Here is a 53,759-nt window from a genome sequence, read left to right as displayed (position 1 = left end):
AGCTTACAAGTTTACTGACTTAACACTTCTTAAGTCACTTCCTTTATTTTTTCCTCAGCGTAACCCAGTATTGGACACTATAGGACACAAGCAGTGACTGAAAATGACTTGCACATCCCATCTGGACTATTCTGAGTAAACAAATCACACATTTATTTGAGCATTATTCTTGTTTTTGTTTTTTGTTCTGCCCATGCTACCAGCCATTTGTTATTACTACTGGAATGAACAAATGGGGACATTAAAAGCAGGTTTTTAAATATGGTTGCAATTAAAAAAAAAAAAAAAAAAAGACCACTGGATGGTACAGTGATATAGTATATGAAAGATGATGCTATAATACCTGTATTCTCTGTTATTCAGGTTTTCTATAACTTTAAACAGTGAAATACAAACCAATCAATTGTGTAAGTAGCCCTTTGTAGGTTGGCGAAGTTAATTGTAACCATGCTGAATTTTCTAATGGCTTACAATTGTATTAGGAACAAGGTTATTATACAGACATGGAGACTTAAAAGTATTGTCATTCAGTGCAATGTACTGCACGTTGTGACTGTATCAGGTACAAATTTTAAAAGGGAATCACAAGCAATTAGCGGACATCTCTGAAATATAAAGTAGCAATGAATAGAGAAACTGAATGCTAGAGTACATGACGACTAGCAAAATAAACCTTTCAGCACTAGTAACTTAATAGAAAACCTACCCTAGGATAATTCATTAAATAGTTGCATTGTTGAATACTGAAAAATAAAAACATATTTATTAGAACGTTACTGCTTCTGCTGTTATGAGTGGAGGTGTATTTTTTTTTAATACCACAAGTATTGCTTTATCTAGCATGGGATACATTTTTTAATCCCATTTAGGAGGATGTCCTAACATAAACCATTCACCCCTGTCAGGGCTCATGATCTACTGAGACATCGCCCTGAGGAGAATAACAATTGTATACCATGAGCAATCATTCCACATCTTCTACCTATACTACCAGAGCGGACTGCAGTTTTGACTGGAGATGTAAAAAAAAAGTCCAGTCATTGTTTCATTGCCAAACTGTGCTGCTGCTTTTGAGCAAGTGACAAGAAAAAAAAGGGAATTTAAAGTAAAAGAACATTGGGGAGATATTTGATGTCAGTCGAAAAAAAGAAAGACCAGGCTCAAAAGCTTCTTTTCTTTCTCACTGTTTCTTATAAAGTTTTCCTCTACTGCAATAAATTGCATTGCAGTATGTAACCTATTCAAATATATAAAAAATAGTGTATAGCTAAAATATCATCTATAGTACATTATTATCTCTCACAGCAATGGCTATCAGCATGCACTTATAAAGGAATGTAACAGTCTTTTTAGTATCTAAAATCTATTTTAACAAGAATTTACAGCTTGTATAAAAAATACTACACATTTTCGCTTTGTGCAAAAAAAACCCCAAAAACCCCCAAAAAGCCCAGAATTGTGATTTTTTGTTTTCCAATTGAATCCAAAATATAAACATGTGACTCCAAAGCACAGCTTTCATTATTAGACATGAGGTTTCTTAAATGATTTACTCAGCATCTTCATCATGAGTACTTGGCTAGTAAACCTGTAACAATGGATAAGAAGATAAAAAAAAAACATTCCCCAAATCTGGAAAAATCATATTGTACGCAAACAGGAAATAGTTAATCCGTAAAGCATGTAACCAGCCTCTTAAAAATATTCTCAAAACTCAACAATATCTGCTTACATGAATTCAGTTTTGCAACAATATTTGAAGTAAAGTTAACATGAACACAACTTGCAAGTAAGATCAGTACATGTATGCACTGCTGAATCCTTAATAAAGTGATTTAATTGGTTCACAGGTTAAAGCAGAGCCTTGTTTATTTCTTTTAAATGATGACTCTTCACTTAATCTATCAAGGATACATTATAATATTCTTTTGGTAGACTTGACACACAAAAAAAGTGAATTTTCAAAGGTTGGATCATTCCTGGCTTCCCATTAGTCTGCATACGGTTGGGACCAACGCATATGGAGCTCATGAGTTAAGTCATGGTCATCAGCCTCTGCTGTCCTGGCTGACTTTGGAAAATTACCCCCCCCCCCCCCCCTCTTTATTTTAAAGCTCTGTCACCAGTTGTAAATAGTAGGTTTGTTCTCTATGCAAACAATAAAAATCATTGATCGGATGAACATTTAAAAAACACATTTTTTATCAATAATAGGAACATGTTAATGTTTCAAGATTAAGAACAGACAAACGAATCTCACTCTTGGGTCCTTAAATTAATCATCTGAGTTGTGTTTAAAAGATTATTGGTGCAAATTGCATTTTGCTTTAAATACCTTGATAAATTAGATTTTAATACCACAAGATGTTTAAACCCAGGGAACAATTTAAGACTCCCATTGAGGAGCTATTAAAGCTGTTTTTCCTGTGAGCCTTAATTGTACACAAAGTGTGGTTTGTCTAATTAAGCACACATGAAAAGCTGGAATTGTTCAGACTGCTCTGCAGTGGGTGCCTAAATTACACCCTGAAACCATAAGTTTGATCAACAATACCATATTGATCTTTGACCATAAATTGATTATAGCATGTAGAATTGTGTGTTATATATATATATATATATATATTTATAATATATATATATATATATATATATATATATATATATATATATTATATATATATGTATGAGTAATCTAAAGTTTCACCCATTTATTTTTTAATGGTCTTTGGTAGTAATTACTGTGGCTACCACTTGTGTGCTGTATATGTATTATTGCAAAAAATCAATATGATACACAATTGTGATTTAAAAAGGTTAAATTAAATATTCTGCAAAGACACATATATACTGTACCTAAACATATGTGAAATTACAATCCATTGTGTTGTGTTTAAAAAGAAATTTGTAACAACAACAACAGAATGTTATTTATATAATGCCTTTAGGACACATTTTCACAAAGCGCCCTATTATTTACATTTTGATGTTAGGCAGCTGCAGCAGACTTTCATCCCAAGAACTGGAACAGCAGTCGGGGACAATATGAGACAGAAATGAATACAGGTACATGGGGAAAGGGTTTTTAAAGCATTATCAAAAATTTAAAGTCTTGCTCTTAGCCAACAATTAGGCTAGAACAAGGATGATATGTTATGACCCTAACGTGATGAGTTCTAACCACATCCAGTTCTTTATGTTTATTTTATTAATATATGATGTCCCAAGTCATGATAATTGAATTTCCCATTACTTCTCCTATGGAAGATTGTACTACTTTCTCCTTTCATGGTACATTTGGTGGTACACATGAATGCTTTGCCAAATATCTAGAAGCCCAGCTTTAGTTTGGGGCTTCTAGATATTTGTAAAATGTGGTGAGTAAAATGTGAGTTTTCAAAGACTAGGCGTCCATGAAATAAAACTATTGTACTGTTCTCCCCTTCAATTTCCATTAAATTATTTCTCTAGTCCACTTGTTCCCAACTTCAATTTTTTTTTCATCTTCATACTGGCAAAAATAAGTACCAGGGCCTCATTTCCCTGGAGCGTTGTTATTTCCCCTGAGCAAGGCACTGCCAGACACCCAGGATGTGTGAATAGCAGTTTCCATGTCTGTTGAATGAGTGTGAAGCAATCTGTATGCTTTTAATGTTACCTGTCACATCTCAAGTCATTTAATTTAGATATGAGCACCACATGTAAACAGAAGGAGAAAACAAGCTGATGCTCAATATTGCTTTCGATCCCAGCTCAATGGTACAGTCATCATGTAGAGTTCAGTTTAATAGCCTTTCTATCAGTCTGGGAATTCTTTTTTATTCCTGTCACTGAAAGAAGGTACAGCTAAACGGTTGCTTTTCTTATATATTCTGTCACATAGAATTTCTATATGGATTGACAATTTAAGTAGGGTAGTCCAATAAAGCGCCTTATGTGGAAATTGGTTTCTGAAAACCGGTCAATAACCATTATACAGTAAAATACGATAGCATCTGTAAAATACCACTATACAGGAACCATACTGAACATACAAACTGTCTATTTAGACCTCATTTAGTGTTGGAACAACACACGATTGTGAAATTATTAACAATTAGTTTAGTCTTGATTATTTATTGTACTGAAAAATGCTTAATGGTAATCACACTATTGGCAATAATCATGTATCTTGGTAATCTAAAGCTAAAAAGGATCAATGGTACTGCTACTAAGAGATGTCTCATTCTTCTGTCTCCCTTAGACAAAAGTGTTACCCATAAAAAAGTGGTGGTTGAGAGAATAGAGGTATGACTTTATATAAAAAAGCCAATAAGCAAAATGTAGACAAACAGAACAAGTTGCAATTAATGGTAGCAATCATTTTTGAGCCAGTTAATGACAGTTGTCATTATTATCCAACCTTTACCACAGTTAAGGTCTCCACACTCCGGACGTGATGCGATTTGTCCTGCGACACTTACCTTTCACACTAGTGGCACTATGCACAATGCACAACGTAACTGTATCATCTGCTGGAAAAAAAATCACACGTATGATAGTCCTGTTATACAGCTAATAAAAATGTAGAAGACATAATAGCTTTTCAGAATACTTATTTCAGTAAAGGTATACAAATCATACACACCATTTGTATCCAGTTCCCTGGAAATGCACTGCCAGATGTTCTCCCTCATTGCCTCTTTATCATTTTTGTGTCCTTTATTGTACAGCTTCAGGTATTATGATATTGCAAGAATGATCTTTTCTTCTGCCATTGTTTACTGAAGGCACGCAAGGGAAACCGTTCCTCATTGGTCACGTGACAAAATTGCAAAAATAAACACCAATTCCATTTTCTTTTTTTTTTTGTGCCGATTCAGATTCCCCGGTCACATCGCAGGCAGTGTGAATGGCTCGTATAAAAAAAAAATACATGTTTTATTTGTTTTGTCGTGGTGCGGTGTGCCGTATGACACATTCGCTTGTCGTATCGTGTCTGGTGTGTAAAGGCCTTCACTCATTTTTTATTCCTTTGTTTGATACATATTTATTGAATTCCTTTGGAATCGCAAAACCGTTGCAAATCACAATGCAAACACCCAAAAAGTCAATTGCAGATTTCTTTCCACCGTGCTTGTGTCTCTTACTGAACAGGTTTTAGGGTCAAACACTGCGCATTTCCTTCCCTAGCTACCTACTTTGTTGTACGTACTCCTGCACTTTCTTTCTTGATTTGTTTTGCTATTTTTATTAACGTAACCCTGGTCGTAAGTCAGTTTTGAGTGGCTATTTTCGTGTTACATCGGTTATGCTTCAGGTCTTCCTGTCAAAATGTCTCCTGAATTCAAAACATCACCTGGCTGAATTAAACATGTTCAATCAGAAACATTTAATTGGTTTCCGATTGTACCAGCCCTCTCCGGCAAAGGTTCAAAAGGGCAGAAACAGATTTATGAATACATACAACAAAGTGGCAAGCTAGGGAAATAAATGTGTTTTGAACCCTACAGTCAGAAGTAACAGTTTAATAAGTGGGCCAATATATCACCCCTCGGGGGGGGGGGGGGGGGGGGTGAACACATCAGAGGAATTCATATAGTTAAATGGCAGACACATAACACTATGTAACACAATTTTTGTTCCTGGGTAGTAAGTGTTATTTCCTAATTGCTTATGCCTCAAAAGTATAGAAAATGGCTATTATTCCCCACAAACTTTGCTTTTGTGACCAGGACAGTGATATTTCAAAATATCACTATTTCCAATGGGAAAACGTTCACATAAAGTCAGAAAAAAACAACATATGAATCCAAATTAACATGTATTTATACTAAAGTAATACAAAAATGACTACAAAAGATTTAGAAGTGAGTAGTTTTTCGAGATTTACGATTATACTGTAAATACACTAATAAATCTTTTATAGTCATAAGCAATTAGGAAATAACACTTACTACCCAGGAACAAAAAAAAATAAATAAATTGTTACACAGTGTAATCCTTCGCTGTAGATTATTAAAATAATAACATGTTTGCATCAAGCTGCTGTCAACTTGATAGCACGTTAAGGAAATGTTTTCTACCCCCCTCGGTGTGATTGTCTGTTTCTGGTGTTCAGCACTTTTCAGAATAGTTTGTGATTAATTCCAATTTCATAAAGTTATGTTGGTTAAATCATCTACACTTGGTGTTTATTTTATATTTCTCAATCACTATTTTCATAAATGGACGTGCATAATACTAAATCATGTAAATATTTGTTAATCAATTCACATTGCAACTAGTGTTTGCTTGGTAAACACCTGCTGGTAGGTTGTATTACGTGACAGTAAAACATGCAGCAATATACTTATTTTATTAATAAACTCCAGTGATTGTTTTATTTCTCAGTATGCCGCTTCTAGGTACTGAAACAGAAATACAGAGGCTGGACATAGTATATAAACCTGTGCCATATATAGTATATACTTTTTGTATAAGTGGGCCTTTTCTCACCTGACTTGTTCATTTGCTATAAAAACTGAAACCTCTGACATTATGTAATTTCTCTAAAGCAGAATCGTTGTTTTGCAAGTTAGTTTCAGTCATGATGGGCAAGACTGCCTATAGCCTCATATCTCACACGCACACAACATGGGTAAGGTATGTCTTACCACACACTATCAGAAAATATCACTAGTATAGAATGTGGTAGTGCAGCATATGGGTTAGGTTTTCAGGTTGTCTGGAGACCAAATATTTGGCTTAACTGTGACATCCTGCAAGATCTTATGAATTTTTGTTTTTAAAGGAGATTGTGTGGCCCAGTGGTTAAAGAAATAGGCTTGTAACCACAGGGTCCCCAGTTCAAATCCCAGCTTGACTCATTGCATAACCCTGAGTAAGTCATTTAACCTCTTTGTGCTCTGTCTTTCAGGTGAGATGTTGTAAGTGACTCTGCAACTGATTCATGGTTAACATGAAAGGTGCTATATAAAGATTATTATTATCATCAGAACCTTTGTGGAAGCAAGCCCAAAAAGCAGCTTGTCTCCCTGCCTCAGTCTGACACTTTCAACAATGTGTGGAGTTCTGTAAGAACTATATTCATAAAAAAAGGTCCTGATAATTTAATGTAAAAAGCTGCCTTTTTAGTGTAGTCATAGTCTTTTATTTTGTCAAAAAAGGAGACTTTCTATAAGTTAAATGTATAAAATTGCAGTGCAAGCAAATATAAGAATATATAAAAATGTAATTATGTGACTTACTGCTACAGGCACACATTTGAGGTTTATCCCTATCTGTCTGCCAGTGATTCAGTTTTAACTCTTTTATTACATTACATGTTTGCCACTAAAAGCTTATAACAATTATCAAATGTTATTTATTTCTTTTTTGACTTTTTTGACTTTTTTTGGAAATGGGGATTTGAATTTCACTGGAGAGTTTATGGTAAACACTATTTAAAATGTATTTTTAAATGACTCTTTTGTTCAAGTATGCTTTCCAGCATGGTACATGATTTATCGTCACACACCATAGAGTACAAACAGTTGTGTAATAAAGCTCTGTATTGGTAAAACTGTTTTCCCCCAAAATATGCTAAAATAAACTTGGCCAGCAACAACAAAGAAAATGAATAATGTAACAAATTAATTTCAAGTCCAACACCTGAGTTTGGCGGCTAAATGTTTAGTTTATGTACATGGTGGTGTATCGGCCCTGTTTGCCTGTTTCACTGCTCTTTAGTCAGAAAGGCAAGTGCCTGAGCCAATGCAAGGACTTTTCTGTAGTTTAACCAATCAGTAATAGTGAGAAGAGGGCATGTGACAGACAGCAGAGGTATGTATTGAAATTAGCCTTCAAAACATGTCTTTGTAAAGTGCTGGAGCCAAGGAGGAACCTTTTTTAATTTTTTAAAAATATATATATTTTTTTTCATTGCGTTAAGTGATAGTAGAGCAAACTGTGCAACAAAAGATAACAGATTTGCTTGCCAACAGAGTAAGGTTACGCAATTAAAAGTGTCATATTTGTATGAATGACTAGAGAATATTTTTTCTGCTTCAACACCCCTGCTCTAGACCAGTGGTTTCCAACCCTGGGTCTGCTGATTTCCATCCAACTGAGCTCTCTATTACTTAACTAGACCCTTAATTGAACTGATAATTTGCTTAAATTAGACCTTTTAATTGTCAGCTCTTAAACAGTTGCAGAGTTCATGTTATTTATAAAGTGTAATAGCTAACTTGAAATCTGCAACTGTTTAAGACCTGAAAACTATGAAAAAGGTCTAATTAAGTAAATTATCAGTTCAATTCTGGTCTAGTTAAATAACTGAGAGCTCAGTTGGAATGAAAACCAGCAGACACGGGGTCCCCAGGACCAGGCTTGGGAACCACTGCCAAAGACAATAAATCATCCTTCGAAAGGAGGGGAGATCTGCTGGTTAGAAAGCACTCGGCTGTTTCATAAGAAAATATAGTGGAGATGGAGACTGTCGTACTTATGATTCTGCCGTATTATACATCGCTCCATCTTTATCACACTTACATTTGTGCATATATCTTGAGAACAGCTTACTCAATTGTCATGAATCTTGGTATTAACACTATTTAACATACAGTAATGAGAATATCAGATTCTGGAGATATAGGAGCTTGTCTGACTGCCCATCCATCTGTATGTCACACTACATTCTTGCATTAATCTTGAGGATTGCTTATCAAATTGTGATAAAACATTTAATTGCTAATTCATATTCTATACTATTCATTTTCATCATACTAATATTTGTAATTTTGAAAGAGGCTATGTATGTTGCTGACATACTTGTTTGTATCAACATAAATCATACTGAGATTTATTATGATTGGCACATTGGAAGACGCTGTATAAAATCATAGAAGCTCATCGCTGAAAGGGTTAATAGGACTGCTTCTCATTAACTTCACGGTCTACTGCTGACTTCCATTTGCCTAGGAACCACAGAACAGTTTAGAGGGCAATAGTACAAACTAAGTCACACAAAATCTATATTTATATAAATATAAGCCAAATCCTTGCGCTCAGACAAGGATATATAATTATTTGTTTTAAGGGGTTACATTACCATATGAATGAAAGAAGAAATTAAATAGTGCATGTCTTTATTTTCGACCGTACAATGATGCGGCCTGCATTCCTGCCAAACCTCAAACCTCTAACTGAACCCATACCGGACTGAATGGGCTATTATCTATTTTTATCTTGTAGGTGTGGGCCAGTAATTTTCTTCCCAATGAGCTAAGACTAGTGGACCACTGCCAGCGAGAATACTAGCGGGATAAAGGCGTGCCAATGCTGCTGGAGTATGCCAAGCAGGAGATCCAGAGAAAGGTACCTTTCTGAGGGCTACGGGTGGGAGGCTGTAAGGGGCAGTGGTGCTTGTTCATATGGCACCTGAACCAGGCTTGTAGAATACTGGAGCACTGATTAAGAGAATTTGACAGTACACACAAGCCACAGCTTAGAAATCTGTGATGGGCCGGCTTTACAGGACAACTACAAATAAACTCTGCTTCGCTTCGCTATTGGCTCCAATCCTGTCAAAATAATAAATCTTTGTTTGGCTACATCATAGCAAGCCAGCATCCTTTTAAAAAGTTGGAACATTTTTAAAACTGCAGAGAACGGAGGTAATTTCTGTTACCTTGTAAAACTGTATCAATTATGGTCCAGTTTCAGTAACAGGCAAATTGGATGTGGTCAGTTTTTTACTCTGGCAATGGAATGAGAGGGGGAAAGTAGTGTGGTAATGTGTGTGTGTGTGTGTGTGTGTGTGTGTGTGTGTGTGTGTGTGTGTGTGTGTGTGTGTGTGTGTGTTTGTCACGTGCACAGGGGAAGGCAGCAACAGGGCTGGCAGGTGACGTAATCACATACAAAGACATAAGCCCGATATATGCGCTTCTTGCAATGGCTCTTTTGTACTGCAGTATCGGCACTATGCTTTAGTGTGAGAGGTCCTGGGTTCGCACCCACCCTCTGCCTGTGTGTGGATTACCTTGCCCTGTGTGATGCACCTGCCTCTGTTAACCTAGATCGCTACTATATATATATATACACACCCATTTTGGTTTGCATTCACGGCACAAATGAGAATAACACATCGTTGTATAGCTCTACATTACGTATTTATCAGTAAAGCATTAAATACTTGAATTGGTGTAACTTTTAAATAATGATGTGTCAGTTCTTGCCTTTGTAAAGTGTTCTGTGTGTTGCCCAATTGCTTTGATTCAATTTTTCTTTCTATCACATGCCCTGCATCTTTAAGTTAATGTAAAGAAGTTCTTCCTTATTTCCATAAGTAGTACTGTAACTTTTTTTAAATTTATTTTAAGTGAAAGATTTAAAGTTGCCAGAGGTTGGTTCAGAGGAAGCTAAAAAAAGAAAATATTTACTAATCACAGGCAGACAAACAAAATATAACAATTGCAACAGTACAAGCAACAGTTTACACTTTGAAATGTATCGTTTCTCAATTGTTTTCTAACTCATGGCAGTGTGTGTGATTTACATAAGATCAGTTCAGGAAGGTAGCCTTTCAAATGTTTCAAAACAGGACCTCTGCACATCAGCAACAATGCATGTGCAAAGTGCATTTTACAATATGTGTGGAAAGGTGTTTAATGCAGGGGTCCAGCGACTCACGCTGTGTGCGTGATGATTGTTGAACTACTGCATCACAACACCACAATGAACACAAAACAATGTACTAGTGCAATGTCATTTTAAGTTACACAAAAGAGGAGTTCAAGAGTACAGTGCTATATACTGTCTGCAGATGATTAAAACGGGAGTTATCAGTAACCCTAGTTTCTGCTTTTACCCAGGTCATTACTCCTAGTTCACTTTCTCAATAAGAAAATACAATAATTAAACAACATTTTGAAATGCAATAGTAAAGACTAACTTGGCCTGGCATACGTTTCCATTGCATTTTGATCTGGTGTCCATGGTCTGGAAACAAGATGTGCAGTGTGATTAGATAGGTAACAGTGTGTCTGGCTGCATACTGTAGGTCTGTGGAGCCAGTACGGTCAATGCTCTTTTTAGATTGCACATTTGTAATACAAGGACTACAAGACTTGTTCAGATTGAGGGCCCACATCAATACTCTACTCCTTCATATTTAGAACATAAGAACTTTACAAGTGAGAGGAGGCCATTCGGCCCATCTTGCTTGTTTGGTTGTAAGTAGCTTATTGATCCCAGATGCTTATCAAGCAGCTTCTTGAAGGATCCCAGGGTGTCAGCTTCAATAACATTACTGGGTAGTTGGTTCTAGACTCCCAGAAATCTCTGTGTAAAAGTGCCTCCTATTTTCTGTTCTGAATGCCCCTTTATCTAATCTGCATTTGTGACCCCTGGTCCTTGTTTCTGGGTCGACATTGTGAATACCTTTTAGAATTTTGAATGCTTGAATTAGATCGCTGTGTAGTCTTCTTTGTTTAAGACTGAAAAGATTAAATGCTTTAAGCCTATCTGCATATTACATGCCTTTTAAATCCAGGGGATTTGTTTATTTTAAGAGCTCCTAGTCCCTTTAACACTTCTGCCTCTTATGCTAAAGTTATTTAAAACTGGATAGGAACAGGTCGACATGTGGGACATGTTGTCCGTATCCTCCTTTGTAAAAACTTGTGGAAAGTAATCTAGACTTCCTCAGGGTAAGAGAAGTTTATCATCCAGTAATTTGAAAATATAGTTAATGTGTATCAGTGGTTATCTTTCTAGCTGCAGTGCTACCTCAGAGGAAGGCTGCAATGGGTTGCGTTTGATTCATGTCTCTTTAACTCACAAACCCTTGAGGGCAGTGTTTTCATCCTGCCGCCCGTTAGTGGTAAATATTGATTTACATAGGTGCTGCAGTCAGAGCCTTCACTTGATAACGGCATCACTGACAGCCCTTTGGTTTTAGAGACGATTATCCCTTTTTGATCTCTCTGAATCCCAACGAGTAAAGTGTTGAGCTGCTGCTGGGAGAGAATGGGTCTGACTTGCTGCCAGTGTACTCTGGTGCCTTCTTCAGAGCTTTTTGTCTTGTAATAGAAATAATGATCCTCAGGAACAGAATTTTTCATTGGAACCTGAGCCTATGCTGATAATTATATATTTGTTTGGAAAGTGTATCTGATAAGAATGTAAGTTTTGTGTACTGTTTGTGTAAAGCACAAATTCCATATATGATGTCAAAATGTACACTATTGTACCATCTTTGTTCTTCCCAATATCTAACATGAGGAAATTGAAAAATACTTCCCATTGTTTTTTTTAGTTTCATTTTAGTACTACTATTTTCTCAGTATCTGATTGCATAACAGAGGCACAGGTAAAATCCTGATCACTTGCATATCCAGTTGAGGATCTTCATTTACTTTAAATAGCAATATTCTTATTTAATATATTTCAATCAAACTATTTGTTTTTTTTTTATTCGCAAACAAGTTATTGCAAATCAGTCTAAAAACGTTTTACCTGTCCAGAAGGCTGTACACTATCTTAACTGTTTTAAACCAGCTATACCCCAAGCTATGACTTACTGTGTACATTCAAATGTGGTTACATTTATGTTGTATGAAATAAAATCAAATTTTATTTAGAAAGCGCCATTCACACCAAAAGCATCTCAAGGTGCCGCACAGCAGCTCAAAGGAAGTAAGCCTGTAACCAATTCAAAGGAAGTAAGTACTATCTGGAGACAGTACCAATCACAAACCCTTACCACCTTGTACTTTTGATTAAAGTAGATTTGGTAAGTAGGAAGCAAGAAAAAGTGCTCATGCCTTAAGACTGAATTTCAGAAACCTGATATACAGGTAACCCAATGGCATGAGTACTCTGTGACGAGTGAACTACAGTACTACGGAGCTGAGTTCTGAATTATTTTAACCTGAAATCGATTGTCATCCGTATTAAGAAAATCCAAATGAATGAGAGTGCTGAAGTTGATCATCTTAAAAGGAAAGCTACTTGTACAGGGAGAATTTAAGCTTATCTGGTGTCACTGGAATTCAAACTGATTGCATTTACATCCAGAAGGTAAACACTTGAGTGCACATCGCTTTTATCCATGCAGCTAGTTCAAAGTAGGGACTACTTACTGTTCCAGCCAGTGAAAGACTATGCAAAAATCGAACAGGAGCTTGGCTCTAAATTGCATCATAGGAGTTTGGCTGTAAATTGTCTCTCTTCTGCAAACACTTCTAAGCTGATTGTGTTTTTGGCATCAACCTTATCAAAAGATCAAATTTTTGGTCGTTTAGCTTTAACTTAAAAAAAAAAAAAAAAAAAAAAAAAAGGAAGCAATTGCATTGGCACCTTTACATTAAAAGTCTAAAAATGTAATATAACTAATTACAAAAAAATATGAATTGATTAAAAAACAGTACACAATAACTAAGCTGCAATATAGAATAGCCAGAAAAAAAAGAAAAAAAAATGTAGAAGAAGAAATGTTTTGGAAACACAGCAGATGTAATACGGAATACCAAAATCCACAATCAGCAATAATTAAGAAGTACCACTGAAATGCTAGAAAGTCGATGTCTAATGAATATTATGGGTACAGCAGGTAGGAGAATAGTCCGAGCAGCTAAAGAAAATCCAAGATTAACAAATAGTGACTTAAGGAAAGATTTAGAAGTATCAGGTATACTAGTGCACAAAAAAACTGTACAAAGGCACCTGAACACAGAAGAGATGTATACAGGTAGACCTCTCTGCAAACTACTTTTAACCCCTTAATGTACCAAGAAAATGAGTGGTTGTTCAAACGGTTTCTTTTTAAAATACACTTGAGAGCAACTCAAGTATCACGACCAGATCCAGTCTGTCAATACATTTTACACCCTGTTTTGTGCACCTCATTGCAAAAATAAGAAAGCTAACTTAATTGTCTTTATGGGACATATACCACTCTTGTACCTTTAAATGGTTAAAGAAAATTCATAAAACAAACCATCTAAAATTTGCCAAGAAATATGAACAGGAATCTGAAGCATTCTAAATTCTCTGGTCCAATGAGACTAAAATATAACTTTCTTTCCCAAAAATTTACCATAGTTTGGATAAAAAAGGGAAAGCCTTCAATAAAGAAACCCTTATACCTACAGTTAATCATGGAGGTGATTTCGTCATGATATTGGGGTGTTTTAGACATTCATGTGATTGAAGATCGAATGAATGCAGCCATATATCAAAACATTCCACACAAAACATTCCATCTGCTTGTAGGCTGATAGACAATGACCAAAAGCATACAGCTAAGTCAACTCTGGAATTCTTGAAGAAAACAAAGATAAAAGTTTTGGTAAGGCCTATGCAATCACCAGATCGTAATCTAATAGAAATGCTTTTCACTGATCTGATAAAAAGCTGTGGCCAAGCAGTGTGTATCCAATCTATTTTACCTGAAATAAATATGCAAGGCAGAATGGGCCCACATTTAACCAAGCAGATGGAATATACTGGTTAATAATTATCATAAACTTGTGAAAACCATAATAAAAATAAATACTAGAAGCAGGGATGCCAATATTTTTGTCATGAACGAATACTTTCAATTAGTTGTATTGTTTTATAATAAAGATTATTTGCTAAAATTAGTAGAAATTGTTTATTTTGCTTTTTGTTTTATTAAAAAGTGGTAAAAGTTTATTAAATTCTTGTCTTAATCTGTTCCCCTGAATTATGGCATAATAAGCATAGGGTGCCAGTACTTTAGTCTGTGACTGTACCTGCTTTGATACCCTTTGTTCTTCTTTGCCCTTTGCTGTCATTCAGCATGCATTGAAAATCCATTAGACCACTTTAGGTAACACACAACACAAAAAATGTTTTTGCCATCTGAGATGACTTTCCCGGCATAAGTAATTAGATAGTTTAAAGAAAAAAATGACATACATATATAGCAGGCAATCTGTCATTGCTAAATAATGAGATTACCTTCCCATAATTCTGAAAACAAAACACTTTTTTATGTTTAACAGTAGCTCCTGGCATCAATATATGTGATTTATTTAAGGGATAACAGAATAAATTTGCTTATTTACTTTAGTTTATCTGAAATAATCTTTGTATTTCACTGAAGGGCTCCTGTGTCCATGTGAAGCATTTTTATCAGTAAGCAATGATTTTAGAGCAGACGCCATTAATTAGTGTTATCTCTCAGCCGTGATTTATTTGTCGTTTTGTTGTTGAGTAGTAACAGAACAGCTGATCTCCATAGAAAACTATGGGAGAGCAGAGTGTGGCTGTTGTATAATATAAGTGAATACGTTGTGTGTAGGGTGTCTCTTATTTTAACAGTTGGAGCAGACCGAACTGTTCAGATTTGCTTTGCAATTTCCTCCTCTGCTTGATAAAGTAATTTTGTATAGATTCTAGAAATTGTATTCACAATAAATGCTATAGTTGAACATCAATAAACACATATTAGGCAGAAAAAATAATATACAGTGCTTATATTTGGAGCAGGGTGAAAAGCATATGTTGATCGGTTACAGCAAACCAACCTATATTTTATTGTGGGAGTTTTTGCATGGTTAAGATGAGACTTTTTTTTTTTTTTTCCTATTGAAATTGAGCACATTGTTTTGAGAATTAACTTATGCAACCATACAATCCAAAGATGATATTAATGTTAATAAAAGCACACTGCATCTAATATGTTTGCAGGAGAAAAGCACACACCAATAGCAATCCATCAGTGTACTAACAAAATAGGTTGCAAATGTTTAGCGCAAATAAGCAAGTTGTCTCATTATCAGTGGCTTGCGTGCATGTTTCTCTGTTTTATTCAGTGGAACAATATAGTCACAACAGAATAATCTCTACTATGGGGTGAAAGACAAAAGTATGTGCTTTTTTAGAAGTTTACACCAAAGTGATACAAACACTTAACTTAGTAAAGTACAAGATAGAGAATACACAATGGTTCTGATGCAAAACAATTTAGTGAGTAAAGGAAGACTTAGCACTAAGAGAGGAAGTCCGGAGTTGTTTTTCGTCTTTAAGCACTAATTGCCATTGTTGTAAGGAGCTTGGCAAAGCTGTTCTTGTGATGCCACTGCTACAAGGTGGCAATTGAAATCTGATAGATGAGTACACCCACACATGGAGTATACATATTTTTTAATGACAATTCAGGTTTGCTAGATTGTGTGTTTCTTTCAAAACTACACATGTGAGCCCTATATACAGCAGCAAAAGTGCATGAAATTATTTTGCTTCCTATAACCCCTGTTTGAGTGGCTCCTTACTGATTGGTCCCTGGATGAAAAGTGTAGGTTAACATGCAGTCACACTACAGCCAATGCCCTGGACTGAAGTCCTTTGCAATCTACCTTCTCTTCTGTACACAGTTAGTCCTTGATAGGCTGTCCTTATTGAACTTAATGTTATATTTGTATTGTTGATGCAGAGCTCAATAGTCTGTCTGTGACACTGAACCTAAAAACAGTATCTCTTTTGCTTTATTTTTCTTCTTTTCTTAAAGAGTAAGTAGCGAGCAGGATTCCGAAAAATATAATGTCTATGTCTCAACAGGTTGCTACAATTGTTTAAATAATGTACCTGTAATTTTTCTTTTAATTGTTAACATCCTGACAACTTTTTACACTTGTAACTTTAAAGTCTGTTTCAAACCTCTTTTCAAAATGGCCGCTCTAGTGCCCTGGGGTTTAAGATCTGTCCTCTAAATTACTGCAGGAAAAGCAATAAAAAACAATAAAAAAATCATAACAAGTGCTTTAGCTTTTCTGTTCTGTACCACATCATGAATCGTTATTGTTGTGTTCCCTGTTTACAATGTGGGCAATAATCTTTATGCTATTAGCACACTAGAGTGGACACTTTGAAAAGAGCTTTGGAACAGACTTTAAAGTTATAAGTGTAAAAAGTTTTTTAAAAATAGAGGTACGTTATTTGCAACATGTGGGGACATGTAACGTTATATTTTTCGGAACCTGCTACTTGCACTTTAACTTAGCCCTGTATTTCTGCTTCATGACCTATTGTTCCTGCCTTATCATTACCTAACCTTTTTCATAGAGCCATTCATGCGAGCAAAACATTTAGCAGAAGAATGCACAGATTGCAGGCAGGAGTCTTAACTTTGGCTTCAAAGATTAACATCAGCATTATAACTGGTTAGCATGCAATTGTGATGTCTTTATTTAAGGGGTATGTTGATAGTAGGTTGTTAAAGACTGCCAAGCATAACACTGAGTTCTTGAGCTAAGTAAATATAATAATAAATAAAATCACATTTGAAGCCACCCTTTATACTCTCGGTTAAGGTGTTGTACTCTTTGCATATATATATGCAGGTAATGCCCCCCCCCCCCCCCCCCCCCCCCCACCACCATTAATGTAAAGGCTTGTTAGATTTCAAAGCTGGCGCCCTGTGTTGATCGGAAGCCCATGAACCCTCACATTCACACCTCATTGCATTCACTCTTTCTCAGTCTTACATGTGTGCTTACATTCAAACTCTATCTTAAATTTGACCTGTTATAAGCTATCCCTTTCTGGTACTGTGCAAGTATGAGGATGTTCTGGTTTCACATTTTAGCATCTTGGCCATAAAAATATTTTCTGAAATATTAAAAATTGAAGTGTTGCTTATTTCTAAAGAGGGGACTGTTATCTATTCAGGGATCCCAAGATATTTAGTAAATACGGGGAGTGCATGGCTATAATGGGCTGGTGTCTCAAGACTTTAGGCAGGGCAGTAAGTCATACTGTACTTAAAATACGTACAAGCATTGTGGTTCTACATTTTCTTCTACCCTTTTCTTGGTGTGTTTTTTATGCTGTCTCCCTTATTATGACACGTACATGCCTCTACCACCATGCTGCTGTTTGTTTATACTGCAGTTTACTGTGGAAAGTCTCACCTGGAACTGCTTTTCAATTGATGCCCTGTTCTTTCTCAGTGGTTTGGAACTGCCAAGATTATTTGCTGGTGGTGCCTGTTGAGTCTGACTGAATATATATATAGATGGACATAGGAGTTTTGACACTCTGACGTAAAATCTTTCAGGTAGTTCTTTAAGAGACTGTTCACGGTAGTTCAGCTCAAAGGGCAGAGGAGGTTGAAGGTTTTTCTTGAGTGAGCATTGCTGGAGGGACTTTGACAGTAAAACCTGTACTAAGTGGTCTCCTGCTTTTACCAGCCAGTAAGCTCCTAACCATTTATTTCAAATCAGATGGGGAGGGTGGCATCTTCTGTAAGCAGTGTTCAGTCTCTTTGGTGACAGGTACATTCAGGTTTAAGCAACAGCTTTAAAACATTCCATTTAGAAATACTTTAAAAATACAAAAAATATTTACATAACCTTAAGATCCTTACCATTACATTGCAGCGCATATGCACTCAATCCTTAACAGTAAAGGATGTAATATGAAGCCAGACCTCCCACCATGTTTAAGTGTCCAGATGCTTGTTTGTATTGGTATATAGTTGTGTATAAAGTGTTAGCGCCGGTAAAAAAAAAACATTTTAAAATGTTCAGGTTTTCTTTCTCAATTTTCCACAATCCTTGGATAATGTTATCATTATTGCCACTATCATTGGCAAACTCAGTTTGTTTGCATAGTACTTCCAGCTGCCAGAACTGCATCCTATTGTCAGTGAAAGGTAAGACGCACATTTTTCAGACAGTAACACGTGTCTCTGAAATGTTTGCATACACCTGAAGAGAGACTTTGAAAGTGGAAGTTAAAGAAACATATGTTATTTACAAATCAGAGGAGTCTACAAGCAGATAGAGTCTAAAGAAAAGGATTTCTCCTTCCTGCGCATACGCAAATCTCAGAACTTAAAAGGGAGAGTTCACGGCGCCAGTTGGCATTTTCTCTCTGTGAAATGTTAACGTTGACCACCCTGTATATCTATCTGTGGCTGATCGCAGTCTTTGTTTTAAACTTGTTACCATAAAATTGTAAATTATAGCAAACTGCTTTAAACTTAAACATTTTGTCAGAATCTTTATTAAAAGCTACATTTTACGTGTAAAAATTTTTTTGCTAATGTTGCCATAAATCACAGTTTTAATAATAACACTATTTAATATGACATACCATTAGCGTAATTAATATAATATACTGTGTTCTTTGTTATTATCTATTATCATTCAATCATAGTTTTTAACTTTACCTTACTACCCTGTTTACAAAGGGTGGTAGGTAAAGTTTAATTTCTAAACACTGGGAAATATAAATTATCATCTGCAGTGCTACCCTGCTGAATTGTTATTTACTGAACCCTAATCACAAATAGATAGTACAGCTCATATAAACCTTTACTATCGAAAAATGCATTGCAAACTTAATGATGCATTTTGAAGCAGTGAGGTCTGGTAGGAAAGTTATTTTTGAAGCAAAAAGTAATATAAAACTATAACTCAATTAAGTTTTTTTAAATTATATATATTTATTTATTTGCTAAAAACACATTTCATTAAATATTCAAATTGTGAATAAAAAAAAACAATCTGGTTATTTATTTTACAGTTGAGATGTTTGGTCAGAATAAAAGTACATTTTAAGATCGGCTAAAAGTATTATTTTTCTTTATTCTTGAAACCTGTGGATCTTGCCCCTGCTTCATTTAGCGTTCCTATGCAATATGTACAGTAATTTTATATGATATCACACTGTGGGTTTGTTCTAGGTTGGGGGGGGGGCTTGAGAACCATTGATTTAGACTATACGCCTTTCTCAGTATCTTCAAAAGACTTATGATCAACATCTGTCATTGAATTTACAAAGTTTCATTTTGTATTTCGTAATTCAATTTCCAGGATCCAGGATACTATGACTGGTGTTGTATAATAATAATAATAATAATAATAATAATAATAATAATAATAATAATAATAATAATAATAATAATAATAATAATAAAGCCAGAAACATGAATTTTAAAGACAACTTTGCCAATTGCAAACAACAAAAACACAAATCAGAAAATGCCAATATAAAAGTTTACTAAAGTACATTTGAACAATACATTTGCAATACCCCATGCTTTTCTATATCACACATTGTCTGTCCTTTACTATGGTTAACCAGATTTTTTTACAATGCTTTACTATATGCATATGTGAGGTACCATGCTTTTCAGGGCTTTGCCATTCTTTTGTTAAACTTTTAAAAGGCCTTAATGACTACAGTAATTATACATGAATAAATTCAGCACATTCACATTCTAGGACACATGAATAACACATGAAAACTAAATAATGGATAAACAACGATAAAAGACTCTGTAAAACTAATTCATTTGTTGATTATTTTCTTACCGATTCAATGTTTTCAGTTCTTTATACCATTTAAAAATTTCTTCCTAATTGATTGTTAATTTGGTAATGGAATGTGGTCTTTGCTTTTTTGTTCCTCTTAGTTCAAACAGTTAAAATATTTGTCTCTCATATTGTGGGAATTTTGCCATGAGTTCCTTGGAGTTTGAGTTTAAAATCAGACTTACACAGACAAAAGTTTATGATGTAAGTGAAGGTAGTAACGAAGGACTATGCTTTAGATTTAGAACACGAAAGTGGCTTTAGAAAACTAAAAATGCAAAAAGCAAAGGAATGTGAACCAGGAACAGATAGTAAAGTTTTTGATTGTTTTGTTGAACATAAAACAGATGAAGACCTAAATATCATCATCAGCAATCGTACTCAGGTAAAATGAAAGTGGGCTTTTAACTTGTTTTACATCTAACGTCTGTGTAATTGATGGAGATTGAAGTGACGATGAAATTGTTGTTGTTCCTGCACCTGTCCAGAAGATATGTGAAATGAAAATGTTTATGTGGAAGTGAAATGTGTGTTTCTGTAGAATTGTTCTTACTGTGGATTTGGTAATCAACAATATATCTGACCCACACTCCCATTCTCTTCAAAGCCACACAGCCACATTTAGTTAGAAGGTCTGGTAGCATTTTTACAAGTGTCTGTTTTAGTGGCTGACACGACTTAATCAGTTTTATTCCATTTTTTTTTTTATTGCCTCTCATACATCTAATTTGTAGCTTAGACTAGAAATGCCCTTAATACTTTATTGTTTGAAGGTTCGTTTTAATGTTGTATTAAGAACAGAACATCGGTTTCTTTGGTTTACATACCACCCCCATTGTTATGCATCTTCTGCTTAAAGTGGTTGTTTTCTTTCCAGTTGGTGATTGAAATGTATACATAAATCTAGGGAGTTTAAAGCAGGCTGATATTTGGTCAGATTGCCATGTTTGAAGAAACTAGTTCACTTGGAGGCCTTCCAGATGGTCAGATTGAGTTCATTTCATCAAAGAACGCAGACTAACTTAAATAATATGCTAATGCTTTTAATTGCATGTCATAACAGTTTTCAGATTTGTAATAAATAGTAGCTTGTACGGCTTGGCACTGCTCTTAGGTGAGAGCTAACACCCCCCACTCACACCAATACAGATTGCTCACAAGCGGTTTTGTCTAGTAGCAAGAAAGATTGATAGATGACATTCAAGGATCTTTCATTTTATTTATCTATTTATTTATTTAAATTAAACATTTCTAATGGTAAAATGTCAGGAAAAGCACTGACAGCAAATACTCATGATGATCGTTGTTGGTTGGTCATTTTTTTTTCTGAGCAGTTCCTTGAAATGATCATGCCATAAAAAAAAAAAGGGTGAGACGTTGCAGCGTACACACATCTCGTTTTCAAATTAGAAATCTTTTTTAAACCACTATCATTTTCACTTTTAGTGGTAGCAATAAATATGTTTTATTTGTCTTATTTATTTGTTTTATTTGTCTTGAATTTGGTTTCTTTAATTACTTGCCAATGGGGACAATAGAGACATTTATATGTACTGTATGTCACTGACATTTTTTCCATTTATAGAACTAGTTGTCCAATTGTAATGAGACATGCATTAGCATAAATTCTCATATCTATGACTTATGTCATTTTTAGCTGTATTTTCAGAACCACTTTCTTGAGATTTGCAAAATCTGTGACTTTCTTGTGATTTGTTACTATAATGAAAACGTACACAGTTTAGTTTTAGTTTTAGTTTTAGCTGCAGCCATACAAGCTTAAATTCCACACTGAAACCTGAAGTTGGTTTTGGGCAGTAAGTGGCGCCACCATGAGTGCATTACAGCTCAAAACCAACAATATTATTGTGTGATAAGAATGTATTCTGTCCCATATGTTATTTTATTTATTCCATGGCTTAGTTTACATGCAAAAATAAAAATAAGTCTCACCTTTTTGTCATGCTATTTTGTAGTGCCTTTCAGGGAAATTTAAGTTTGAGTGTAGTTTTCTTTTATGGAGAGAAATTTTCCTTCAAAATTAAAATGACCTAATTAATAATATTATATGGGAGGGTATATTTAAATGTTTCTGTTGGTGTTTCATGTTGCCTGGCGTGACGACTGGTACTGTTCAACTTTCTTAAACTGGGGTTACAAGAACTTTTCAGGTTGTGTTGAAGAACCGCAAGTGTACCCTGTCTCATTTGGCCACCAAAAAAAGAAAAGAAAAAAGCAAATTAAAAAAAATAAAAACTCAGACATTACACAGATACCAAAAAAACACTAATATTCCATAAGAGAATGCTTTCCTGCATTATTTGCAAATCATTTATATATATTATATATATATTATATATATATATATATATATATATATGCATATATAATATATATATATATATGTGTATGTATATGTCATATTATAATCTGTATAAAGTATAATCTATACAAGGTTGTCCTACAGACTAGAATACCATCAGATGTTGGTCTCGATTTTACAAAACAGAGCTAAAATGTTACTACATTCAGGTTAATGATTGTAAAAAATATCCAATCACAAAATGTTAGTAAAAAACATTTTTATCATGTAGTAAATATCCGATGGGATGAACACTTGTAATACCCAATTATTATTATTATTCTAATTATTAATAATAATAATAATAATAATAATAATAATAATAATAATAATTGGGACAGGGACAGTGCAAGGCTTTCGCCAGTAGAATGTTGTTACATTTCTTTGTTATTGGAAATCCAGTATGCCAATAGCCCATATAAGTTCAACAAATTCCTCTGTAGATGCTAATCCACCCATGCATTTTTGTAAAAAATAATTCTGTAAGTTTTGCAGCAAGCTAATATTGCGCCCCCTATTTGCCTTTTTGAACCCATTCGTGGAACCAACCTGAATTGCATTTTATCTTGTTGCTAAGATACCAAAAACTTTAAGCTTAAAGCAATCAAGGATAACACTTTGCTTATGAAACAGCTGAATTATAAAGTGCTATAATGTTATATGTCAGTAAGTTGAATAAATGGTTTCACAATAGTACACACACACACACACACACACACACACACACACACACACACACACACAAAAAAACATACTGAATGAAGTTTTTTTTCTATTTGGTCACAGAAGTTTTCCAGGGCTGCTTTCAGCAGATCTCAGTTGTTAATAAAGAATTGCATGGTACGGCCTTTATGTGTAATAGAAAATTGCACAAGGTTACATCAAAAACTGGATCTTCACTGTTGAAGTCTTATGAACATATGGTACACTTTTTAAAGTTGTTGCCATGCAAAAAAAAAAAAAAAAAAAAACATTCAATTTGAGTGACTTTTTGAGTGAAAAGGCGAATTATCCACCCTTTTTAGGCAGACCATGTTTTGGCTGCACACTTCCTATAGCGTGAGGAATGTGCATAACATGTGCGCACTAAGTCATATTTGGAGTTTCTAAACTGCCTGTAATGTTTATTAAAGCATATTAAAACAAACTGCTGCCATTTATCACTCTTGCTACAACAAGCACAGTCAACAGTCAAGAAATAAAACATTAAAAATAAATATATTATTCAAAAGTCTTCCCAATATTTCTGTTTTACTGACGAAATGAAATTCGAAAGGTGTTTGTACAAGTTATTTTCATGTACCTGGATGGCACAACAACTTTGATATACTGTATATTGTGGTCCCAAGTTGTTTTACAAGAGAGACTTGTATGTCTTGTATGACTTGTATGAGACTTTATTGTATGTGGCACAAATTACACTGACAGCCCTACTGTTTGCTCATATTTGTAATAACTTTGTTTATGTTCTTGGATGACAACTAACCCTCACTACAAATAATAACCCAATATTTTCTGTAGTTGGCAAGTATTCTCTGTGTATTTTTTTTTTTTTTTTTTTTTTTTTTTTTTTTTTACTTGTATATTTGATAGTGATTTTCTTGTAATCTCAGGAGCAAGTTGTGATTGAGAATGAAGACTGGCTGATAGTTGTTCCTTACTAGGCAACATGGCCTTTCCAAACACTGCTTTGCTCAGGAGGCATGTGCTGCATTTGAACGACCTCTCCAGCAAGAAGCGACAAAGTAAGAGAGTGTTAATTAAAAATCATTCCTTCAGGGTGGCTTTTCGACTCAGATAGCTTTGCCTGCTGTTTCTGGGGGTACTGCTGCATTGCCCTTTGTTTTCCATCTAATACCTATTCGTAAATTGTAGCTGCAGGGATTTGTTTCTCCTCCGTCTTGATGACCACTAAGCAGACATGAAATGTTAAGTGTTCGTGTTACTACTGAAGTTCATTCGGAAAGGCATTGACAAAGCTGGCTGATATTGTACAGAAAAAAAAACACTTAATAACCAGCAGTCTTGTAATGCTCACCTTGCCCAGGTCCCTGTTGTATTATTATTATGCACATAGAATTTGCTACAGGATTTTATTTATACCGAGCATCAAAAGAAACTTATCACTATTATAACACATTTATTTTGGGGAAAAAAAGGTATATAAATAATGGACATTGACAGAAGGTTTTTGGTTTCTTTTTAATCACTCGGTCATTCATCCTTGATCATAACAAACTTGAGTGACTATGACTGAAGCATATGCACTTAATCACCTAATTAGTGAGACAATTGATTGGACACTGGATATGGAGTGATTTCAGCTGTTGAACTGCAAGCATGAGTAAAAGCAATAAAAAAAAAATCACAGAAAAAAACAACACTATGCCACATCTTTCAAGAGAGCAGCGCCTTTGTGCAATTGACATGTTGGAGGCTGGACTATGGCAGCGTACTGCGGCTCACTGTCTTGGGTGCTCACAGCCAGCAATTTCAAACCTGGCGAGATGGTTTAACCAGACACCCTGTCAATGGCAGTCACAACACCTTCCCAAGATCGACAGATCATTTTGCAGCATCTTTGTGATGTCATTTGTTAGTCAGCATAATAAAAAGTCACTGCACCTGCTCTAAAACAGTTTGTCATTTTTCGATCACATCTAGTGAATTTTATCCAAATATAAGTGATAAGCTTCTTTTGATGCTCAGTATCTTTTCCTCTAAAACTCCCTTATCTTTTCTTTTCTTTTATAATTTACCCACATACCTATAGAAAATAGGGATGGTCATTTCCATATATTTTAATAAGCGAATACACTGCATTTACTGCATTTTTTTAAAAAAAGATTATTGGCTGCAATCTTATTCATGTTCCACTTCGTATCGGCTTGCTTATTCATATTAACCACAGCAGTTTAAGTATGAATAATTATAAAATTGTTTGCCAACAGTACTGCATTGTATGTTATGTCTTTTTTGTAAAATATCTATATTTTGTAGACTCTTGTATAAATTACATTGAATAATTCAACGTGGTTTAATATGTGCAGTGGTGCAGTCCAACCACCTCTGTTACCCATAGCTACAGTATCACAACTTTATGTCACAACTGTGTCCTTTACCAATAAAGAAATACCCTTTATAGCCCATAATGTAATTAACTATAATAAACACAATACTTCAATAAGAACTAGTGATTCTGGCATAAGTATCCATAGATTCATGATGAAAAGAAATTAACAATTAACATTATGTATGTTTAATTATTTCAAATCAATCATAAATGTGTATTTGTTATAAGACAAAAAGAAACCTAACAATCCAAATTATTATTACATGTGTTCATATTCAAAGGAAGAAGAATAAAGGTTAGGCTTCATAGTTAAAAAAGAAACATATGTATAAAGAATAAACAAAATAAAACATTGAAGGAAAAGATATGCATTGTTAAATGTTCATAATGAATCCTTGATGTGCTGTCTGGTCATAGAGTTCTGCATTGGTGAAGCAGTCTTAATAGTTCATCATGCACTGTTTGGTTGAGTCATGCATTACATATACATGCTCTAGCTTCCAGGTGGCTAAGTACGCATGTACAATGTTCAGCATCTAGTTGAATAAACGCACATTACGTACTGTGACGATATCAAGCATGGCTTTGGTTCAGTTATCTGTAAACGCACAATGTAAGTGTAATACTTCTTCTGTTGGTGTGATGTTTAAAACAAAGTCTTCTTAACACGGTCGTCCACTCTGTGGGAGTTAGTTTTGCAGCAGCGCAGAGCAGCACCTCCGTGAAGGTTGTAGGCAAAAGCTTTCATCATTCCGGAGGGAGCCCATCTTCTCTCAGACAGCTTTGAAGATTACATCATAGTGTCTTTGTTGATGAACTTTGGAGTTTGATGAGTTGAGAGCGATGAGATGTTTTGAGAAAAGAAAGAAATCAGAGAGAATCCAGAAAGAAAGAAAATCCTTGTTTTGTGTTTAAATAACACAATGTATAGCTGTTCCCTTGTACAATAAACAAGTCCTTGTCGGGCCTTCCATTGGTTCACAGTATCTGATAGACAGTTGCATGTCACACAAAAAGGATGTGTTAGAAATTGAATGTATTCACCTATTTCGTTATTAAAAGATTTTACATTTCTCATTTAAACCTCCTATTCACCTTAGTTACATTAAAGAAATTTCATTCTCTATACAAAATTACATTTACTAGCATATAAAACATCATAATACAATCAAAGGATAATATTTAAAAATAGTTATTAGTTTATAATTTAATTTAAAACACAATAAACTAAACAATTAAAAAACAATAAACTTAAAATAACTATTGAACTTGTGTCCACAAGTTATGCAATTGAAAATGATGCTTAAAGCATTTTATGCAACTTAACACAATAATGGTACAATAGCTTGCTTGGTAAGTTTTATGACACCTTAGGAGGCCAGACAATCAGATAACATTTTGGAAGGCAAGCTTCAAAGAGTTAACTCAGTTTGTGGCCTATGCCTTGGTCTAATCAAAACGCTTTGAAGTAGATCTGTTTAAGAATGTTCTGGAATCGGTGTTAAAAACCCAATCATCACTAAATTAAATTTCTCAATAATGTTTATATTAAAATGAATTTAACCATGAATTTCCTTGACACTCAATATATGGTGGAAGCATTTTTGCCAGCAATTACAGCCGCAAGTCTTTTTGGGTAAATCTCTACCAACTTTGCATACCGGCTTGGTGCAATTTGTGCCCATTCTTCTTGGCAGATTTGCTCAAGCTTTCTCAAGTTTTTTGGGGATCGCTTATGGACAGCAATTTTCAAGTTTTTTCACAGATTCACAATAGGATTCAAGTCAGGACTGGGCCACTCAAGGACAGTCACTCTCTTATTCTTAAGCCACTCCAGTGTAGCTTTGACTTGTGCTTTGGATCATTGTGCTGCTGAAAGGTAAATTTCCACCCCACTTTTAAGTCTTTAGCAGACTGAAACAGGTTTTCCTCTAGTATTTGCCTGTACTTTGCTCCATGCATTTTTTCCTTAAATTCTAACAAGCTTTCCAGTCCCTGCTGAGGAGAATCATCCCTATATCATGATGCTGCCATCACCATGCTTGACTATAGGGATGGTGTTGACTGGGAGATGGGACACTTGGCATTTAGACCAAAAAGTTCCAATGCCACATTTTTGCAGGATCACTCAGGTGCTTTGTTGCAAACTCCATGCAGGCTTTGAGATGGCTTATTTTTAGCAATGGCTTCCTTCTTGCCAGCCTGCCATACAGGCTACTTTTGTGAAGTATTCTGGATATTGTTGACTGATGCACATTTTCTCTCATCTCAGCCATTTAACTCTGTAGCTCTTTCAAAGTTGCCATTGGCCTCACAGTGGCATCCCTCACCAGTTTCCTCCTTGCCCGACTGCTCAGTTTGAAGGGACACCCTGATCTAGGCAGTGTCTGGGTGGTATAATGCACCTTCAATTTCTTTATGATTAAGTAGACTGTGCTCACAGGGATATTCCGAGACTTTGGTATTGTTTTGTACCCTTCTGATCTGTGCTTTTCAATACTTTATCCCTGACTTGCTTTGAAAGCTCCTTGGTCTTCATGTTTGAGTCTTTTCTTGAAATTCACTACCTGACCAAGGAACCTCACAGAGACAGGTATTTTTATTCTGAAATCATGAGAACCACTAATATTGTACAATGACAGAGGCAATTCAACTAATTGTAGAATTGTGTTGCTGCACACAATCTGAATTATACCACCGTGGCAATGTTGCCCACCCCTGTGTGTATTTCTGTGTTGTATGTTGCATGTAGTGTGTTAATGTTGGTGTATAGTCATTGGTACATGGGATGTAATATGGGGTATGCGCACAAGTGTTTAAAATGTATATTTGTATTTAGGAACGAGGATTTCACAGCACTTCACGTGCAGGTGAAACGTAATAATATGTGAGCACAGGGAATTAATTCACGTGCAGTTGTAGCAAGACTCCAGTTGAATGATTGATTAGCAATCGAGTCTCGGTACAGCTGCATAAAAGCAGCATGTTTTCACTCACTCGGGGTTGTGTGCTCGGTGAGTGGAGAATGGGATTGGAGACAGAGGTAATAAGAATAGTTAAAGTTAAAATATCAGCTCACTGTGTTTGTCTCTGTAGTCCATTTTGTTTGTCTCTTTATTTTGGCTGAAGTGCCGTGTCCTGTGTTTTATTTATCTTACAACCTTTTATTTTCTGTTTGTTCATTTATTAAATACTGAGTGCAAGCAAGTGCTCAGCTTCACCGAAAATCCATGTCTCTCTGTTTATTCTGTGTTAGGTTCTGTTCTGACGTGAACCACTACAGCCGTCTTTGTGACAACCACACATTAGCTACTTGTTTGTCTGGTTACCTTTCCATCACACACATGCAAACATAATTTCTACAAGTTTTACTGCTTAGAATTTATATTTGTGTGTGTGTGTGTGTGTGTGTGTGTGTGTGTGTGTGTGTGTGTGTGTGTGTGTGTGTGTGTGTGTGTGTGTGTGTGTGTGTTTGTGGAACATCAATAAGTTACATTTTATTAACACTAGAACCACCTTTTACAATACTTGTTTTTATTTTGAATATAACACACAGTATTCATTTATAAACTTCTTTTTAAACATCTCAAGGGCTTTTGCCCAAAAGTTCTCAAAAGTTATATATTTTTATTGTACTATATATTTTAGTGATATCAAATTTTATGCCAGGAAAACTTTTATATTTTGCAACTTTATATTGAATATACAAAGCTAAAAAACAGGATTCCTACTCTAGATGTCTCGTGAAATTATGCAACACTTTTATGATAAAGCCTGTATGTAGTCTGAAAGCCAGCAACATCTTTGGTCTACAGCTATCCTAATATATGTCTAGAATGCCTTTTATGTGTACTTATATTAATAGATTTAAGTAAATAGGGTGCCTGAAAAACATTTACTTTGGCTGTGATACGCGCTGCAAATGTTATTAAATCAGGTAAGTGTTTTGCTGTTACAGAAAAATACACTGTTATTGCAAAATAAATTGGTTTCTTTCCTATTTTGTTTCTTAGATTATATGGAAATTATATAGAGCTGCCAAAGTGGCTTGTGTTGGTAGTACAAACCCCAGAAAACACCAGACCAGATAATGTAATTCTAAATTGATGCAATGCGAAGGTAATTTGATATATTTAGCTTTTTCCTTTTTAGGCCTGGCATCTCTAATGAAAAGGCTCCTGATAAAACATGACAATTCATTTGAGATGTTGTTTCCATACTCATTGAGGTGGCACGGTAAGAAACACATGCAATGCCAGATTACAGAAAAAGCAGTTATGCTGAATAGGAGGGCTGATAGACTGGTTTGCAATTGGTTTAGTGGATGGAATTGAAGTATACCAGGGTTGTTGACCCCGCAGGGAATGAATATCCTCAGCATTGGAGTTCTATAATAGTGGAGGCACTCATTTGCACACTACACTCAAACACAGACACAGCACATGTTCAGGATGGTTTAAAGCATCTGTCTTTCCATTTGTTGGCGGTCAACATATCGATTTGTGATGCCTGTAGGCAGAGTTGTGCCTGCGAGACCAGATTTTGGTCCCGCAGCAGCAGTTGATATAATCTGTAACACTACAGTATTGTTGTAGTAGTCATTACAATCTACTGCTCTGTGCTCTCAATCTCTTCTGTTGTTGCATTTGATAACTCTGTATTTTAGTGTCATTTTGTTTTACATTTTTTAATAAATACATGTCAGTTGAGAAAAAATATCTTGCCTTTGACCTTACTTTGAGGACCACTACTCTAGAGGGACACCTCTACAAAATGAAAGGACTGCATTAGCAGTCATGCAACCCCCCTTGAGCTGCACTCTCATATTAATAATTAGTGTTGATAGTGCTGTGCCTCATTCTGAATGTAAGATACCTCTTCTACTGGTGTTTGGAGATGTCCAGTGTTTCAAACATTGGAAGTGCTTCTTGTGGTTTGAAACTTGACATGATTAATATACCTGCAACGTTGCTACCGTCCAGCATTCTTTTTATAGAATTCTTCCAAGTAGTGCTGCCCGCTGTAATGGATTGTTTATGTGCTGCTCTGCTCAAAAATAAATAAATAAATAAATAAATCACTCCTTCAGGGGATTGATCCTTTCATACAAGTTTTAATATGCTGGCTTTGGAACCACTATGTGGTTTGTTCAGTACCTCTTCCTACAGCATATCAAAATGTATTAGATTTGCAGTCTTTTCCATGAAAACGACAAGGACAATCTTCTGAATGGATCAAATCCAATGTGGGTCAAAGTTTTTGTGTCAGTGTGGGAGACAGTTGTCTCCCAGTACTGTACACTCCATGCATTTTCTTGTTAAAGCTGTTTCCATATTGGTGGTCCTGGAACAGTTTTGATGACAGTCATTCAGTGACAGTATACATCATAATTGGGAGCCTTTGTGACCTTTTTTTAAAAAACTGTATAGCAGGATAACAGACTTGAAATCCCAATATAAGTGAATAGATACCACTCCATAATTAGGTGATAACTACAGGACACTTCAAGTGCACAAGGAGATAACAGTCTTATGTAATCTTAATGGCGATCTCATTTGTAAGGTAAAACTTAAAAGGCAAGACAGATGTTTCCACTAATGCCTTCTTCAGTATAATGTTTCAAATTTGCTCAACCCCTGTGAATGGTAGTTAAGTTAATTAGAAATTGTATCCTACTTCTAAATCTGTTTTTCTTCCAAAATGCTGATGTACTGCACACTGTACCTTCAAAAATATTTTATGCTCAGTTTGCTGTGATGCTACAGAGCATTGTAAATTAAAAATGTCTGATGAGGTCCCTGCATGATTTTTTTTCAAGTTTTGAATCACTGAAGGAGGAAATTAGGAGGAGACGCTTGAACACTGTTTAACAAGAGTATATGTCTCTACTTTCCATACAAAATACAAAGTGTGCAGCACATAACTTCTACATGACACATGCAGGGTCATGCATAGCTTTAGGCTATAAAATATACAGTACATGCTATGGTGTATTTAAATAGCTTTGATTTTCATGTTGGCATCTGACCTTCATATCTTTAATGTATTCTCTAGAGCCATGTTGCATGATTGCTCTTAATATTATCCAGTGTTTCCAAAAACAGTAGGGCTTGAAATGAAGATAACTTTTTAATATGGTAACAATACACACAGGATAAAAAAAAAAAAAAAAAAAAAAAGATGTTTCAAAACTAATATGCATATTATGTCTAAGCTATAACACAAGACAGGGTGTGCAGTAGGGTTGTAACAATAATCAATAATAGCGATATTTTTTTTGCAGCGATAATTTGATTGTGTTGACAGATTTATTATCGATAATCTTAATTATCGTTCATGATCCAATGAGCAGGAAGCTGCACTGAACTATCTGTGTGAGGCATAATGCATGGTCTGTGTGAGCACTGCATACATTGAGAAGTTAAGTATTGATAGAAAATAATATGCTTTGAACTTTACGTTAGGGTTTCATTTTGATAATAAGTTTTACACTGGCAAAGCATAACTGGTTTTCTAACATAAAAACACAAATATTGTATTTTGCAAAATAAAAAAATAAATAAAAACTGCTTGGTCACTGTAAAATGACTGTAGAAAAGTGGAACTTTGACTTTTAAACATTTTGACACAGGATTTTTTTTTTTTAATGTAAATTAAATGTAATTGTAAACCCCCCCCCCCCCCCCCCCCCCCCCCCCAAACAAAATTTGTTTATACCGGGTGCAAACATATGGCCCACGTTTAATATGGCCTAATAATGTGTAAAAAAAATTCTGTTGCTTCTTTTTTTTTAAAACTACATAAAGACATTAGTACTATACTTCAGCCTATGTACTGCAGGGGGGAAAAATAAGTGGGTTGCTATTGTATCAAAAGGGTTAGAAGAGCAGCTAGCGATAGTTAATTTTAAAATGATACCTAGATATATGTGTGTGTGTATGTGTGTGTGTGTGTGTGTGTGTGTGTGTGTGTGTGTGTGTGTGTGTGTATATATATATATATATATATATATATATATATATATATATATATATATATATATATACAAGGGTGTACACAAATAAAGTAAGAGAAATTCTCTTATGGCAAGATTCTGTTTACAAATTTGAAGTTCAAGGCCATTCAGGTTTGTCAGCAAAGTAACATAAGTATGTAAACCATCGTAAATGTTCTGGAATTACACAAGAATTAACAATTGTTCAATAAGTTTTAGAATTATTATTATTTCAGTTTACGTAGGAAAAATTTATCATGTTTGTTAATATATACAAATTACAATAGGTGTAATTTTATACTCACGTTTGTTCTGGGCACCCACCAGGAATTTAAAACCTTGCCATATATACAGCATGACTTTCAAAAGGGGCAAAATAAGAACTAGGTCGCAAAGTGATTTTTAAAGCCTGATTAATGTAACCACATCACTGTCAACAAGTGGATATCACTATTCATTTCATCTAAAGCATTTGAAAGCCTTATACTTAGTGACCCAAGTCAGCTTTTAGAAACCACTGGTGACTTTGTTTTGCCCCTTTTGAAAATCCTGCTGATAACCCTGGTCCTGAGGAGCTACAGGGCCTTCTGGTTTTCACTTCAACCGACCTCTCAGTTACCTAATTGAACAAATTATTGGCTTAATTAGTCAAGACTAACATGTGTTCCAGATCTGTAGCCATAGATTTTATAAAGACACCTAAAAAACCACATGCAATCTCTTAATTGTTAATGTCTAACGCAACCAGGATCTACCCAGCTGCATTTGGTACTGAACACCAGGGCTCAAAAAGGCACTCTCATTGTGACCAACCAGAATGAGATTTTGAAATAATAATAATAAAAAAAAAAAAGTTAAAACAAAGGTCAGAATATAATTGTTGGTGTTTTAAAAAATTATCATTCAACAGTTCTGAACATGAAACTAGACTGTAACTTCAACATTGTATATGTTTGTAATGCTTCACAGGTGTTTGTGTAGTTATATGTTTACTGTACACTTTTTTTCCTTTGGATGGTCATTTTAATTGCCATATGTATAAATATACTAAAATAACGTTATAGAAGGAAACCTAAAAAACTGGGTCAAAAAAACAGAACTTGCTACAAAAGACTGAATCATCTACTCTACAGTATGAAGCTGAATAGCTTTACTCTCAGGCTTTACTTTACACTGTGAGTGAAGCTACCCAGTCAACAAAGTAAAGACTGCAATCTTTAGTTAACAGTTTTTTAAGATGAGAATTCCACTTTATTGTTAGAACACTGAACGATAAACAACTTTAGGCTTTAGGTATTGGATTATATTGCTTAATTTTTTGGTTCCAGTTTAATGAAATTAAAGGTGGTTTGCTCCTTACAAAAAATGAGTTAATTAAAGACTAGTAGAAGTGTATGGAGATATACAGCATAATGTAGGCTAATGTTATTGACTCTGTTGTATATCTGTATCTGTGAGTTAATGACAAGCACCTTGGCAATGGGATATTGTAATTTAAAACCAGTCCTTTGTCTTTGAATGAGTTTGTCATAAGTAGTAATAAATTATGTACAATAACATTTCAAGTGTAAGCTTTTTGATCTTTTACTTCTGTCCGTCTAACATGGAAATTAAATGACAAAATAACATTCATTTTATTGAGAGCTATCTTTTCAGTAATAATTTACTTTGTAACCTTTCCATTTTTTTCATACACTTTAATGGAACACACTGAAGCCGGAGAAAAACATGGTCGCGAGTATGAGGAAAAATGCAGAGCTTGTTAAATACCTACAAGCCATTCAGTGTTTGTAGTGCTTCACTTTAACACTGGCAGATTGTGGTGCTTCACTTTAACACTGGCAGATTGTTTCTGGTGCTTCACTTTAACACTGGCAGATTGTTTGTGGTGCTTCACTTTAACACTGGCAGATTGTGGTGCTTCACTTTAACACTGGCAGATTGTGGTGCTTCACTTTAACACTGGCAGATTGTTTCTGGTGCTTCACTTTAACACTGGCAGATTGTTTGTGGTGCTTCACTTTAACACTGGCAGATTGTGGGTGCTTCACTTTAACACTGGCAGATTGTTTGTGGTGCTTCACTTTAACACTGGCAGATTGTGGTGCTTCACTTTAACACTGGCAGATTGTGGAGCTTCACTTTAACACTGGCAGATTGTGGTGCTTCACTTTAACACTGGCAGATTGTTTCTGGTGCTTCACTTTAACACTGGCAGATTGTTTCTGGTGCTTCACTTTAACACTGGCAGATTGTTTCTGGTGCTTCACTTTAACACTGGCAGATTGTGGTGCTTCACTTTAACACTGGCAGATTGTTTGTGGTGCTTCACTTTAACACTGGCAGATTGTGGTGCTTCACTTTAACACTGGCAGATTGTGGTGCTTCACTTTAACACTGGCAGATTGTTTCTGGTGCTTCACTTTAACACTGGCAGATTGTTTGTGGTGCTTCACTTTAACACTGGCAGATTGTGGGTGCTTCACTTTAACACTGGCAGATTGTTTGGGAGCTTCACTTTAACACTGGCAGATTGTTTCTGGTGCTTCACTTTAACACTGGCAGATTGTTTCTGGTGCTTCACTTTAACACTGGCAGATTGTTTGTGGTGCTTCACTTTAACACTGGCAGATTGTGGTGCTTCACTTTAACACTGGCAGATTGTGGTGCTTCACTTTAACACTGGCAGATTGTTTCTGGTGCTTCACTTTAACACTGGCAGATTGTTTCTGGTGCTTCACTTTAACACTGGCAGATTGTGGTGCTTCACTTTAACACTGGCAGATTGTGGTGCTTCACTTTAACACTGGCAGATTGTGGTGCTTCACTTTAACACTGGCAGATTGTGGTGCTTCACTTTAACACTGGCAGATTGTTTGTGGTGCTTCACTTTAACACTGGCAGATTGTTTGTGGTGGCAGTGGCAGGGTTTCAAGTTCAATTCTGAATTGAGTTTAAATAATCACAAGGGAATACTATTAATAATATGGACTGTGTAAATGTATCTTAGTTTTATTATGTGTTTTTTTCCCACACAGCTACTATTGTGGAAATCTGAAATAATATGGTTCTGGGTTACATCCTCCTTCTGGCAATAATTCATGTTAGCTTGTTCCTGGCATTTCTAATGATATAAAGCAGGTTACTGGTATTTGGTCTTTAGAAAAAAGATTTATTTAACCAAGGAAAAATTTACCTGCCCATTGTGGTTGCTTAATATAGAACACTTAAGGCTACCAATTTTTAGAATTCCAAGACTGCCTCTCAGAGCAAGTATACTTTTTTACAACAACATTACTGTGCCTGTCCACTCATTATTAAAAACTGCTAGTGGCTGAAAAGGATAAGGGCAGCAGCCAGCTTTCAGTGAATCTATAAGACGCTTATTATTGGATCTAACAGGGTTTAAGGTATCTTTCTATATGTTGTGCTGCAATGTTATACTTACCTTTTTGGATTTTTTTTTTCTTTCTAATATTTCCTATTCTCTGTTTTTTTTAGGTTTTTTGGTTTTACAGTGTAGCGATTTTATAATTTGTTTGATACATCTCCAATCCACTGTGTGATTACTTAATGGTTACCATTTTAAAGAACCGTTTGCTATTTTCTCTGTAAATGAGACATGCAGACTGCCTATGAACAAGTGTACAGTCAGATGGATAAATAAATAGTAGCTGGCTTCACAGACATTGGTAAGCACAGATCTTGGACTACCTAATGTTAATTTAGGTAAAGCAGCCCAAGATTACTGCTAATCGGAGTCTGTGAAACCGGCCGTAGGGGTTTTACCCACATTCAGACTTCCTACTTGGTGCCCCTAAATAGATTTTAATGCGCACATTATCTAGAAATGCAGAATGAATAGGTGGGCAATGTGTTGTTTATCATACCCAAAAAGTGGGTTTCCAATTTCTGGGGTGCATGATCAACTAGTGTCACCCCAGGCATAATTGTGGGACAGATTAATCAATAACATCTTCTTTGGAGAGATGTTTTCAGAGATACAACTAAGATATTTAGTAAGCAAGTGGGTTGAGTGTGGTAAAAAAAAGGTCCTCACTCCAAGTTATTCAGATTGCTTATGTCTGACCATTACTGTTGGCGGGTAATGCATGTACATTTCTTGGAAATGCACAATATTTTTACCTATTTTATTATTTTGAAACTGACTTTAAAAATGGTTGATTGAGATTGAGATCGATTGAGATTTGTAAATACAGCATCAATCTTTTGGACAGAGCTAATTTCAGACTACTGTGGCTTTCAAATGGTTTCATAGTCTTTGACATAAAAGTTGTACAACCATAACTTTTTTAATTGATTGTGTTAAAAGTATACTGTTTTCTGTGCATTGATAGAAGCCATTAAAACCTAATGTAAAAAGCCTTAATATCTTCTTTGATAACACTTACTGGTAGAGTCTCTCTTACTGATTCAACACAATGTTGGTCTCTGCGAGAGATTTATTGGAATAGTGTAATCTTTTTATATAAAGACCCAAACTGTTCCCAAATGAAACAGATTAGTTACAAGTGCATTTCGCATTTTGCCCACACAGGGATAAAAAAAGTATCTTACAAACTGTAAATGTGCATTATCAGGGGGTACAATATTGCAAGGATTTAATATTTTTATTTTTAGTCCCTTAAGTGATTTTCTCCGATTATGTCAGGCAATTATAGTTATCAGATTGGTAATGCATAAACAAAAGATTAAAACAAAAGAAATACCTCAAATTTTGTCAGAGAATTTTATCATACCTCAAGTATTAGACTGAACTGCAGCACAGCAGAAGGCTCCTGCTCAATTATACATGAGTACAACAAGCTTATTATAGACTACCAGCTGGATTGAGAAATTGAATCTTTGGTGCCAAGACATTTCAGCTGCAACAGAAGAAATGTTGGCAAATGAAAATTGGCAATATGTAAACCAAGTAGGGATGCACCGAATCCAAGTTTTTGTGATTTGGCCTAATACCGAATCCATCTCAAAAGATTAGGCCGAATACTGAATTTACAAAAAGTGTCAAGAAAACTGAAGGAAACCGTTGAATGAAAAACAGACTGGCAGCTACTAACAAGGAATGCGCACAATCTAGAGTTTTGAGCCTTTTCGTTAATAGTATTTTTATTACCGATGGAAATATATCCCTGAATAAGATTTCAGTTTGAAACGTACACAATTTACCGCTAACCCCCTCCCCCCACAATAGAAAAGTTAAAATACAGAACTGTCAGAAATTCTAGGTAAATTTAGGTTTTAAAGTTTTTTGTAAAGAGAAGATAAAGAAATAAATTGTTTTCTAATAGCGACAGAGCCTTCTCGATGCGGGCTCTACCGTGTGGTAGATTACCTTGACTTTCGTTATCGCTCCCTCGCCTTCGACTCGGGACGCATAACTCCAGTTGCGGTCATCTTCCACACGGTAGAGCCCGCATCGATGCTACGTGAGATTTGAATTCCTTAGCGATATATATATAATATATATATATATATATATATATATATATATATATATATATATAATAGATAGATATATATATAGACACTTACACTTAGCAGCCAATAACCACTCTGGCCTCTCCTCGCTCATTGGTAGATATAGGCATCCAGGGCGGGTTTAGTAGTAAGTGAGTGAACATTTTGTGAGTGTCCAAAATGAATTAAAAAATCTACAATAATTACTGCAGCGGATCGTGTACAATAATTTTGCACAATTTGGTGGCAAACTATGTTGTACCACCTGCAATGTTTCATTGGATTACATATGTCAAGCTATGATCCAGCGGCATTAAGACTCAGACAGTAGTCAAAAATGAAAAAGGCTGTGGATAGTGCATTGGTTAAAAAATTCTTAAACAGTGGCACGTGACAACATAGTAATGTTAAATATTATTAGTTTTGCTTAAGACAGACGGCTACAGTTGGGACTGATTTAAAACAAAATAATATGTATAAAATACATTAACAAAGCAGGTTTCTCTTGATCTCTGCATCATCATCCTTTATTTGTTCACAGATGCAAATTCTCAGTAACTTTTAGAAGCAACAACACAGATTACGTTCTTGATATATAGTGATATAGACTAGTCAGCTGCATAATGTTACATTATAGTTTATGGATTTTCTAAACGTTTATTAGTAGTAAACTAACACGTTTAAAGATGGCAGTCTTAGCCATCAATACAAGGACCTCACAGATAAGGAACCTTGACAGAGAAGTCATGAAATGTTTGAATAGTATTTGTTAAAAAAAAGCTAACATAGCAGAATTGATTAGAAGTAAAATCAACCTAGATAATACATAATTCACTTCTTTTGAGTAGGAACTTGCAAATATTGTACCAGGTTGCATAAAGAAACAAAAGTTAAATAAAAACAAGTAGACTGCCTCAAACAATTTCCTTGGTTGGGGAAAAAAAATCTCTGGGAAACAAAGGCTTGGCTCCTTTTTTAGATGAGGTATGCTATCAGTTTTTCATTATTTTCACTGTGACCATGGCCTAAAAACTTTTTAAATTCCCCAAATACTTGGCTACATAAGCACTTTATAAAATGTCTAATGAGTTTATTAGATTTTATTAGAGTTTATTGTAAGAGTTTCTTTCAGGGAAGGATATTTTACTTTAGTTAACTTTTTGTGAGAAGTTGTGAAAAGGGACCATGTTTGAGAGGTCAGCACTTTCATGTAGAACTGCTCTTCTAGTGTAATATTAGCTTAAGCAGGGCCAGATTAAGTTTAAAGGATTAGGTTTTGGGGGCCCCTCTTTGCATATTAGTTTGCTTTCCTTTACTGTTTTACTACCACTGTGCTCGATTAACATCAACGTCAAATTATTCAGTCTTAGCTGATACATATTTTACCTGATTCGATGTTTGCATTAGCGCCAGTTTTGAAAATGAGCATTGGCCAAAGCACTAGTTACTGGCAGTTTCAAATACAAAATGGGAAGTGCAAACTGCAGACTCTTTTCTTGTAAAAGCAAGTTATCTGGAAATGTGTTGTCCTTATCTCTTACCAATATGTATGTGTATAATACGTTCATAGTATAGTCAAAAAATGTTTAGTAAATAATACAAGGATAGTACACAGCGCTTTCTTATGTGATGTTGTTATTTTATTGTTATTTGTGTACAGCTTGTTTGTTTTTTTTTTTTTTTTTTTTTTTTGGGGGGGGGGGGGGGTATTTTAAGGGGGGGGGGGGGGGGGGGGGGGGGGGGGGTGGTGGGGGGTACACCCTAAAAACTTAATGGAAACCTGGTTTATGAAAGCTGTACGATATGAGTAAGTCACGCAAGACCAAATTCAAATTTTAATATGAACTAGTTTATTTGCATTCGGAACGAGAATTCCTCAATCTGAAAGAAAATTACATGGAAACACACACCCGAAACTAGTACTAAAATAGAGTGAGAAAAAGATGAGGCTTATTTTTATTGTACCTGGTACCTTCACACACATTTGTTGGTATTGTATTAAAATAGCATGTCAGCGTTGGTGTTTTGTATGACACATCTTCCTCGTGATGACACTATACTGTTTGTTGTGTTTCTGCTTTTCAGCGTCACTCTCATACTTCCTGCTTTGTCGAATATTTACAGGTTCTGATCTGTGTCACGTTCGTGCCTCAGCACACTTGATAAAGGTGGCACATGACTTGATCACAGGTCAAGTCATATGATCAGGCATTCCTAGATCCTCCAATGCAATATGGCGTGGTTAAACAGGCCTGTTGTTCCTATCCATATAGTCACTCGCTACTTATTCATTTTTTATATATATATATATATATATATATATATATATATATATATATATATATATATAGTGCCCTCAGAATCTGAGGCCCTGGGCTGCAGCCCCTAAAGCCCTTGTGTTAATCCGGCTCTGGGTTTAGCGTATTGGTGACCTTGGATGTTTATGTTGATAAAATAGTCATGTGCCAGCAGTGTGTCCATGCTGTATATGTGAATAGGTTAAAGTAAACTGCTTGCCCTTTATGGTTGCCTGGATCTCTTTCAAGAGGTACATTAATCAAAGACGGTATGGTCAGGTGACAATGATTTCTGGTTGGATAACCTATAATAAGTCAGATAAATTAAGAGTAAATTTAGTAGGAGCCTGATTGCCTACAGTGCAGATGCAGGATTATTGTATAATAAAATAAAATAAATAAAATGACTGTCTCCAACGGTCCTATAAAGATGAAAAATAGATACTGATACTCATTTTAAAAACTACTTACATATACTGTAGATACTGTAGTTTAGCTGAAAATATTTTACGTAGACACCACAATTTGCAGTTTCATCATTTAATTGCTGTCTAGATGCATGTAAACCTTGTAATTTGATTAATTCTAACAAAATAACAATGGTGAGTGTACACAAATTGTGCTACTTTTAAGGATAAAGTGTGACATATTTAAGTAGATTGATACATTTACAATTCTCAGAATCATAGTTTAAGAAACATAGCACAAATTAATATCTGCTATCCCTTCTGAGTTCTGTGCTGCTTAAGGGAAGATAATACGCACAAGGCTTCAGGAGTTCTGGAGTTCAGGAGTACAATATGGCATTTTTATTGGCGTCATTAAATTAACATCTGTAGCCATCAATCGTCAATATGTTGACACATTGTTAAACTAGATGGTCAATTCTGTGTGTAAGAAGATATCTCGAATACTTTGAGAGCTAATATTTTGGAATCCCTCCTAAAGCACTTTCAGTTACTTCCATATGTGATCTCAAAAGAATCCGAGATGGTGAAGTGGGAAAGATGACAACATTTAGTCCATGTGTTGTGAATGACCCACTGGTAGTTTGTTGAAATAAAACTTTTTACTTTTAAAATTAACATCTGTAGCCATCAATCGTCAATATGTTGACACATTGTTAAACTAGATGGTCAATTCTGTGTGTAAGAAGATATCTCGAATACTTTGAGAGCTAATATTTTGGAATCCCTCCTAAAGCACTTTCAGTTACTTCCATATGTGATCTCAAAAGAATCCGAGATGGTGAAGTGGGAAAGATGACAACATTTAGTCCATGTGTTGTGAATGACCCACTGGTAGTTTGTTGAAATAAAACTTTTTACTTTTAAAATTATTTTCTTTTGTGTTACTAAAAACCCTACTAAAAACCCAAAGGAGTTATTTAAAACAATAACATTAAAAAACAAACCTGCAGTAAACTGACATTGTGTGAATCAATTCAGAGCTGAGAGTGATTACATGCCTAATTGCTTTACTTTTGTATGTCATCATAGTTATGTACACTATATGGACACTAGCAGGAACAATTACACAGAAAACAATATAGTTATCATTCTTCCAACCCCGTTTGGAATGCCAGTAATATTATGCTCCCATATCTCCCAAAGAGATAGACATGTCATATTACAAGGAAAAGGCAAAATTTGTTTCTTGGTGTATGCTGGTAGTTTATTAAAATCAGACAAATGAGACATTGATATTTTGATTTACACATCTGATGAGTATTCCTCAGTAAAATTGCAGTGTTATTTTTGTACAGTTGAATACTCTACCTTCCTGTACTTGTGAAAGACGTTCTTTCCAGCTCATTTTCTAAAGTCCTATAGTATACCTCTTGATAAAACCCATCTGAAGAAACATTTCCAATCTGTGTTCAATCATATGTTATGTTCCATTTTGGGAAAACCACAAAAGAAAAAAGGACTTTTCACTCAGTTGCTTAATGGGTTTTATTTGAAAGCGGAAAAGAAAAGAAGTTGACTAACGATGATCATATATGTTGTTGATGAGTTATTAGATTAATGTACATATTTCAGTGTTAGGAGGTTTTTCAACCCCGAAAAATGACTTAATGCCAAAACCACACTGGCGAAAAAGATTTTCTTAAGCAAGACTTATAAACTTAAAACAAACCACTGGTAGAGAAAGGATTGTTTTTGCACCCCCATAAACAAGCAATATAGTGGTGCCCCTGATTTGAACCCAGGACCATTTGACTTCTGCTTCTTGGCTCTAACCACTAGGCTTTAATATGTCCAGCAGTCGCAATTACCATATGCATTAATATTTACAAAATACAGTATATTGTGATGGAAAAATGACATCAGGCTCCCCCACTAACTATTACAGTATGGATGTCCACAGTAGGTTATTGTTTTGCATTGTCTTCAGCAGACACAAAACAATGCCTGTGGGGTTCTTTTGAAGATCTTACATTGCACAGAAGAGAAAACTGGAAGGAAAAACTAGTTTTACAGACTGGCCATCTAATAAAAAAAAAAAAAAAAAAAAAAATCAATAAACTAAGCAACATCAACGAATAAAAGTACTATAAGCTATAACACGAGAGCAATTACATACAAAATGAAATATAGAACACATTGAAAGCAAAACAGTACAAGATAAATAGTGACTATAAATCACAGAAGCATAATACATTGCTCCCAGCTCCTTGAAACAGAAAAATGAACTAAACTGCAATGATACGAATAAAAATAGAATGATAAATACTACCCTGTAAACGTATGTGCTGAACATGTACTGCGTTTTTATAATGGAAGAATGATGTGTGCCTACCATTGCTGTGGCTGGCTTTTAGGTCCAGGCTCCTAATTTGGTGCTCCTATCCAAGGGTGATGCCTGCCCAAACAAGCAGTGCTGGGTTTCTGAGATGATCCTCAAAAGAGCCTATTCTGCCAGGGTTTTCGCCGCAGTGCTAAGGAACTACAGTAGCATCCTGGTAGCCTACCAGTCGCATTTGCTGTTGTCCCTCTCTGAGAACCACAGGCTCTCACCACAACAGCTGGATGAGTTGAGCCTGGTGAACAAAAACCTGCTCCGTGTGTCCAAACTCAATGGACAGGCCATACTCAGAAACTTGACGGCTGGTAGACGCCAGCAGGCAGCTTTGGCATTCCCAGGCATGTGTACCTGATGGGGACAAAGCACCACTGTCGGACCCTCCGATCAATCCCAGGCATAAGTTCGGTCCCACAGTGGATGAGATGCTGCAGCACGAATCCACTAAGGAGCCAAGCAACTACCTCCAGAACATAAACCAGAGACAAATTGGCACCCTAGGCCCCAACAGCATCAAAGACCAGCACAGCCGGCTGTGCCTGCTGCCACAGGCAGTGTTCGGGATTGGGCCGTGGCTCCTTGCTGCGGAGGGTATAATAGGTTCTACAGACTTAATGTCGTGGATCCTCCTAGCATTTTTCCCTCCAGGCTACTTGTTACCTGGGTTCTGAATGGTAACACACGGGGAAGCCTCTTGGCTTAGCCTTGTAGCATTCTAATCATTCAGAAATCTTGTCTTTGCGACAGCTTAGGTGTACGGATCCATTCGGTTATTGTTACATTTTGTACTTGACAAGGAATGTTAGCTTATTATCATAACCCCGGTTCCCTGAAATAGAAATGTCATGACTGCGTCACAGGCTCAGTGAGCAGCTTTAGTATACAAGTTTTAGGATTTGGGTTTTTAGGAGGTAAATACCCATTCGGTAATGGTTACATTTCTATTTCAGGGAACCAGGGTTATGATAATAACCTAACATTTTGTTCGAAACAATATTTTAGGTTAATTGTAAATTAAAAATACAAAATACAGTTACTTTTTAAAATGTATATTTTAAGTAACTGGAGCTAACTGTGCCATGTGAAGAGCACTGTTTGTGTTTGCTTTCTTTGGCAAGGGCTCCCCCCAGCTGCTCTCCTTTTTGCCCTCATGGTTATGCTAGGGGTGATCATGTACCCTCATTTATATCCAGAAAACATGAAGTGTGATTGGGAGATATTGGATTACTTAACAGTTAATTGCCTTGGTTACAGTCCATTTTAAAACGCAGACTGTAACTCCACATGAAATTCCTGTCAACTGTGTAATTGAATAAAGAGAAATCCTGCTGTCCAATTTAAAGCCGATGGAAATCTGTATTTACAGATTTTTTTCTCCCCACTGGAAGTTGTAATTGAAGCCATACTTTAGTACAGAATATACTGTACATTTGTCATTATAACGGTAACATTTTTTTTCCCCTGCCAAATAAATTTAGCTTTATGCATGTATGTACCTCATTATTATCACAGGTTCATAAGTTGCATGTTTTTGCAAGGGGTTTGAGAAATTCTTGTTTATAATTTCACAGCAGACAGTTTGTAGAACTCTCAAGAGCCTTGCATAACAAAACTCATTTTATTTGTCTGTTAAGCTTACTGCTTCCCGTATAGGGACATTTTGATTTGCAGAAAAAGTTAAGAACATACATTTTAAAATTGTAAAACTGACAAATTAACTTTAAAATATGATGCACTGCTTTGTTTTTAAATTACATATATGGTACTCATGCATGTATTGTTAGTTCCTGTGAATAACAAAATAGCCCAGCTGAGATAGTGTCGCATTACCAGTGGTGACACTGCTTCCAAGTTATTTCTCAGGGTCACAGTGAGTCAGTGGCTGAGCTGTGATTTACAATCTGTGCTTCAGCCATTAAATTGCAGATCCGTCCTGTGATATGGAACATTATTCTGCACTACTGACTGGGGCAGGTAAGAATACATTTAAATCACATGACATCCCTTTCATTTTGAGGTTGGGAGTGGATTTGGGCTTGAACCTGAGCCAAATGCTCTCTGCATGAAGTTTTTTGTTTGTACCTTTTGTGATGTTCCTTTCCTGTGTTTGAGGCCCTCCCAAGTCAATGCAACCCATTGCCTTAAAAAGTATTTATCCTTGTTTCTACAGGAGAACCCACAGGCCATCAGCTGGCAGAAGATATGAGCCACTGGCAGCTCCACGTCCACTACTACCCACCCCTCCTCCGCTCTTCCACCATTCGGAAGTTCATGGTGGGATATGAGATGCTAGCTCAGGAACAGAGGAACCTCACTCCAGAGCAGGTAGGGGAGGGATTGCTCTTCACACACACCTTACCATTTCATGCTTCCATCCATTCAACAATTGTGCATATAGTACAAGTGCTCAACCCACAGCTGTTGAATGCCTTCCTTACCTGTTAGTCGGCAAATAAAACTTATGGGCTCCCTACACTTATTATATCATAATTCAAGTTACCAGATTATTTAGTAAACTTGAACCACTTTTTAACAAAAGCAAAAAGCAATATCTAGCGATTTAATATAATATTTTTAAAACAAACAAGAAACATATTTCATTTAAAGTATTCATTAAAAGTATTGACACCCCTGCTTTAGCATTTTGTGTGTTCTTATTTTGCTTTTATTACAGCTTTCAGATGCATATGATAATTCTTTACCATTTTGTTACATCTTGTTGGTGAAAACTGTGTCAATTCTGTCTTGCATATTTCCTTCAGCTCAGACAGATTGGATACACAGTGCATGGCTACAGCTTTTTTCAGTTCAGCCCAAAGCATTTATATTAAATTGAGATCTGGTGATTGTGAAGGCCATTGTAGAACTTTTGTCTTTGTTTTTCTTTAAGAACTCCAGAGTTCACTTTGCCATATGCTTTGGGTCATTGTTGTGTTGGAAGATAAACTGTCTGCATATCAGCCTACGAGCAGATGGAATGTTTTGTGTGGAATGTTTTGATACATGGCTGCATTCATTCAATCTTCAATCACATGAATGTCTAAAACACCCTCATATCATGATCAAATCACCTCCATGGTTAACTGTGGGTACAAGGGTTTCTAGATTGAAGGCTTTCCCTTATTTTCTCCAAACATACTGTGGTCCATTTTTAGGAAAAGTTATTTTTTAGTCTTATTGGACCAGATAATTTTGTTGAAGAATGCTTCAGATTCATGTAGGTATTTCTTGGGGCAAATTTTAGACTGTTTGTTTTATGAATGTCCTTTAAAAGTGGTTTGTAGCGAGGTCTACGTGCATACAACTCTTCTGTGTTAATCTTTTTTTAGCTGCTCGGACGATTCTCCTACCACCCCACTTTCACACCGAAAAAAAAAAATTCTATCAAAAAGGTTGTCATTCGGTCTCCGAGTGGCTCATCCAGTTAAAGGTCTGCGGCTGGGAGAGCAGGATGATTCACACAGTTTGGATGGCCAAACTTTGCTGGGTACCCCGATGGGGAGTCACATTGACTGTGATGCTCCTGGGGTGGGGGATGGGAAACCGGCAGAGATTGCTTCTCCTTATTACGCAACAGCGAACCTTACTGGCCACACACTAAGCACATTCAGAGTGGATAAAAAGTAACCTGCCCACCTCTTCACTGGATTGCTCAGCGTAAAAGCGATTCTGGCTTTAGGGTTGTGAAGTTGGAGGATACTCACACTCCCTCAGAACACCTGTGCTGTGTGGGGACTTCCTGTGGTGAGGAGAAAAAAAAACGTAAAACATAAAAATCAATTTTCGATTTAATTGTAGCAGCTCTACAGTAGAGTCAATTATCGAAATTAATTTGGACTGATACTAGTTTGCATAATCGATTTGTATGGATTATTGAACAGGTATTAATAACAATTAATGTACCTTTAATAATGTATATAATAAAGTTAACATACACAAGTACTTGGTATACAAGTACTTACTGATGTAACCTATTCTATCACTTTAAGCATACAACATTACAAATTTGAAAATTATCAAATACAATTTAGTACAACTTTCACACAGAACTTTAGGATTCATTAAACTTCACAAATTATGTAAAATGTGTCTTTACTTTGGTCTTGCTGTTAAGGCATTGTTAAGTTTAGCTGCTCAGTAACACAGACACCATCTCCAGCCCTTACTGACGAAATAGAAGAAAAATAAAAAAAATAACAAAGTTTTCTGTTTTAATTTGTTTAACTGCAACAATTTAATAATTCTGTAACTTCCATTTGCCTTTGCCTGCTGGTTCTTTTTTTGGCAGCTAAACCCGCATAGCTGTTTTAGCAGCAGAAACTGTGTGTGTAATACACCACACGTAATTCATCACGTGATTGGTTGATCAAAGATCGGATAATTGACTCTCTACTGTATTGTGTTTGTGTCTTTCACATTGTTATAGTCTTGGTAGGAAATACAGTACAATAGACAGAATTGTAGTAAAGAGAGATGAGTGCTCAAGAAGGTTGCTTTCTTCCATAAAGATGTCAAAGTTTTTAAAGGAAGTACAACATGCTGTGGAAGAAATTAAATATGAAAAAAGACTTCTAAAATACAAGGAATGATTCAAAACACACTCTAAACTGCAATAGGAAATTAAGTAGTGGGATGATAGCCGATAATATGAATGCTTCTTGCTGTTTTGAGTTTGTCAATGATCCTACATCAACCCATAAGTATTCATATGGCTTGTGCTACTTGTGTGACGTTATGCAAGCTACATTGTCTGCAGATAGCTCATGCACAGTTCGCTGGCTTTTAAGTCAGGCAAACAGCTTACATTGGTCAAACAAATATGTGTCTCAAACTGTTAATTTCTCCACCCGTTATCTTTAGTAATAACTTATTTTGCACATGAATGGGAGATAAAGCTGACAAGCAGTTTCATTTTAATTGGTCATTTATTCCAGCAGGAGGATGGTGGCTGAAAGATTTGTTTTCAATGTACTTTCTAAGAGTTCTGAATGTGTGTGGAGAAACACATTTTGCAAAAAGGATTTAAAAATATAAGAACATTTATGAATGAAAAGAGGCCATTCAGCTCATCTAAGCTGAATGGTTCCTAGCTGATGATTAGAGGACTTTTGTTGTAATGCCTCATCATACTAGGATTACCCAATGAGATTTAAATATGTGCAATATAGGAGAGAGATTATCTTCTGGGGAATCACTAATGAGTGAATTGTTCATAAGAGTTTAGGAATTACTGAGCCATTATTATATCAACAATACATAACTTCTTAAACATTAGTTTTTATTTTTTTTAATTATGCCCTCTCATTACTTGCTTTTGACATTTACCAGGCAACAACATTGGCTTTTGACTACATGTTTGTGAATCCACGATTAAAAGACAGCAGAAAACTACATGCAAAAAAAAAAAAAAAGTTCCAATGAAAATAAGAATTTGTCAACTGCATGGCTGGTATTTCTACAAGGAAGCTATATTTTGAGGAAGCAGTTGCTTTATAAAAACTAACAGCTGCGCTTTTATTTTGTTCATTCTCACAATTTCATTCCAGACAGCTGAGCAATTATGGAACTAGCCAGAGGAACACTACAAGACAAAGGCAGACAAAATCCATTTGAGGGAGAACACTAAAGAAAGCAAATAAGCCGCTTGGATAGCAGCAGTTCACTGTTGCATTCTTACAGAGTATATCCACAAGAAGATGGACACCTTTTCATGCATCTACCTGAATCAGAAAAAAGACGTGCCCCCACTTCCAACTACCATTCATTAAAAGTTACAAAATCCTAAGGGTTTTGTTAGTGTCAAGTGTTTTGTTTTTTTTTGCCAATAAATGTTTATTAAAAAAGTACCAGTTGATAGCACTGGTACCTTCATGAACAGCAGAGACCCAAACTTCCCCAGCATTCATGAGGGGGAAGAAAAGTCTGAACTCCTGATAATTAGGGATGATATGTACTTGCACTCTTCAATTTAAAGACTGTTTTGGGATGTGGACACTTGTGCACAAACTGTCAGAGTCCATAAATATAGTTTCTATATATATATATATATATATATATATATATATATATATATATATATATATATATATATATATATATATATACACACACACTGTATATACAATTCATTGATGGAAATACCTTGAAACAAGTTTTTAAATCATACAAGATCAACCCCCACATAGAGAAAACTGAGGTCTAAGGCTTGTTTGATATACTGTCACTATGTGGACATGAGTTACTCCGCCCTTCTCTTTCTGCATCACATGTGGTTTATGTACACTCGTCCATAATTTAGGCAACATCTCCCAAGAATTTGGTCCACTTGAAATGTCTTCCAATATTTACCAACAATATCAAAAAAGGACTATGTGATCATAAAAAAAACAGTGTTCTTGTACTAAGCTTTATTATGTGTTTTTTAAACAATGTGTAGTATCCTTGGAGAAGTTTCAGCCGGTCCCCTAAGTTAACCAAGTTTTGAAGACAATTACAATCTGAAGTTTGTCTTCAAAACTTGGTTAACTTTGTTCTGCCACCAAATGTGACATCCCTATTAGGCAATGATACCTGGTCACCATCAAAAGATATCCAACTGCAACCTATATTTTATCATTAAAAAGCAAAGGGTAAATAATTGTATGCATCTGTTTGACTTGGATTTATTTCCAGTTATATTTTTTTTACAACCAAAAATGTGCATCTGAGTTTCCTTATTCATTTCGTGACCTCATAATTTACACTGAGACAATCCAGACTTTTTTCTTCAAACATGCTACTTACAGTTTCCTCTTTCATGTGTTCAACAAAGTACTGGACTGTATCTTACAAACTGAAACAACATTCTTACAATATGGCCATTTACAATGGAGATCAGTTATATATGTCATGACTGACTCAGTTCAGCAACTTACTTACTGATCAGGTTGACCAAGCAACTGAACATTGCAAGGAACCAACCTGGGAAGTCACTGTCGTGACTCATTACATACCTAGAAAGTATGGCTACTAGAGAACAGTAAGGTGCAATGAGAACTATCCAAGCCAATTTTGCTCTCTAAGGCAACAAGAGTGTAAAGACCAATGCAGGTTAACAGCCAAGAACAGCTACTTGGCGCGACCCAGGAATTAAGTCGCACTTGCATGACACAGACTCTTCATATTAATTTATAAATAAGTTCTTATTTCTGTTTTGCTGCTAAATTGCTATAGTTCCAAAGGCATCTACCATATAATAATGACGACTCGGTTAAGTATCTGATTAGGTGAGGTGATTGATGAGAAGTTTATTTATGAATAAGTTACCAAGCGTAGATTTCACTGCTTGAATTAAGAAGCATCTGCACTGCAATCTTGCGCTGTTACTGCTGGTCCGGAACCATTAAAATGATACCTGCCTTTACCACATGAGCATATCTGTCACTTTTACTGAGCCAGATGGGTGCTTCAGACATACTGTGGAGGTTGTTGTCTTTCACGCTTCACAGGTAGAGGTGACTCAGAGGTGGAAGACAATCACAGGAGGGGGGTGGGCATTTATATAATAAATGAATTGGAATGACAAAAGAGACTCAAATATAAACAAAATGTTTCAGCAGTAAATGAAATGGTTTTCAGGAACTGCATAGACACAGCTATGCAGTTCCTACTCAATATGGGAAGAAAACATGAAGTCAATTTTTGTAGATGATTGTCTTTGAAGGTCAACTTATGAAATCATTTAGTCTCAGATGTCCTGCCTGGGGAAGATATCTGAAGTAGCAAAAAGGCTAGTTGGTGACTTTGTGTTCTATTGGAGTTTTTGCCTATTATTGTTACCTTGGGTGGATGCATCTAGTCCCCCCCAAAATAGGAATTATTGTATGTGCCTGCTGAAGAATATACATAAAATATTGAAGCCACAAGTTGGCCAGCACCCCTTCTGCACCTTATTTACTGAGTATTATAAACTTCACAGATCATCTCAACCAATCCAGTTTTGAATAGCGCTGTCATTAATCCACAGGTAGGTGCCCTCTAAAAGCTAACACTGCTTTGGAATCTAGAAACTTGAATGAAATGCGTTATAAACAGTGCCATCGAGTTCAAGCAGCCTAAGTGGCCCAGTCCAAAATATAACACAAATGAAAATGTTTTCACAATTTGAATAGCATTGATAGCCTCTGCAGCAGTCAGATAATTGGCTTTTTGTTAAAGGCCTTATATCCTGACAGTTGATAGTCAGGCAGGCAAAAGTAGCAGTCATGCGAATAAGTTGTTGATTGCATTGCTGTTGCACATGTTTAGTGTTAACAATTAAACAAACAAAATAATGAAACAAAAACAGACGGTCTTCAGGCTTGAAGACTGGGAAGACAGCTTTCCCTGCTACAATTACATTTTAAACAAACAGTTCAATCAATGCTGGCCCATCTTCTCCTTTAACCTTACCACTACCAAGTAAATTTTCTGCAGCTTTTATTTCATAATAGGACTCTATGTATAATGTACAATTAATGTCATGACAAAATTGCACTGTAATGATATATCTTGAAGCATATACGTAAGACAAGCCAGTTTTGTTTTTATATCTCAAATGGCAAAACACCAAAAAACGAACCTTTTTAACAGCAACAGTGTTGTCAAGCTTGTTCATGAGATTCATCGGCCCGCCACTTGTATTGTTCAGACCTAAAGATTATGATAAAATATGGTAACAACATCAACAATAAGGCACGAAACCCTGATCCATAAGAATTTGAAGCATACTGTATTAAGAGAGCTACTGTAAATCAAGGCCAGTACATTCCTTCTAGAAACAAAAATGCTACTCCTCTTCCTTAATTCTAAGATCTGGTACCTTTCAGTTTAAAAATTAACCTCTGCTTACAGAGAAGATGAATTTCTGCCTTATTCCTGCTAAACTAAAACAAAATATAATATGACAGGGGACACCGCACAGGCCCTTTCCATCAGCACGGGACACCATATTGCCATTGCAGCCAACTATCCAGCAGGTAATGATCACAGCATCACATTGTTTTGTCTTCTAGGAGAGACCTGAGAAGAGCTCTGAGAGAAGACAACATTCATCCAGATATATAAATCTACACAACAGTATTGCTACTGTATTGTAAAGTTTTTATTTCTGTATCAATATATAACTTCTAAAGCGATGAGATTCTCTTGATAGTTGCATCATATTATATTTAATTGATCTCTTGAAACAAATCACACAGATATAACAGTTCAGGTATCTTTAAATGCAATACAATATTTATATATTGCAAGCAAAACTGTTATTTTTAGAAATGTAAAAGTCTTTAAATGATATATTAATGGCAAGTTGCAGTGTTCATGAAGACAATTTTTACCTTAGCAACTTGCTACAAAAATAAATTCATGGAGTATAATATATTTATCAAGAGTAATGCTTGATTTGCAGTACTTTAATGCAATTACTTTGTTTTTACACTTTCGTTACTCAAAAGACAATAGATTGCTCTCTGTATTGTTTTGATATGATTTGTCCATTGCAGCAGATGGCACGTCTCTTATTTGCAAACCATTGGTTTATAATGCAATAAATAAACACACAGTGGAACAGGTACTGCAACAGCATGCATTCTGTTAATGCACAAGGTTTTAGAAGTTCACATGCAATGTGCTATATTCTATATTCAGTTTAATCAACGGCAAAGGAGGGATTTGTAATTAATTGGGAAAACAAGCCCAGTTTAAAAGATGTGTACATTTTTTTTTATCTCTTTTTGCAGCTCTAATTATTTTTATTGACATTAATCTTTGCCAATTTCCCCCATCTGTTCTCTGTTCAGATTAGCACATGCCTTTTCCTAAACCTCTCAGACACACTGGGACTGTCATGAGAAGTGTGTTAATTCTTACAGTTTTCATACTTCCCAGAATAGTAATAGAATATTGTTAAACTTAAAAAAATAAAACAAAGTACGTTTATTTTAATTTACATAATTTGTGTCTACATAAAGCAGATCTTGCTGATATTCTTTTTTTTGTTGTTTGTTTTAGCTATTGGTACACAATTTGCCTGTGTTTTGTTGTCATATGAACCAAAAAACATTCTGCTACCACTGATGGTTTCCAAATAGGTATCCGAATATGTATATATAATATATATATATATTATATATATATATATCATAGAAGATTTAATAATATATATAATAAATATAATTTTGGGGGGGGGGGGGGGGGGGGGGGGGGGGGGGGGGGGGGGGGGGTGGGGGGGGGGGGGGGGGGGGGGGGGGGGGGGGGGGGGGGGGGGGGGGGGGGGGGGGGGGGGGGTATATGGGGGGGGGGGGGGGGGGGGGGGGGGGGGGGAATCAGCCGAATATTATTTTTTATATTTTCCACATATTTATATTTTTCCACTATTTCTGGTAGTTATGCTGTATCATGGCATGGACATAGCTTAGTC

General features: G+C 35.7%; 1 pseudogene; it reads left to right on the top strand.

Annotated features, from left to right (window-relative positions):
• Positions 1–6,615: 6,615 nt before the first annotated feature.
• On the top strand, positions 6,616–48,963 carry LOC121315471 (annotated as a pseudogene).
• Positions 48,964–53,759: the final 4,796 nt, after the last annotated feature.

This window comes from Polyodon spathula, chromosome 1 (assembly GCF_017654505.1).
Source record: "Polyodon spathula isolate WHYD16114869_AA chromosome 1, ASM1765450v1, whole genome shotgun sequence".
Lineage (NCBI taxonomy): Eukaryota > Metazoa > Chordata > Actinopteri > Acipenseriformes > Polyodontidae > Polyodon > Polyodon spathula.
The sequence above is the reverse complement of the archived record's forward strand: the minus strand, read 5'-3'. Positions and strand labels throughout refer to the sequence as shown.